Below are 70,766 nucleotides of genomic sequence, written 5' to 3'. Positions count from 1 at the left end.
AATGCTAAGGTGGAGGTCTCCAAGCTCCCAGCTCAAGGCTGCTTTAGTCAGAACTAAATGGCTTAGAATGGCTTACTCTGTTGGACATAGAGGGCTCTTGTCTAACAGTTCTTGTCTGGGAATGATTTCTTGATTTTTTTTTTTAAGCACTGATTTATCTACAACCTACCAGCCTTACAGATGCTCAAAAGCTAAGCCGTGGCAAGAAGGGGCAATCTGTCCAAAGCACGGAGTGTCACACACAGTGCTGTGCGTGGCAGGGAGTAGGAAGCTCTCTAGAGTCAAGCAGGCGCCATGGGAAGATGTGGGCCCCCCGCCCAGAACTCCTGGTCCTGTCACTCTGTGCCAACAGGCAGGCAGCAGGAAGCATCTGTTTCCTGCCAGTGTTAGAAAGAAGGGGCTCCCTGAGCAAGCCAAGTGTCCCCTCAAGGGAGAAGCCAGGGATACAGGATTCAGTCAGGTGCAGGCAGCTAACAGCCGCGGACCACAGTCCTGGAGAGCAAACTCCTTCCCAGAGGTCTTTCTGTCCTTAAAAACAGTGTGTGCTCCCCTGACAAAGCCCTCCTGTGGGAGGAATCTCCTTTGCTTCTAGGGACAGGACCCCCAGCCTGGTTCTCTCCCATTGTTTGTGGAAAGTGGCTGACATCATGCTTTCTGACTGTGAACATTTGCAAGCGGCCCTGTCTCTTGCTTCCTGCACACGCCTAACCTGCTCATCTTCTGCTTCAGCTCTCTTCTCACCTTCCTTTTAGTTCAGACCCTTCCACGCCTGTGAAAAGGAGCCCTGAAAGCGGAGGGGTGATGATCCACCAGCCCCCTTCCCTATCAGCATCTTGTGTGTGTGTGTGCTGTAAGATTTATTTATTTTTATTGGAAAGTCAGATACACAGAGAGGAGGAGAGACAGAGAAGAAGATCTTCCGTCCAATGAATCACTCCCCAAGTGACCACAATGGCCAGTGCTGCGCCGACCAAAGCCAGGAGCCAGGAACTTCTTCCGGGTCTCCCACGTGGGTGCAGGGTCCCAAGGCTTTGGGCCATCCTCCACTGCTTTCCAGGCCACAAGCAGGGAGCTGGATGGGAAGCGGGGCTGCTGGGATTAGAACCGGTGCCCATATGGGATCCCGGGTCGTGTTCAGGGTAAGGACTTTAGCCGCTAGGCTATGCTGCAGCTCCCCACCCCCATCAACATCTGAAGTCAGCAAATAGTCAAATTCCTGCCTGAGTTTGCTCTTACATAATGAGGTTTGTTGAGCAAGATTCCAGTGCTGAAAGGACAGCTTGAGGACCCAAAGGATGTGCTCGGATCTTCCTGTTGTGGACCCCCATGGGTAACTGCCGTTTTGCTGTTTTAATTGTCAGCCAGGGTTCCGCAGCCAAAGGAATGTCTGAAAACTACCAGGATTGAGAGTTCAAAAGGCCTTGCGACCATTTGATGGACTATTTTAGGCCTTTTCTGTTTCTGGCTTCTCCCCTGCTTCCTGCATTCTCACCCAGACCCTCAGGTTTGCTGGTGGGGACTCAGGGGCTGCAGGCTGTCCCCACTGCATCTGTGGGGTTGTTCGTCCAGAGACCCTGCTCTGCATTGTCACAGAAGGAGACACAAAAGGAGAAGGATGCTTTCCTTCCTGAGTGCCCAGGGCATCGAGGGAGACCTGAATCTAATCCAGCTCTATCCCTCCCCCACTGCACTGCTGGCTTCCCAGCCCCATCCGAGTTGGGTGATTCTCCTGATTCAGACATTTTTGTGGTGTGAAGTCACCTCCGCCCCAGCCAGCTCTCTCGCTCCACGGCTGCTCGGCTGCTGGGCTGCTCGCTGTCTCTCCCTTCTCCTGCCACGTCTACACACTCTCAGAGCCTCTCCTCCAAACTCTCAGAATGTCCATTTGATTTCCTTCCGCTTCTGCAAAGAAGTGCAGACACACTGGCAGGCTGTGTCATTTCCCACAGCTCATGTCAACATCCCCCCAATTCCCGAGGGGAAAGATGATGGAAAAGCAGTCGTTAAGAGAGATAGAATCAAAGGAAGACAGAGACAGGCAGAGAGAATCAAATGTGAGAAAAGTTTACCTGAAACTTAGCAATGAGACCAAAGAGTGACAGGTGTCTTGTCGATGACAGCAGTGTGCTGCACAAAGCCACCCAAGGGTGTTCCCCTCTAGGGTGTAACTTTGTTTGACGATTAGGAAGATTAGGACAGGACTCTGAAGTTACATGTTAACTCTTTCAGTTTAAAACACCAAAGAACGCCAGAGGTTACAGTTTTACTGCTTGGTAGGACATCAAATGATTTTGAATTCCACCTAGGACTCTCCACAGGGTTCTTTCCATGCCAGTATATACATGATTTCTTTCTGGACAGGATTAACCCTCCTGTGGAATTCCCCTCCCATGGGTTACAAGCTCAGTTTTATTTGTATGAGTTAATAAGAACCGTATTTTGATAAGAGAAGCAGAACTAGAATGAGGAAGAGAGAGAAGGCAGAGAAAGGGAAACAGATGCTGTGAGATAACTGTGAGAAATGATCAGAAGCAAAGGAGTGAGTCTCAAACCCAGACACACTCAGGGAGAGAGCGAGCAGGGTCAACACATACTGGAAAACTCATCAACGATGGTGGTCTCTGAGGAAGCGCCTTTTCTATTCATTTCCATAGAGTTCCATACTGAATTTCTTCTGGGCACATATTCACGTGCTACTTTACGCTGCTGAAGTAGGGAATTAGACATTGAGGGGAGTGCAGAGAGAAGTTGCAAGATACGCCAGCGGAGACAGCAAGAAGAGGAGATGCAGGTGGGAGGAACCAATCTGCTGGCGGCTCTCAGCTTTGTCTGCAGCAGCTCCATGCTGGATCACAAGGTCATCAGCTGCCAAGCAGCAGAAAAAGAGAAAAATCCTCCTTCCTGAAGATCGAGCTGCTGCCATGTCAATCCTGGCCTTTCACTGAAATAGCTTCTGTTTTGTTCAAGCCATTCTTATTTGGGGGTTTTCACTTGTGTGCAGCCAAACTTGTTTTGACTTTAACCTTAATGTCTCTTATTCCATTAGAAGGAAACTCAAATTTTATCTCTTGGCCCTCATAGCCCTAGGTGATCTGGCCCCAGCCTATCAGATTTCTTCTCAAATAACTCTCTCCTTGGCTGAATGCTGTCTGTCCAGGCTAACCTTCTCTCTGCTAAGCATAAGTGTTGTTCTGCACCTGAGGGACCCGGCACCTGCTATTCTTCCACCTGGAGTGCTTGAAGTAGTTCTGTATAGACAGGTTCCTCCCTGCCCATCTGAGCTTACCTCGGCTGACTCCCATGACAATCTGAAAGACTCATTACCAACTGCCAATCTCCAGTCTTTCTGTCACCTGGGGTACTGTCTGCATAGTGCTTACCACAAAGTAAAACCATCTCATGTGTTTGTTGGTGAGCTGGTATGCCATCCCCTGACCCCAGAACATGAGTGCCACAAAAGCGGGGGCCCCATCTGCCTCAGTCACCTCCATTGCACTTGTACCTTGCACAAAGCCTGCATTTGTTTGACAGGGACAACCTTCCCAAGAACTGATGAGGATAAACTTGAGGTTGATATTTAGATACTAAAATTTGAAACAGCAGCTTTAATAAGTGCAAAGATGACAAAGAAATAATGCTACAAAATTATTTTTCTAGAAAAAAAAGTTATTGGATATGTAGATTTATAGAGAGAAAGGTCTTCTGCCTGCTGATTCACTCCCCAAATGGTTGCAACAGCTGGAGCTGAGCCAATCTAGAGCCAGGAACCAGCAGTTTCTTCTGGGTCTCCAGGAGCCAGAAGCTTCTTCAGGGTCTCCCACACGGTGCAGGGTCCCAAGGATTTGGACCATCCTCACTGCTTTCCCAGGCCACAAGCAGGGAGCTGGATGGGAAGTGGGGCAGCTGGGACATGAACTGGTACCCCTATGGGGTCCTAGCACTTGTCAGAGGAGGATTTAGCCACTGAGCCATCACACTGGGCCCCAAGCTTTTCCTTTAAAAAAGAGTAGTAAAGAGGTGAGCATTTCAGAGATAGGACCCACTGGGGTGTTCAGGAGGAATATTTGCTATTGCTGGAATCCCAGAGGGTGACAAAGAGAAGAGAGCTGTGGGGAACGGCTTGAGAGTCACCTCTTAGTGTGAATGGATTTTTGGGTAGGTCTGGTTACATTCTTCTCCTGCCTGTCTGCTTCATTCCCTTCACGGTGCAGATCCTGCCCTCCTCCCACCTCACCCCAGCCCTGTCCTGCCCTGCTGTTGCAGCCTCATCGCTCAACACTCCCCACCCCTGCACCCCATCAACATGCTCTAATAAGTGGATCCCCTTGTAAAGGCCCTATCAGACCCGGATCTCTGCCTCCTTGTGTACTTTTTCCTTGGCTGAGAGGAGAAGCCCAGTCACTCCTTTAAGCACAAGAACTTCTACCTGGAGGTGAAAGGCACAGAAAAGGCAAGAAGAATGTCTCCATTTAGCTTCCTGTGTTCCCCAGGGGGAGGGAGTGATGGGGGAGGCCTGGACCAAGTCCAAGTCTGGGACGGTCTACCGCTTCAGGTCCTCCTCCAGTTTCCAGCCTGGAGTCCTGATCCCAGACACAGGCAGCAGGGAGCTCCCCTGGGCTGCTCGGCTGGCTGAGTGGTAAGAAAGCAGGCCCTGTACTAACTGGGAGGGCAGCCAAGGGGGTGGGGGAGCCAGCGCAGCAGAGTGCCCCCACAAGGCGAGGGATCCATTTCAAGGGCACTGTAGCCCCTTTATCCGATGGCAGCCCCCTGCACCTCTGTGGTACTTTCCCTGATGTTTCCTGGAGATGCTAGAGAGTCCAAGGCCAAGGCAGCCAAGGGAGTCCATTTCCCAAAATACAAGGGCAGACAGACTCAGATTGAGTTCCCAGTTCCTGGCCTCAGCCTGGCCCAGCCCCGCTCCATTAGCATCAGGCAGAATGAACCAGTGAATGGAAGATTCCTCTCCATCTCCGCCTCTCTACCTTTCAAATAAATGAAAATGCTTTAAAGCATTTACTTTTTTGAAATCCATGCAGATCTTTCATGAAGCATATTCGTGAACTTTTTGAAGCCTGGTAACAACTGGCCTGGGCCCTGTGAAAGGGTCCTGGCTATCCCACTTTAAAACACAGCACTAAATCCAAGTGGTTTTATATCCAAATCCTGTTCGATGACTAGAATACATAGTGTTTCTGTTTGTCTTGTTTTGTTTTTAGCCAATCTAAATGTTTTAAACTAAGTTTTAAAACATATAGAAAGTATTTTTAATCTATGCAAATGTGTCTATAGATGTTTAAAACATGCTGTATGGTTTTTTGATGGACTGATTTATTTCAAAAAAGCAGAGTGACAGATCTGCAGTCTACTAGTTCACTCCCAAATTGACTGCCAAAGCCAGAATGGGGCCAGACTGAAACCAAAAGCTAGCAATGCCATCTGGGTCTCCCACAAGCATTTGGGCCACCATTTGCGGCCTTCCCACGAGCCCTTAGCAGGGAGCTGAATGCAAAGCAAAGCAACAGGAACTTGAACCCAGGCTCTGATACGAGATGCAGATGTCATAGGCAGCAGCTTAGCTGTGCATGCCACGAAGCCTAGCCCCAAAGCCTGAAACTGAAAGGCAATTTAGGGAAGCTCTGATGTATCTTCAGGGATCTAGAAGCTTTGAGCCTGACGCTGCCTATGATTGTGCAGCAGCTGCAGGTTCATCATTCATTTGGCCTGACCTGGGAGCCCCCAACATTCATTTTTGGTGTTTTGAGAATCCTGCCCTGATTTTCCTCTTGGGCCACATTCCATCCTGCCCCCTCGGTCCTGCTCAGGAAAAGCACCCAGAACCAGACTAAGCCACACCATTCCCAAGGGCCAGGGGGACTCTTCCAGGGATGTGGGATGGAATGTCACAGTGGCCACAGAGAGTCAGGCTAATTGCTCCCAGCCTGAGGAGGAATGATGTAAGGATAGAGTCACAGCAGCCTTCTGAAGACCACAGAGGAGGCTTCAAGAATGTGAGATGAACCTGGGGCCGCAAGGAAGGAGGGCAGAGTGGAGAGAAAGACATATTTACAGACTGAGACAAGACAGCGTGTGTGCGTGTGTAAAGAGAGAAAACCATGGAAACCGGCCCTGGGACACTGACTTTTTTTTATAGGATTTATTTATTTTATTGGAAAGGCAGATGTACAGAGAGGAGGAGAGACAGAGAGGAAGATCTTCCGTCCGATGAATCACTCCCCAAGTGACCACAACGGCCATTGCTGCGCCGATCCGAAGCCAGGAGCCAGGAACTTCTTTCTGGGTCTCCCATGTGGGTGCAGCGACTCAAGGCTTGGGCTGTCCTTGACTGCTTTCCCAGGCCACAAGTAGGGAGCTGGAAGGAAAGTGGAGCTACCGGGATTAGAACCAGTGCCCATATGGGATCCCGGGGCGTGTTCAACACGAGGACCTTAACCATTACGCTATCATGCCGGGCCCACGGGACATTGACTTTTATATTCTTCTCATCTTCTCGATCAAAAGACACTAATTAGTTGAGCTCCAGGAGTGCCACGTCCAGCCCCAAACACTCAGTCTCCTCCACTTCCTCCCAGGGTATGGCAGCCATGTGACATGGTTTCCCTGGATGACACTTCTGAGAAAGCTTGGGAAAAGAGAAGGACTTGGCCCTTTCCTCTCCTCTCCCAGCTTGGTTGGCAAACTTGAGATGAAGCGGCATCCCAGTGGAATGAAATCCTCTAGGAGCTGCACAGTGACAGGGGACTGGGCTGTATGCAAAATGAGATGAAAACTGCTGGAGCGATTTCGTGGCCCCACGGCAGAGTATGAGCCTATGGGCCTAGAGCCCTACTTTCCTCTGTTTCCTTTCTGCACACTCATAAACACCTTTGGGTTTACACTGGCTGGGGCTGGGTTTTCCATCACTTTCAGCACAAGCCCAGTTTCTGACTGTGAGGGGACCTTGCATGAACTCGGCAGCTCACGTGGGGGAGGAGTCTCTGGCCAAGGAGGGATCTCCAAGCAGGAGGTAAAGGCAGAGGGGAACTTGGGCAAGCAGAAGGCGTGCTGGCTTCAGAAAGGCGCAGAGGCTTGTCTGGTCTGCTGTCTGGGTCACACAAGTGGTTCTGCTGACTGCATGGCAAAGCAATGCCGGGAGGCTCTCCGTGTTGAGCAATCGGGGCCCCTGAGGCTGGCGGCCAGCTGCATTGTTTGCAGCACTGGGTCCCTCAGGACTTCCTTCTGGAGAGTCAGGGAGGGGATTTGGGAAGGGTAGGAATCCATGGGAGTGGGAGCAAACTTTTCAATCAGGAAGATCTGAATTCTAAGTCTGACTCAGCACCACATCACTGGGAACCTGGAGCAAAGTATTTCATTTCTCTGGGTCTCAGTTTGTTCATCTGTAAAATGGAGATGGTAACAGTCACCCCATAGGCTTGGATCAAAACTAGCTAGAGAAGAAGTGTGTCAAGTGTAACTACTAGATAAAGGGAGTTTTATAGGATGGGAAGCAGAGCTGCCGGGATTTTAGAACCAGTGCCCATATGGGATCCTGGCACATTCAAGGCAAGGACTTAAGCCACTGGGCCACTGCACTGGGCCTGTATTTTTCACATTCTTATGAATCTATGATTATTTCAAAATTTATAATTCTTTTTTGAAAAGTTATAAAGATCAATTGATGTGCGACAGGCATTTGGCACAAGGGTTGGATAGCTGTGTAGGATACCTGTACCTCCGATGGAAATGCTTGATGAGCTAGGACTTGGGGGGCTCTGCTCAGGGACCTCCCTGTGCGTGTGGCCAACCTGGATCCCAGCCACCCTACCCTCTGAGCTGGCTGCTGCCATCCACACCGCCATGTTCCTCTGAGAGGAGCTGTCAGAATAACGACCCAGTCAGCTCCTGGCTGTGGATCTTTGTAGAAATTTTCCCCCCTGGAGCCCATGAGCTCATCTCTCCTGTTTCCACCACCAGGCGGGGTGCAGAGCCCCTTGTGCTTAGGGCTCTGGGAAGCCTGAGCAGCTGGGCTGGAGGACCCTGTGGCTATAGAGCAAGCCCTACGCCACCGCGGCCTCTGGGAAGGCTGATGTCCCCGCTTCTCCAAGGGCAGCACCTCCACAAGTCCTAGCACTGCTGGATGGCCACACGCAGACAGGCAGAGTAAATGTCCTTACACATACCAGCACCAGCCATCACCTCATCGACAGGTCAGGCTTCTGGTCAGAGGAAAATTTTATGTCCACATCTCAGGGCCAGAACACCAAACTCCTTGAGATTGAGGAGAATGAAAGTGGGGCAAAGGGTGTGATATCCAGGGAGTGCCAGGCACCTTGAGAGCATTTGGTCTTAGCTTAGAGGTTCAACTGAAGGCTCTGTAGGTGCACTATGCAGATACAAATTCTGATCTACTTTGAGTAACAGTTGGGCTTTTGAATAATTTTCCCATGTGAGTTGAAGTGTCTTCACCCATAAAATAATGAGGAGCCAGAGTTGTGGCATAGCGAGTGATGCCGCCGCCTGCAATGTCAATGAAACGTACTCACTGGGGCTGGTGCCATGGTTAGCAGGCTATTCTTCTGTCTGTGGCATGGGCATCCCAGACGGGTGCTGGTTCATTTCCCAGCTGCTCCTCTTCTGATCCAGCTCCCTTCTAAAAGCCTGAGAAAAATAGCAGAAGATGGCTCTAGTGTTTGGGACCCTCCCACCTACATGGGAAACGTGGAAGGTGCTCTTGGTTTCTGACTCAGCCCTGGCTATCACAGCTGTCTGGGGAGTGAACCAATAGATAGAAAATCTCTGTGTGTAATGTATGTCTTTCCCTCTTTCAAACAAATAAAACATGTAAAAAAAATGACAAACTTAAGAAAGTTCTGGAGCTAGAAGCTTCTTCTGAGTCTCCTATGTGGGCTCTAAGAACTTGAGCCATCTTCTGCTGCTCTTCCAGGACACACGCAGGGAGCAGAAAGTGGAGCATCCAGGGATGGAACCAGCACCCATATGGGATCCCCATGCCACAGTCAGAAGAATAGCCTGCTACACCATGGCACCAGCCCCAGAGAGTACGTTTCAAACTTGCCCAGGGATGGTGCATTGGAAAGCACCAGAACAAGCTATACCAGGTGCCACCCTGATGTACGTTGCTGGGCACTTCGAGTGAATCTCTCAGCCTCTCTGGATGGATGCCTTCCCTAAGAATAAAGGCGTGAATCAGGGGCAGCAGACCTGTCTACAATGGGAGTCTCCACAACTCTACAAGGAATGTCTGAGCCACTCCCTGCTAAGCAGCAGCAGGCACTGCTTGGACACCCTGAGTTTCCAAGGCCTCAGGGAAAGCATACCTTCTCAAGGGAACACCCAGCCCAGAGGGAAGACAGTTGATGACAGAGCTTTCCAAGGTGGCTGGCTGGGGCTGTGCCGACTCCAGCAATGAGCCTGGTGCTTAGTTCTGAAGGCAAAGAGAAGGCTCTGCCTGCCAGCCACTGCCTGCCTCCCACTCTGCCGAGAGAAAAAGAAAGAGAGAGAGAGAGGAGAGAGAGAAAGCCCTCAGAAACTTCCTACACTGGATGGGAACTCCACAGAATTCAAAATGTCTAAAGCTCTTAGGGAATTCCTGATTCACATTCTGCAAAGTTCCACAAACTATGAGGGCATCTTTCACTTTGTGTACCTCTAGCTACATTGCAGATTCTGACCAAGAAAGGCCAGCACACCTCCACCGGCCACACACCAAGTGTCAACAGATCAGAGGCCAAAATCCAGCCAGGCATTGCACCACAGTCTGTTCGTTGTCCCCTAAACCTACCCATTCCATTTTCCTTGACTGTGGAAACTGCCGTTGGGTGGGTTCAAGGTCACTCCTGTTAAAGACTGGGGTTTTCTACCCTTCCTTATGGCTGGATAAGGCCATGTCATTGAAATGTGGTCAGTGGGATGCCAGGGGAAGCTGTGGGAATGACTGCTGTGGATTCATCCAGGACAAGGGGATGTGCCTCCTCTTCTCTTGCTTCTTCTTGTGTTCTGAAACCTACGTGATGCTGGGACTCCAGGGGCCCCCATGGACCGTGGGCTGGAAACCTCACATAGAGGATGGCGGATGCAGGATGAATGGGACTTGGGTGTCTCCTGTCACTGAGTTACCTCTGCTAACTCCCTCACACCTAGTGACCTCCTCCAGAACACAGTTCCGTGGAAGAGATACAAAATGTTACCTTAATTTAGGCCACTCGAGGAGAGTCCTTCAGGAGGTCCCTGTAGAATGGAATTAAACGATAAAACTTTAGCACAGGCATTTAGCCAAGTGTTTCACTTCAGAGCACCAGGTTTCCCTGCCCCTCCTGGACTCCTGGAGGCGACAATGATGCTCAAGTTACTGGATTCACCTGTCACCCTCAAGGGAGACCTGGGTTTCCCAAGCCCTCAACTTCAACTCAGCCCAGCCCTGCTACTTGGGAGATCTGTAGAATGGAATATCTTTGCCTATCTGACTGCCTCTCAAATAAGAAATAAAAGATTTTTTTTAATACAAAAGAGATAAGTTTATTTTAGTGCGAAAGAAGTTGAAATCTAGGGGTCTTCAAGTTCATGAAAAGTATGTGTATTATAAAAACTACACAGGTTTTTTTTTTTTAATCTGTGCTAAAATGAATCTATCTTTTAATTCTGTTTTCCCACAAACTTTTGGGAGTATCCTCATATTTGGGGTTTTAGGCATTTTGCAGCCAAACTCAGCTGACATATTTGTGTGCTGGGTGATTGACTTGATAATGCATTAGAATTGGACTATTTTTGTAGCTTTCCAACCAGTTCTAAGGAGAACTCACTTGTAATTACCATCCAAGTCAAGAAATAGACTCTCGCAGCTGTGCTAGAAGCATGCAGTGTCCCACCCCAATTGTCCTACCCCGTCCCTACTGAAAGCCATCTCTCTCTTGACTTGCCAAAACTCCCAAGTTGTTGATAGAACATTCTTCAACACGTAGGCCAAACACCGCGTGCGTCTGTTTTAAAGGGGCTGCTGCTTGGAACTTTATTTAACAGAAAGCTTCCTCTGATCAAAGAACTAACCCTTACCTGAGACAGTCAGCCTCTCTCATTTTACAGAGGGTAAAGGGAGTTTCTTTTCTAAAAAACAATGTACCCATAAAAATTGTGTATATTTATGGTAAAGCGCATGATAGTTTTATATATTTGTATGTAGACAAGGGAGAAAACTTTTTTTTTCCCTTAAATATCTTTCTATTTAATTTGAAAGAGAGAAATCTCCCATCCACTGCTTTATTTCTTAAATTTCAACAATGCCAGGGGCCCAAAACTCATCCCAGGTCTCCCACGGGGTGGCAGGGATCCAAACATGTGAGCCAGCTGCCTCCCAGTACATCGGCAGGGGTCCGTAACCAGGGGCTGAGCCAGGTTTGAGCATGGGTGCCTTAAGCGGAAGCCTACCTGCTGCATCAAATGCCCGCCCCACCCCCACCTCAGGAAAGACCTATCTGAGGCCAAGTGGACCAGGGATCCAGTTCTCCCTGACACCATCACATTTCACTTTCCAGTGCATTTTGGGGTGGGGTGTAACCCTAGATACCAGGCGCTGGTTGTCTTGTCCAATGAGTGGAGGAAGGGAAAGACTTGGAAATGCAGCTTCTAGTTCAAGGCATTTTATTCTTGCCTAAACATCAGATCTGGCTCTTTCCACACAAATGTCCAGGGAAAAAGGCTGTCAAGGAGCCTGGCAAAGGTTCTTCCCAGATGGCTTGCAATGTAGCCCAAAGGAATGCATCTGGAAAGGTGGAGTCAGGCACAGGGCCAAACAACAGGGATGCCGAGCTGGTGACGTGTTCTTCTCAGACTTGCTCGGAACCCAGCAATGGGGCTCCTCTCCCAGTGAGCTTTGCGCACCAGGCCTGACACGTAGAGCTCCCACCCCAACCCTGAGAATACTGTGGAAAGGGAAATCATCCCTGCTCTGGAGACCAGAGGCAGGATGCAGAGATGGGCCTGGAGCAAACCAAAGCTTTTTTTGCTATCTCACGCCACTGTCTGGATCAGCTCAGGAATCTCATGTTTATGAAAGTCAACCACTTTATATCATGAAAAACACCCATTGTCCTTTTACATAGGTGAAGAACCTTTTTTTCTTTTTTTTTCCTGCCAAGGACCATTTGGATATTTATAACATCCTTCATGGGCCATAATAAAATCATCAGTTTAAAATTTAGCCTGCTAGGGGCCGGAGCTGTGGTGTAGCAGGCAAAGCCATCAGCATCCCTTGTGAGTATCAGTTAGTGTCCGGGCTGCTCTACTTTCCAATAGAGCTCCCTGCTAGTGTGCCTGTGGAACTAACAGGAAGCAGCACAAGTGCTTGCACCCTTACTCCGAGGGAGACTTGGAAGAAGCTCCCAGATTCTGCTTTCTGTTTGGCCCACCCCTAGCCACTGCAACCATTTGTAGCTTTTTCTGTACTGCTGCCTTTCAAAGATGAAAAAGAAATTGTTATATATATTAGCCTGTTATGCAGTTGAGTTCCTCTAGTAGTTGCCTTGGCAGGGCCAGACCAAACGATTTTGTGGGTCTCCTAGGATCTGCAGGCCAGATGTTCCCCACCCTTAGTGAGCCATGGCAGTGTCCAAGAGCTCTCCCATGGTTCACCAAGTCAGTCAAATTCCATAGCTCTCTCTCTCATCCTGGAGGTTTTGGTTCTGCTTTGTTTCTTAATATTTAAAGGGCAGGCCTGTTTGTTTCTATGCATCAGAGCTAACTGATGCACGTCAACAAAGACATTCCTGTGTGTTTGGGTGGGTGGGTTGGGGGTGCAGAGATGAAATGTTACTAGCACTAAAAATTTGGGAAAAAAGTAAGAAATCCCTTCATTTCCTTTTTGAAAATTCTTAGATTGAATATACGCTTGTGAAGGCCTGGAAGACTCCCACAGTAAGCCATCATGTTAGATTATTATTTTTTTTTAAGATTTATTTATTTTTATTGCAATGTCAGATATACAGATAGGAGGAGAGACAGAGAGGAAGATCTTCCATCCAATGGTTCACCCCCAATCAGCTACAATGGCCAGAGCTGAGCCAATCTGAAGTCAGGAGCCTCTTCTGGGTCTCCCACGTGGGTGCAGGGTCCCAATGCATTGGGCCATCCTCGACAGCTTTCCCAGGCCACAAGTAGGGAGCTGGATGGGAAGTGGAGCTGCCAGGATTAGAACCGGTGCCCATATGGGATCCCGGCACGTTCAAGGCAAAGACTTTAACCACTACGCTATCATGCCAGACCCCATGTTAGGTTTTTTAACAGGCCTGCATTGCTGAAACTTTTCTGACTTGGAGACCTTGTGTTTCACCAAAAACGTTTGAGTTTGGCAGGTGCTACTGCTGTGCCTGGGATGGCTGGAGGCTGTGTGAATACACACGGAGCAGACAGTGTGGCTAGAAAAGCACCTTTCTGGCCCAGGCATCCCACGTCTCTGGAAAAGTACTGAACTATCCCAAAGTGTAAAAATCCATTCCTAACAACCCCAAGCAGCAACTGCGGAACTGATCTAAAGCTGCCTGTTCTGGAGTAGGTTCCTCAGGGGTGAGACTGGCTGGGCCCCACAGCCTGCCATCAGACTTCATGTGCCAAGAGCTCCGGCCAGCCAGCTGCCACCCAGTGTGTGTCCGGACCTGCTTTCCCTCCCTTTCCATGCCCTTTTTAGAACACAGCTGAATGGCTCCAGTTTCTCGGGTCTGCTCCCAGCCAACTGGACCCTTCCGAGCCTGGCCAACTCCTCTCTCCCACCAGCCTTGATAAACAAGCCCTTCCAAGCTGGGAACCACAGCACTGGGCTGTTTTTCTCCCACATGGACCCCGGGAAGCCTCTCTGCTTTGCCTCGGCTTCCTTCCCAAGGCCCTGGCAGTCAACCCATTTTCAAGTCATCCTCAGCCCAGTGAGTCACCTGAAGAGAAAGAGGCCCATACAAGTCCCTGGATGAAAAGAGTCTTTAATCCTGTGGCTCTCTGAGTTTTGTTTTTAGCAGGAAGACCTTATTTTCAAAACAAATTATTACGTAGAACTTCCCAGTTTACAGAACATATAAATGAGGACATTTATGGCAGACCTGGTTGTTAAAGCAAAACACTGGCTGAAAATGAAAGGTTTCCCTCATCAGGAGGGGAAAGGTTCAGTAAGCTGATGGTGCAGCCATACAATGGAATACTATTCAGCTATTTAAAAGCCTGAGCCATTTCCAATAATAATAGCCAGAATTCTGAGATAATCCTGTTTTATTTGGTTAATATTTGGTTAATGGTTCCATTTCAGGATATAGACCAAGCTCATTATTTGTTTTGCTAAAATTTACCACCTCCTAGTCGAATATGTCTGATATGTATTTGGAACTTAAATTTGGTTAACGACCATTCTGGTGGGACCAGAATGGAAGATTTCCTGGGACAGAGGACTTCCAGCAAGGGCCTGGGTTGATCACTCTATCATCAGTAGAAATAAACATTTTGGGCCCAGGGCGATAGCATGGTGGTTAAAGTACTCACTTTGAACGTGCCGACAACCCGTATAGGCACTGGTTCATGTCCTGGCAGCTCCACTTCCCATCCAGCTCCCTGCTTGTGACCTGGGAAAGTAGTTGAGGACAGTCCAAAGCCTTGGGACCCTGCACCCACATGGGAGACCAAGAAGAGGCTCCTGGCTCCGGATCAGCTCAGCTCTGGCTATTGCAGCCGCTTGGGGAGTGAATCAGTAGATGGAAGATCTTCCTCTCTGTCTCACCTCCTCTATATATATATATATCTGATTTTCCAGTAAAAAAATAAATCTTTTAAAAAATATCATTGAGCAGTCAACGCCATGCATAGCAAGCTAATCCTCCTCTTGTGTAGCCAGCATTGCATACGAGCACTGGTTTGAGTCTTGGCTGCTCCACTTCCAATCCAGCTCCCTGTTGATGTCCTGAGAAAGCAGTGGAGGATGGCCCAAACCCTTGGGCCCCTACAGTCATGTGGGAGATCCAGAAGAATCTCCTGGCTCCTGGCTTCAGACTGCCCAGCTCTGGCCATTGTGATCATTTGGGAAGTGAACCAGCAAATGGATATACTTACCTCTCTCTTTCCTACTGTATTTCTGTAACTCTGACTAAAATAAATAAAATAGGGCCCAGTGTGGTAGCCTAGTGGCTAAAGTCCTCGCCTTGCATGAATCAGGATCTGATATGGGTGAGACAGAAGGCAGGTGCTTGTGCTTTGACCTGTGAGGCGGGTGCAGCCTGGAGCCACATCCACCGGGTGAGAGCAGATCGGAGAGCCCGTCCAGTGACGTCCCTGCACTCTCTGGTTTCCGCCCACCCCTCCCCAGTGCTGGGAAGCTTGGGAGCTGGTTTGGCCTTGGTGCCAGAAAGCCTTAGCCATTTTCTGTGTTCTCAGCCTCACTTTGCAAAAGGCATCCCCACCGAGAGGCTTGTGACCAGGTGGGCCTGACAACTTACAACTGTCCTTGATGAATGGCCAAGGGACAGTATCTGGAATATTCTCTGTGAGCAGTCCAGGGTGTGGAAGCGCACAGACCTGTAAGATGCCACCAACGGGAAGGGTCCGCGGATGCCCCTGGGTCAGGACACACCCAGCTGCAGGCACAGGAAGGCCAGAGCAATCAGAACTTCCGGTTTCATCTGTGCATGCTGAGAGCTATAGGAGCCCAGCTGAGGCCTCCACGCACACTTTCACTCCACTCCAAGAATGTACTCTCTATTCCCACTTTGTGCTTGAGGCTACCAAGGTCCCGCACAGTGAGCAACTTGCCCAAACTCCCACGGCTGGCAAGCACAGTGTGTCCACAGAGCCCGTGTTCTTACCCAGGACGCAGCCTGCTGCTCGGCCTAGCATTCGAAAGGGCGAGACTCTGGGAGTGTGTGATAGGTGTACAAAGGGAAGGCAGCCCTACTTCCACGGGCTTTTATTTTACATCTTGTGTCGAGGCTGCAGTCAGAGGTTTCCCTGGTGACACGCAGACTTGCGCTGTCTTCCGATGCAGACTGGAACACTTGTCCACCAAAGCCAAGCGGCCACAAGTCCCCTAAAGACATGGCAACTGAAGAGGAGGTCTGACGGACTCGCCTAAGAAATTACACCCGTGGCTCTTTTTCTCTTTTAAGAGACTGCCACTAATTAAAGGGGAATGCCACAAAGGGTGGTGACTTGGATGACAGCTTCCCCCTCTCAGGACACAACCCTTCATTTCCATTTCTACTTCCTGTAGTCTCCCAGGGCTCAAGGATGCAGAGCCAAGTTTTTCAGCCATTGAATTTTTGTATATCTGTGAAACTCTGTCCAAACACAAAGTTTTATTTGTAGAACTGCTGCTGTCAGGAATCGGACACATGGTCGTGATTTCATTCTCAATAGTCATGGCAAGAACCATTATGATCCCTGTTTTACAGATAGGAATTATAAGTTGCACAGAATAGTCTGTGGTTTTCCTGGGGCTGGCATTGTGGCTCAGTGTGTTAAGCTGCCACTGGTAAGGGCAGGATCCTGTATCAAGTCTCAACCACCCTGTTTCTCATCCAACTTTCTGTTACTGTGCCTGGAAGGAATGGGTTATGGTACAAGTAGTTGGGCCTCTACTACCCATAGGGGAGTCCTAGATGGAGTTACAGATTCCTGGGCCAGCCTGGGCCAGCCCTGGCTGTGATGAGCGTTTTGGGAAGTAAACCGGTGGATAAGAGATCTGTCTTTATATAAAAAAAATTTTGAAAACCTAAAAAATGTATTGCACATCATTCTGTGCAGCATGACTGAACACAGTGCCACCTTGCTATATTCCCCTTGGAATGGGCATCACCCAAGTACCTAGTGTCCCCACACTGTGCGCACTGTCTGTTACTAAGTTACCACACCATCATGGCATGCCTGTGCAGCAGGTTCACAACCATCTGTGGTTTCAGGAACCTCCCCCGGAGGCCCTGGAATATGTCCACCAAGGACGAAGAGACCACTCAGCGATAAATGACCAACAGCCCTGTGTTGTGGTGTAAGAGGCACAGCCGCTGTGTGTGATGTCACCTCCCCATACGGGTGTAGGTTCATGTGCCAGCTGCTCTACTTCCAATCTAACTCCCTGCTAATGACCTGGGAAACGCAGAAGAAGATGGTCCAAGGATTTGGGTCCCTGCCATCCATGTGGGAGATCTGGAAGACGCTCCTGGCTCCAGCCTGGCTCAGCCCCAGCCATTACAGCCATTTGGGGACAGCCATTTGGGGAGTGAGCCAGTAAGTAGCATATTCTTCCTATCTCTCTTCCTCTCACCTCCTCCACAGGATTAATTCAGCAAACACCTACGGAGCACCACCATGGTCTGTCCTCTTCTGTCTCAGGAAGACCAGGTGCAGAGGGCTTCAAGGCAGAGTGACGGCCGTGTGTGCTGAATAGCCATGCAATACACCCTGTGTGCCTGTTCCGTGGGGGAGTCAGGGAGAGATGCCTGGCTTATCCTGCAGGACAGGAAATACACGTGGACAAAGCCTTTGCCACAACACCAAAGCCTGCAAGATAAATGCTTGGCAAGCTAAGAGGAGAAACAAATTACTTCCAGTTGTTGAGGGTTCATGGAGGCTGTGGTATGTGAGGGAGGGAAAGGAATTTGTCTGCCCAGACTGGAGCTGGGAGGGAGGCTGTGATGCGATCGTTCTGTTTCCAAGGGAGTACCCCGCGAACAGCAAGGGCTGGAAAGCCCTGGGAAGGTGGGTTGGGGCCAGGGCCTGCAGAAAGCCCCTGAATGAGGATCCCTCTGCTGCCCACTCCACCTGCCCTCTGTGGTGTGACTTCATGGCACAGTTAGCTGAGCTGCTGACACACCCTCCCTCTCTGGGTCCCCAAGAGCCTCAAACTGGAAATGTAGATTTCAGCCCCAGAGTAGGAAGTGAAGGAACTCACCCTCAGAGGCATTTGTGGCCCTATCTTTGGGCTTTCCAAGTAGACCTGCCAGCCAGGGCTCTTGGGGAAACCCAAAATGGCAAAACAAACAAAAACCCTTCCCAACCCCCAACCCCCCCCCCCCGCCCCGCCCCGGAAACTTTCCCGTGGCAAAAAGCAAGACACTGCCCTCTGCTGGCAAACAGAAGGTAATGGCGTGCTCCCAGGGGCCACAGGTCGACTTGACTGAGACTTGCTTGGTACTTTCATAACGGAACCAAAATTACGCTCACACACCAGATGAGTCTAACTTAAATCTTACTTACCAAATTCCCTGAGGCTCAGGTATTATGTATGACACCGATACAGCAACTGTCATTGAGAGAGATTAGGAGACTGGACCAAGGTCATGGCTGGCCAGTGCTGAACAATGTCCTGCTGCAGTATCCAGCACCACTGGGCGCCCAGCCCCTCAACAGTGCCCAAAAAACAGAAAGGGTGATTTTCTTAGGTGTGGCCTCAAAGATGTTCAGAACACGCCTTTTCCTCTCTCCATAACCATAAAGTGTTTCGGTCTAAAGGAAATGTAAGCTCCTTCTCTACAACAAATGAGGTGGAGCAAAGATCCAGAATTTTGTAAAGACCCCGCCAATCACCCTTAAGGTGGAGCCCAGTAACACCATCAAGAATGCAGGTGTCAAACAGGGCAGCATCTGGGATTTCCTGGGAAACAGCTGGAGGTCACTGTACACTCACGCTGCACCCCTCCACTTGCGGCTTTGTGAAGCCGCACCACTGGGCGGTCCCTCTGCCAGCTGGCCGGCAGGTGCACCTGCGAGAAGATGCCGCTGCACTGACAACCATCTCCACCCCAAGATCAGTGAAGGCCCTTTCCCCCGGGACAGCCTCCTGCTGTGGTTTCCCTTCTGTTGATTGGGAAAAAAATAATAAAGGATGTTGAAGGACCTCACCTAGCCCTGATGACTATGGGGCTGGGTGCTCAGATATCCCCGTTGTAAAATTTTGAAATCTTGGGCCCAGCGTTGTAGCCTAGTGGCTAAAGTCCTCACCTGGCACATACTGGGATCCCATATGGGCGCCGGTTCTAATCCCAGCAACGCCACTTCCTATCCAGCTCTCTGCTTGTGGCCTGGAAAAGCAATCAAGGATGGCCCAAAGCCTTGGGACCCTGTACCCACATGGGAGACCCATGTGGGACACCCATACCAGTTCAGGTCCTGGCTACTCCACTTCCTATCCAGCTCATAGTTAATGAACTTGGGAAGCAGAGGATAATGTCCCAAGCACTTGAGTTCTTGCTATATATATAAGAGATACCCGAATGTAGTTCCTTGCCCCAGACTTCAGCCTGGTCCAGTCCTGGCTACTGCAGCCATTTGGGGAGTGAACCAGTGGATGGAACCCCCACCCCTGGGGTCACCCTGTCTTTCAAATCAATTAAAATCATTTTTAAAAAACCACGCAAGACACCCGAACCCCAACAAAGCAGCTAGATTTTATTGCAGAGAAGCCAGGAAGCAGCGAGTTAAATGAGGGTCTCCATGGGAACTCCCACCGCTGAGCAGGATGGCAGGTTCCAAGTCCTTCTGGAAGTCACGGGGAGGAGCGGCGTCCTACGAAAGATGAACAGTTAAGTGGAACACAGGCGCCATCTGCTGAGTACATGGCCACATTACAAAAGCAGCAAATGTGTGACGCACCCGGGGATGGGGAGGTGAGGAGGGAGATCCAGGGTGCAGTAGCTGGACCTGAAGCCCTGTCCACTGCTCCTGCCCACAACCCATTAACCTTATGGAGCCGATCACTGCTGCGGGCCGCCTCTGGGGCACTCCCAGCTGACAGGACCCTGTCCACTTTTCAGTGAATGCTGGGAAGTCAATGGGCAAGAGACTTGAGCAAACACACCAGCCAGATGATGAACATAACTGCATAACCCATAGACACTCCCCGGGGTTTTAAATCTGCCTTTGGTCGGTCACGAGGAAGTCTCTTAAAACAGATTTCCAAGGCCGTGGCTGCCTGAGAGTGGGAGTGCTTCTCGGGAAACACGAGGGGCTCCAGTTGCTCTGCCTCGGGATGGGGGATCCATGTGGCACGGGATTCCCATGTGGCACGGTAGGAATTGTGTCTTCCTCCTGTGGTGGATGGTCCTCTGTATTCATGGGGATGGCAGTGAACCCCACAAGGCAGAGCAGCAGGGAGGTGGTGTTCACTACCTTTTACAGAGAGAACCCAAATCTTGGGCATACATGAAGTATAGTCAGTACTGAAGTGGAGTTAGAATCCCAGAATCCTCATTATGCACCCTGAGTTCATTCCTAAATGTGGGGTGTACCCAGGGTGTTGGGAGGTGGGACAGAAATGCAAGCGCACAAGATGTCACCACACAGATGGAACACTGCCTTGGCTGAGGTGCACACAGCTACCTTTAGGAAGGAAGCCAGACCTGCAGGGGACTGGCGTGGCCTGTCAGCCGGTTAGAGCTGGCCTCTGCCCAGGGAGCTCCCTGGGGACGCACTCACAGGACCCTACCACCTAACACAGCACCGAACTCGAACTCGGGATGCCTTCATGTCTTCCTGCCTCTGCATCCCCTGCCAGGGGTGTTTTGGTCAAGCCACTTTCCCTCTCTGGGTCCCATTTCTAACGGTGGTGAGGATATGTCAATCACTGTCATTTACTGGTCAGATGTGCTCTGTGGGGATGGGCATCACGAGTGCCCTCTGCTGAGGTGAGGCAGTGCTGCGTCAGTGAGCTAGAACTTCCCTGTGCTGGAGAGAAGGGTGCTGGCACAGTGCCTTGTACTTCCTCCCTGGCTGTGCTAGACCCAAGGGAATGTGCAGCTTAGACACACATTTCTGCACCAGTCAGAGCATGGGCCCTGCTAGGGTTGTTGAGAGATGTTCCAAGTGGAGAGCGAGAGAGGCCACATCTGAACTCACTCACCCGGCGCTCAGGAGCACAAGGCCCAGGCCGTAGGTTTCAGTCCTGATGGGACAAATAGACAGACAGAGCTCCCATCTGCTGGTTCACCCCCTTCAATACACACAACAGCTAAGGATGGACCAAACCCAAGGTGGGAGCCAAGAAGGCGATCTGAGTGACCCAACCACCTAAGCCATCCTCTCTGCTGCCTCCCAGGGCACATTAGCAGGAAGCAGGAAATAGAAGCACAGTCAGGATTCAAACGTAGAGCACTCCAGTGTGGGATGTGGGCATCTCAAGCGGTATTCTAACTACTACACTAAGGACAGCCAGCTTACCAAGGCAAAAGGCGCGCTGCTTGGATCACACACGCCAAGCTTCAACCTCGCTGCACGTGAAACACTCCATCCACACAGTATCCTGTCTCCTTACAAGGGGCTGTCAGGGCCTCTGAACTTAACATCTGCATTAGTCAATGGTGGAATATTCTTAACGCTCCAGGGTACTCTCCTGCTGTACTTCAGCTTTGCAAGGCCAAGGTGTAACCCTGATGAGAATGCTAGGGCCTCACCCACCTGCCCCCTTTGGTCCATCCTGTGGGCTGGGGCTCCAGGTTCCGGCTACTTGGGGCCGAGGTATGACACGGTCTTTCCTGTTTTCGTCAGGGTTGCCAGCAGGGCATCCACACTGTGTTCAGACTCGATGCAAACCTTCTTGTTGGGGAGGTCAATGTTAAACTCCAGTCCTGCAGGAAGAGGAAGTGGGGTGTGGGCAGAGGAAGCGAGACCCTCCCAGGAACAGCAAGGAGAGAGTTTCAGGCTCCTAAATCATTTCCCACAACCCGCTGCCCTCCCCATTCCTGTGCATCGCACGGGGCCGCACAGCACAGTCACGTCTTGGCTACCGCTGCCCCATCTTACATGAGTGTATGTTACGACCACTCTTTCAAAACCTAAGACTCATTCTAGGTCTGGTTCATCGGCACTGGAGTTTGCTAATCCCTGCTACAGACTAGGGTTTATGTCTTTTTTTTTTAATAGCAAAAGTAACACAGATATATAATTTTCTTTTTTTTTTTTTTTAGATTTATTCATTTTTATTACAGCCAGATATACACAGAGGAGGAGAGACAGAGAGAAAGATCCTCCGTCCGATGATTCACTCCCCAAGCGAGCCGCAACAGGCCGATGCACGCCGATCCGAAGCAGGGAACCAGGAACCTCCTCCGGGTCTCCCACACGGGCGCAGGGTCCCAATGCATTGGGCCGTCCTCGACTGCTCTCCCAGGCCACAAGCAGGAAGCTGGATGGGAAGTGGAGCTGCTGGGACCAGAACCGGCGCCCACATGGGATCCCCGGGCCTTCAAGGCGAGGACTTCAGCCGCTAGGCCACGCCGCCTTGAAGGCCCAACAGATATATAATTTTCTAAAGAAGCAAGTTCATGTGAGATTCCCCCAGAGATCACTGTGAACAGTTAGGCCTCTAGCCTCCTGGCCACATGTGAATGAAAAATAACTCCCTGCGGCATCACGCTTTGGAAGCAGGTTTTGCTAACAGTTCACTCTGCAACTTCCAGACTCCATTGATTTCTTAGCACACGTGGACTTACTTAACAGGTACACAGAGTGAATGTCCCATACTGCACACTGAGCTTCTGTTATTACAGTAATGCTCTATACACATCCAGTTAAGAATATTTATTTGCTTGAAAGGTAGAGTTACAGAGAAAGAAGGCGAGGGACAGAGAGAGACAAAGAAAACTTTCATCCCTTGGTTCATTCCCCAAGTGGCTGCCACTTCCAGGGCCGAGCAAAACCACAGCCAGGAGCTTGGAGCAGAAGGGCTGAGACTCAAATGGGAGCTCATATGGGATGCTGCTCTTACAGGCTGCGTAACTGCTGTATCACACCAGCCCAGTGGCGGCTTAAACCGGCCATAATATGTAAGAACAGAAATTGTGGAGAAAACAACAGACTGGTACGTTCTGAATGCTAGCAGTGCAAAATTGCCTTCTAAAATGCCATGTCATTTTAAGGGCCTCTAGTGGCACATGGGAGGGTCCAGTCTCTTGAGGAAAGAATACAGAGGGAGGGAGCCCAGCGTGGTAGCCTAGCACCTAAGGTCCTCGCCTTGCACGCCCTGGGATCCCATATAGGTGCAGGTTCTGATCCCGGCAGCTCCACTTCCCATCCAGCTCCCTGCCTGTGGCCTGCAAAAGCAATCAAGGACGGCCCAAAGCCTTGAGACCATGCACTCATGTGGGAGACCCGGAGGAAGTTTCTGGCTCCTGGCTTCAGATTGGCGCAGTTCTGGCCACTGCAGTCCTGGTAGAGTGAATCATCAGACAGAAAATCTTCCTCTCTGTCTCTCCTCCTATCTGGTTTTTCAATAAAAATAAATCTTTTTTAAAAATTAAAAAAAAAAAGGAATACAGGGAGAGGGCTTGTGTTGTGGTACTACAAATTAAACTACCTGTATCAATGGCATCCCATACCAGAGCACAGGTTTGAGTCTGAATGCAGAATTACACAGAGATAGTAAGAGAGAAATCTTCCATCCACTGGCTAACTAACCAATTGGCCACATCAGCTAGGGCTGGACGAGGCCAAAGCCAGAAGCTTGGAACTTCATGCAGGACTCCCATGTGGCTATAGAGGCCCAAGGACTTGGGCCATCTTCTGCTGCTTTCCCAGGAAGTGGGATTCGAACCAGCACTCACATGGGATGTGGAAGTCACGTAGTGGCTTCACATGCTCCCTTTCCCCTTCTCCCTCCCTCCTTCCTCTCTCTCTAACTCTTATGTTTCAAACAAATATATATATATCTAAAAAACAAACAAACAACAACAACAACAACAAAAGGGATGCAAAGAGAGAGCCTTTGGTAAGCTGTAGGCCCACGCTTCTACTTCCTTGTTAGGTTAGCTGGGTGGGTCCTGGACAGGTAAACCTCAGCGTGGTCCGTGCGGGGGTCGGGCTTGGGCAGCCTCGTTGGTCTTCCCAGCTGTGTGAGCCATCAAGCAGTCTGTGACTTCTCAAGCCCAGCAAAGTGCTCCCCAGTAACTCAGAAACCCTTTGGACCCTACTCAGATATCACCCACGCAGGGAGAGCAGTGAAAGGTGGTGTGGAAATTGCTGAGGCTCTAAGGTGGCTCCTCAAGCAGTCGTCAAAGGGCCTGAACAATCAGGTGAGGCAGAATCTGGTCATAATCTTTCAATCTGCACAGAATGGATACCCAAGAGGGGACATAGCTGGGTGTCCTTTGTGGACTTAGGTTGTTGGTGTCAGGAGGATCTCCCTTGATTCCGGTCACACCATAGAGCTGGAAGAAGGACTAGACCAAACACAGTGGATTTCAAACTGTGTTCCCTGAAGCCTGGAGTTCCAGGCAGGAGTCCTTGAGCCATCAGAAAAAGAGCACGCCTGCCCTTCTCCATCCACAGCACGAGGATTTGTCTATGCCACGACATGTTACACCGTGAAAGCTGATCTGCACTGACGTTGCCACTCTGCACACAGCGGGGGAAGCCCAGGCCCGAGCGAGGACAGCCACACTCAGGGGACGAGGCAGCAGCTGCTCCTTTCCACCGTTCCATGTGCTTTCAAATTCAGCTCCCACTTCTCAGGCCTGGCAAGTCACTTCCCCTCTGGGACATCAGCATCAATGTTCCCATTGCAGAGATGGAAAGTACAGCTCGGAAGACCACTAGTGAGATCATAGCCACATGGAAGTCATCTGGAAACTTGGCCCTATCACTCCAGAGGGCTTTAAAAAGGGACATACTGTAAGCCAGACTGGGCCCTGGCTCTACCAGATTTCTGATCGCAGCCCAGCCATCAGCACTGAGCCCTCCCCCTAGAGAGGGCCCAGTTCCCTGACTATGAAATGAGGGGGATGGAGGAGAGTGTTTATTTTCCAAACACATCCAAAAGAGGTGCTTTATGAGTTATGCAAATGACTGGTTCAAAACAAGATTTTCAAAATTGTTATCATTTTAAATATCTTTCACAGAAAATGACACTCAAGTGGATCGCTAACATATTAATGAGTCCCTCCAGAGCTCCTGGGTTGGCCTGTATAGGCCAAAATACTTAGCCTCCCTGAACTTCAGCTTGCTCCTGTTGAAAACGGAGGTGGGGGAGACTGCTCCTGAGCTGGCCATGTGGCCCACAGTACCTGGAACATGCTAGTGACTCAACACATTTTAGTTTCACTTCTATCAGCAGCTCACAGTCCACCCCTCCAGCCACATCCACACGCATTAGAACCTATGGGCACCTGTGTCTCCCCAGCCTCCCACATGCTGGCAACTCACTCACCTCCCATCTTGTTGAGGACGCGAGAGACGGCCTCAGCACAGCCCTCACAGGTCATATCCACAGAGAACTCGTGTTTCTGAAACAGTGGGGAACCATGAGTCAAATAACAGACGTACTCACACTGCAGCAGCACGTAGGCCCACTCAGGGGACAAGACAGAGCCAGAGAGCCTGGGCAAAACTGGGCTCGGGTCGAACTCACCAGCAACCTATCTTTCAGCCCCAGTCACAGCAACTATAAAAGGAAGGAACCAAGCATTCCTGTACCTTTTAAAAATTTTAAAGGTTTATTTACTTTTATTGGAAAGTCAGATTTACACAGAGAAGGAGAGACAGAGAGAAAGATCTTCCATCTGCTGGTTCCTCCCCAAGTGCCCGCAATGGCCGATCTGAAGCCAGGAGCCAAGAGCTTCTTCCGGGTCCCCCGCATGGGAGGAGGGATGTAGGGTCCCAAGTATTTGGGTTGTTTTTTTACTGCTTTCCCAGGTCACAATCAGGGAGCTGAAAGGGAAAGAGGAGCAGCCAGGACACAAATGGGCGCCCAGACAGGATCCCGGCACATGTAAGGCAAGGATTTAACCACTAGGCTACTGTGCCAGGCTGCACTCAGTCTTTTCAATTTCAGTATCTAAACTGCACAAGAACCCTCATCTCTTGAAGCCTCATCTTTCCAGTAACTGTGCTGTTATACACAGCGGAGTCGGGGGATCTTCAGAAAATACATGGAAATAATGTATAGACATGTTAGGGAAAATCTTCATGAATCTCAAAGCTGTCTTGCCCCAAAACCAACTCATCTTTCCATTCCATTATTCTGTTTTGAAGCACCCGTGCAAGCTGCTGGCATTCTTTCCTGTCACGCTAGCGAACAGTAGTCCTGGGATTCCCTGCTTCTAATTCCTATTCTACAGACAAGAAGACCAAGGTAACGCAATGTGGGCAAAGATTTTTTTACCGCGGTTTTTGGGCTCAAAACCCTGGGCTCTTCAGCATTGGCCTGAGAAACCTCCCAGGCAGCCCACTCTGCTTCCTCCAGTTTTTTGCTTTTTTTTCTTTAATTTTGTATTTTATGGTACAATTCTGTAGAGTCTGAGATTCCTCCACCTCAAACTCTCACCCTCCCAACTGATTTTCCCCGTGCTGTTAAAATAGCATAGTCCTTCATAAGGAGTTATAATTCCTTCAGTTTGTTATTTAAGTGTGCCCTGACGTTGCTGGTACAGACAATGTCAGACAGTCCAGCATCCCATTGTCCAGATAAGCCCAACAGTTTCATTGGGAGTCCATCTTTGATTTGGAAGTGAGGATGCATATGGCATTGTTATCTTCACATCTGGATATGGTAGTCTCTATTACACCATCACTATACATTCCCTTAAATGAGAAGTCAGGAAATAAAGTCAACAACAGGTATGAAGTTAAAACAAAAACAAATCGAAGAAAAAAAATACAGCACCATGGAGTTGAAAAAAATGCTCACCTGAAAAACCAATGCATAGGTGTTGAAAAGAAAACACAAAAGCTTCTTGGATAAAATGATGTCAACGTGCGATCCTTCAGCCACTCACCTGTGGTCTGGTGTCAAGGGGCCCTCCTCCTTTGGATTTTCTGCTCAAGAGGATCTTTTGTCTGTTATAATCGCCGTGGGCAGATCAAAACTGTTTGATCCTCAAACTGGTCTTTTCTTTACAGGAACCCTCCTCAAACCACCTGGTGACCCACTCTCTCCAGACCCAGGGTGATTCATTGCTTACTTCAAACCTTGCCACGGGTAGACCTGCTCAACTGGTATGGCTCATTCTTTGTCCAATCTGAGTGCTACCTGCCTCAAGGTACCTGGCAAAACCTCAGGAAAATGATATCCAAGATGTTTACAGCTCTTCTTAGAGGGCCTCAGGTTCTCAAAGACAGGCTGCTAAGACAATGGGGCTCCAAGGGACACCTCTGAGTACTCTCCTGGGGTACAGTCACAGAAAGCTGACACCTGAGAGCCCAGTGCTAAACACTGTGACCTTGATCAAGACCTCAAGAATGCAACTAGGAGACAAACTTCCTCCCAAGTGGCTGAGAATGCTTTTGTTCAGCAGGTCCTACCTGGTCAGGCCAGCAACCAACTGCTACATGATCTTAAATAAGTTACCTAGCTTTTCATTTTTACCTTTTATCTACCAAATTCATTTCCCTCTTTCTTTTAAAAGATTCATTTATTTATTTGAAAGGTAGGGTGTCAGTGAGATCCTCCACCAGCTGGTTCACTCCCCAGATGACCATTTGCAGCCCAGCTGGGCCAAGCTGAAGCCAGGAGCTAGGAACTCCATTTGAGTTTCCCATGTGGGTGGCAGAAGCCTGGGACACTTGGGCCATCCTGCACTGCCTTCCCAGGCACATTGGAAGGGATCTGAATTGGACAGGAAGTGGCTGGGATCAAAGAAGAGTTTTGATGTGGGATGCCTGCCACATCAAATGGCTTAACCCACTGCACTACAATGCCAACCACTGAAGTTCCTGTATTTCTTGTGTAAAAGTGGAGTGGGTAAAAGGCATATGGCACGGCATCCTAGTGACTAAATCCTCACCTTGCATCCACCAGGATCCCATATGGCCACTGGTCTGTGGTCCGGCTGCTCCACTTCCCATCCAGCTCCCTGCTTGTGGCCCGGGAAAGCAGTCAAGGATGACCCAAAGCCTTGGGACCCTGCACCTATGTGGGAGACCTGGAAGAAGCTCCTGGCTTCAGATCAGCTTGGCTCTGGCCATTGTGGGCACTTGAGGAGTAAATCAGCAGACAGAAGATCTTGCTCTCTGTATCTCCTTCTCTCTGTATATTTGCCTTTCCAATCAAAAAGTAAAATAAATTTAAGAAAATGCTACTTGGAAGACCTTCGTTCCATTCTGGAATGCATGGGCTTGAGTGCTGGCTGCAATATTCCATCCAGTTTTCTGCTGTGCAGCCCTGGGAGGCAACAGGCGGTGGCTCAGGTGGCTGTGTCCAGGACACCAACTTGTGGGGTCCAGGACACCAACTTGTGGGGTCCGAACTGAGTACATTCCAATTCTAATTGCATAAAAAAGATATCACAGAATGTGGTAAGACCAAGTGAACACGAAGTTACAGAACCAGTGTAGGCATTGGCCTACAAGTTTTCGTATTTCATATTCCTTCCCAATAGCTACTAGGCTGCTCCACATAGCCCCAGGCTGAGGACGTGGCTACTGCACACTGAAAAGCATTGTCCACATTCCGGGTCCTCCAGTGCTGACCTGCAAAGAAGGCAGAGCCCGCCCGCGGGCAAAGGGCAGGAAACACTGAACGCCTGCAAATCCGTGTGGCTCCTGAGGCCCGAGCCCCCACCGAGCTCTTCCAGGCCAGCTCCACAGGCAGAGAAGAGCATCCACGCGGAAGAGCTGATCCCGCTGGCCTGCCAGTCTCTGGGTCACACTGGCTGACCGTCCCCTCGCTGCGCCTCGACTTCCCGGAGCTGCACGGAAAGGTTTGGGTGGGCAGCCACCAAGGGCCTCACAGCGTCCAGGTTCTGCAGCCCGCCCCCCCAGATTTCGGATCCTGTTTTCTGGAGTCTCCCACAATCTGGGTGTGGGGGGAGAAAGGTCGAGCTACAATAACAGCTCCGGCCGCGGCCTTAGCCGTTTGAAAAAGCGACATCTGGCCCAGCGGCAGTGCATCCAGGTCACAAGCCCAGGATCCTGGGTCCACGCAGGCGGGGCGGCGCAGCCACTTACCGGCATGACAGGCTCAGGGGGGCGGGGATGGCGGCAGCAGTGGTGGCGGGGAGCGGCAGCGGCGGTGGCGGCGGCAACGCGTCTCCGGGATTCTAGAAAGGCGGGCTCTGCAGCGCTTCCGGGAGTGCGCGCCGATAGGCCCCGCCCCTCGGCCCTGCAGCCCGACAGGCCCCGCCCCCTCGACCCAGCAGGCCCCGCCCCTCTGAGCGGGCAGTCCGTGGGTTCGGCCCCGGCCCAGCAGGCCCCTCCCCCCGGTCCGGCAGGCCCCTCCCCCGGCCCAGCAGGCCCCGCCCCTCGGCCTCCGACCCCCGAGCTCCGCCTCCTCCGAGGCTGTCCCTCTTGGAGCTTGCAGACCCCTGAACACGCTGGCGAGAGGAGGTGAGAGGGTCGCTGTCCTCAGTCACTGACTGTTGGCCATTTTGGGGGACGGCCATAGCATATTAGGTTTGTGTTTGGCGTTGCGAGGCCGGGGGCCAACGATCCCTCACTGACGCCCTCAGTCTGTGGCAGGCCACAAGGGAGCGATGCGGCCTGTGGTGCCGTGGGGAAGACAGTAGAGGAAGGGTCCCTGAGTGGGACTGGAGTGGGGCGGGCGAGGCACCGTTCCCCGGGAGGAGGTTGTGGAGTTGGGGGTGCAAGGCTGGGTGGCAGGGATTTACTCGTAACAACAGTAGCGATAAGGGAGTTTCTTAACTGTTAGCATAACCGCTATATTTGGCTTCTGTAATCTTTGCTTGGCTTTGCTGCATAAAGAACGGGACTGACGCCATGATGGTCCTAAGGTCGTGAAGTAGGCCTAAGTTTCACTTCACTTCAAAGTTGCATTTTCCTCAGTGATGGAGTAGGCAGGGGGGAACAACCTTGGAGATGGGCCAATCAGGGGCATCCGCACGTCCGCAAGTGGAATGTGGTCCGAAACGGTACAGGTTGCATGGGAATGTGGTCTACATCGGTACGAGCTATACGTGACCAAGATAAAGACTGCACGGCTTGCTAGGGACGTGTTGTACATGACTAAGAGGGGGTAAAAATGGTTCGCAAGAGACCAGCGGGGTCCTTGTCAAGACTCCACTGTGATGGATGAGACATGGACCCTAGCTCGAGCTAGCAATGAAGTTTCTTTGCTTTTGCACTGTTGCATGTGAAACATGTGTGTCGGCGGTTCGGGGATCTTTTGGACATAACAGGGTCCCACTTCAAGCCAGGGGAGCAGCGTGTGTGTTCGGGAGTTGGAGGGAAAGAGTGCGCCTGACATGTGGGACAGGCACCCGCAGAGACACGAGAAACTTTTCTGCAAAGAATGCGCTCACGGCCCTGCGGGGAGCCCCGTGCAGGCAGGATTGCCCTGGAAAACTTAGAAACAGGTTTGCCCAGGCCCGGACTGTGCGTGTGTGTGTGTGTGTGTGTGTGTATGTGTGTGTCTCTATCACCATCTGGCTCCGAAGATCTCTCCTGGGCAGAAGTGCTTGGAGAGTTTAGGAAGCACTGGGGTTCCTTCCTGTTACTTATGAAAATGTGGATGGAACTGGAAGCTGTTATATTGTTTTTCAAAGATGTGATTTTTTTAAAAGATTTTTTTTTAAGATATACTTTTATTGCAAGGTCAGATATACAGAGAGAAGAGACAGAGAGGAAGATCATCCGTCCGATGACTCACTTCCTAAGTGACCACAACGGCTGGAGCTACAAAATTCATCCTGGGCTTTCCACATGGGTAGCAGGGACTCAAGTGCTGGGGCCATCACCTGCTGTCTTCCAGGGGCATTAGAGGGAGCTGGATGGGAAACTGAGTAGCCAGGACTTGGACCGATTCTCTGATATGGGACGCTGGTGGCAACATCCATCACAAGTGGGAGTTTAATCCACTGTGCCACCACGCCAGCCACAGATCCTTGTGTTAATTGGGATAAGGACAAGTCTCACATAATCTAAAATGTTTGATCTCCGAAGTTGAAAGTAGGGGCCAGCATTGTGGGCCGTTGTGGCCATTTGGGGCATGAACCAGCGCATGTAAAATCTGTTTCTCCCTCTCTCCATGCAATTCTGCCTCTCAAATGAATCTTTTTTTTTTCTGTCAATAGTAAAAGGGGTGAGTTTAATTCTGTCTAATGTTCTTAAAAGACAAGATAGAGTAAAAAATGCAGTCGATCTGATTATTGAACCCAAAATGGGTGCGTCTGACCTGACAAATTACTTACTTTGATGTTTATGGGTAGAGGCCGTTCAGGAATACTTCCATGGTGCAAATTACTCAAAGATGACCGTTGAATACCCCTGAGCTTTGCTCTAATGAAAGCACTATTCCCAGTTTCACATAGCCTCTGAGCCATCGTCCCGGGTCCCCAGTTCCCCAGTACAGAGCCAGGAGCATACTGACACTTCCCACCCTAACTTCCTTCCTGGCTTTGTGCTGTGCCTATCCTCATTCCTTCTTTCTTTTTTTATTTTAAATGTTTACAATGGCACGCTTTTATTCCACTCCGCTATGACAGGCTTAACACTATTGGATGAAGGTTTCAACAAATGGCAAGCAGGGAAATCGCCCCCTCCCCACTGCCGCCAATTTCTCCAGCGCGCAGACCAGGCTATAAACACTCATGAAATCTCCAGGTGTCCGTTTCCTTCATACGTTCCTGCATCACATATCTGATACTCTGTGTCAATTACCACAGAGCAGGGGAAGCATAAGATGTTTGTCTTTTTGGGACTGGCTTGATTCACTAAGGATGAAATAAAAGGGGTTCAAAGTAGAATGGAAGGGGCTCAGCGTGATGGTTTATTTGGCTAATCCTCCCCCTGCAAGCACCAGGATCCCATATGAGTGCCAGTTCATTTCCTGGCTGCTCCACTTGCCATCCAGTTCCCTGCCTGTGGCCTGGGAGAGCAGTGGAGGATGGCCCAAAGACTTGGGACCCTACATCCAAGTGGGAGACCCAAAAGAAGCTCCTGGGTCCTGGCTTCGGATCTGCTGAGCTCTGGTCATTTCAATAAAAATAACTCTTCAAAAGAAAGAAAAAAGTAGAACAGAGGTGACCAGAAAATAGAGCGAGTAACAGGGAGCGGAAGGAAGACGGAGGAAATGTTGATGAACAGGCTGTATAATAGGTTTTGGTGTCCTACTGCGTAATCAGGTGACTGTAAAACGTGGCAATGTACTGTGTGTTTTTAAAAAGGGCAGATCCCTGGAGAGATGATTTACAATGTTTGCAACATGAAGACAGGACAAATGTTTGAAGAGAGAGCTGTTTGCCCCAGCTGGAACATTCCACAAAATATGCACATATCAAGACATCACATGATACCTTATAGACATGTATTATTTGTGTCAGCTACAAATAAGAGAAGGCTGAGACTTTCAGGCCTCATGCTAGATTCATTGGCTTTTAATTTCAACATCTATTTCAGTCCTTGGTCCCTCCTTCCTTGGGTTTGGAAAACCACTGGCTGAGGAAAGTCATTGTTGGAATATAGGAGACCTTTTTGAGGAAGTATACTGGTTATTTACTTGAAAGGCAGAGTTACAGAGAGAAGGAGAGAGGGAAAGAGTGTCAACATGCTCACCTCCAGCAACATCTGGGGCTGGGCTGATCCAAAGCCAGGAGCAGGGAGCTGCTTTTTTATGTCTTACATGGGTGAGCAGCCCAAGCACATGGGCCATCTTCTATTGCTTTCTCAGGCCATAAACAGGGAGCTGGATTGGAAGTGGAACGATGGGACTCAGAGTGGTGCCCATGGGGGATGCTAGCACCACAGAGAGAGCTTAAATAGGCTACAACATGGTGCTAGCCCCATGGCTGTTGATTTATTCTGTTTCAATTATCCTTTTTGCCTGCACTGGCGCTTTCTGTATCCTTTCAGTACTGTTTCCCTTTTGCTCAATGGCAGGATAAACCTTGGCAGGAAAGCCTTGAAGAAACACTGAAGGAGGCAAGATCTTCCTTCTTGGTGCCACCTGGCTTTTGCAGGATGCATGCCAGTTTCTGCAGTTGGTTTCCCCATACAAGGCTTCTGCTGTGGTTGGGGGCCAGCTGCACCCTGGGCCAACACCTTCCCCCTAGTACCCTACCTCCGTGGATGGATTTACATCAGTGTGTCCAGTGAAATACCTTTCTGTGAGTAGCTTTTCTGGGCACCATCAAGGGTAGATTTCCAGTCCGATGGTGGATTTTTAGCAGGTGTCACCAGCACAGCACCACACCACCACTTCTGTGCCTTCACTGGGATACAGCTGGGTCCTCTCCAATAGCATGTAGACCTTAGCCCAAAGTGAGCGTAGGAGCTTCACCTTGACACACACTATCTTAGCCTCATGGGCAATAGCTGCCGCTGGTATTTGCTATTCTTAAATTTCTTAAAGTTCTCATTGCTTCTTCCTAGCCACTCCTTCCTTACTGTAATCCCATTATACACTTAACATTTTTCTGTCTTAAATTATACTGTGGTTTCTGATTGGGCCCAGGCTCAAACAGGGAATGGCAATAGCTGCCTACTGTAGTTGAGGGAAGAAAATGCTAGGTCCACTCTTTTTTTTTTTTTAAAGATTTAATTTTATTCGAAAGGCAAATTTACAAAAGAGGCAAAAAGATCTTCTGCCTACTGGTTTACTCCCCAAGTGACTGCAATGGCTTGGAGTTGAGCCAATCCGAAGCCAGGAATTTCTTCCAGGTTTCCCAAGTGGGCTTTCCAGGGCTTTGGGCCATCCTCCACTGCTTTTCCAGGCCACAAGCAGGGAGCTGGATGGGAAGTGGAGCTGCTGGGGCATGAACTGGCACCCATATGGGATCCCGGTGCGTGCAAGGCAAGGATTTAGCCACTTGAGCCATCACGCCGAGCCCACTAGGTTCACTCTTGAGCCACGTTTTAGCAACACAAGTGGAAGAACTCAGTCTAGGCCAGCCCCAGTTCCTGGCCCACTTTTAGCATGCCACATGGAAGGGGTGTGGATTATAAAACCTGTCTTAACTGGCTTGAATGTGGTAGCAAAATACCACACCCTGGTGGGGCTTAGGCAACACACATTTTTTTCTTACCGTCCTGAATGCTGCGAAGTCAAATCAAAGTGTTGCCCCACTCATCACTGACAAAAACCTTCATTTATCCTCACTACCAGGGTTGCCATCTTGCTATGCGCTATGCTCTTGTACTGTGGGAAGTGAGCATTCCTTCTAATTTTATTAAAGACTTACTTATTTGAAAGGCAGAATTATAGATTGAGAGAGATCTTGCATCTGTTGGTTCACTCCTCAGGTGGCTGCAGCAGCTGAGGCTGGTTTGGTACAAAGACAGGATCCAGGAACTTCATCCAGGTCTCCCATGTGGGTACAGGGGCTCAAGTACTTGAGCCATCTTCTACTGCTGTCCCAGGCATATTAGCAGGAAGCTGGATTGGAAATGGAGCAGCCAGGACTCTAACTGGTGCCCATGTTGGATGTCAGCACTTCAGGCAACAGTTTCATAAGCCATACCATAATGCTTTCTCCTTCTTTTTAGAAAATGTTCTTCTATGTATAATTTGAAAGGCAAAATGATATTACACTTGATCTTAGCCAAAAGACCGAGAAGTAAAGTCAGAGTGATACACAGAAAGAGAGAGAGAGAAAAAAGTCTTTTTTTAGAGGATAATTTTATTTATTTTATTTATTAATTTTTATTATTAATTACATTGCATTATGTGACACAGTTTTATAGGTACTGGGATTCCCCCCACCCATCCCCAAGAGAGAGAGAAATCTTTATGTTTGGACTCACTCCTCAAATGACAACAATGACAAGGACTAGTGAGGCCAAAGCCAGGAGCCTAGGACTGGGCCTTCCACATGGGTGGCAGGGTCCCAAGTACCAAGCTAATCCTCTTCTGCTTCCTGAGACACAGCAGGGAGCTGAGTGGAAGTGAAGCAGCTGGGAATTGGCATTCTGCCCTTGTGTGCTTGCATGACTCCTGCTGGTTCTTTTGGGGAAGACCAGAGGCTAGTCGAGCCTGCCCTGAGCCACCACCAGGCCTGTGCCAAGCTGTGAATGGAACTGTGACACGTGCACAGTGGCTGACACTGACCCCGGCAGAATCCCAGTTGCGTGGCTAGCTGTCTCCACTGCAGCGGCTTTTGCGACAAGCACAAGGTGGTAGTGGGCGGCAGCAGGCGCCCTTGAGTGGTTTCGGCGGCTAGCAGTGAGTGGTGGCTGCTGCTCCCTGCCACAGCAGGCCTGGGTACATCATTGCTTTCTCAGGCCATAAACAGGAAGCTGAATGGAAAGTGATGCAGCTGGGACACAAGCATATGAGATGCCGACGCTTAAAGGTGGAGGATAAGCCTGTTGAGCCATTGTGCTGGCCTCTAGTTGGCATTTTAAATGTGTAGGTGGCACATGTTGCTTAATTTGCTAGATGTTCCTTTCCATTGGCAAAAAATGCTCTTGGAGATTTATAGTTTATAATATTATTGCATATGTTTTAAAATGTACAGGAGTAGATAAATACATATACGAGCACATGGATGAACTAGTACTATCTTAAATTATTGCAAAAAACCCTCTCTAGTATGGATATATTTAAAGCTATTCCTTTGGGCTAGTCTCCTGGCACTGTGGGTCAAGCTGCTGCCTGTGACAGCGGCATCCCACTCGATCACCAGCTGAAGTCTTGGCTGTTCTACTTCTGATCCAGCTCCCTTCTACAGTGCCTGGGAAGGCTGCAATGGTGGCTCAAGTGCCTGGGCTCCTGGTGCCCATGGGGAGACCTAGATGGAGTTCATGGCTCCTGGCTTCCAAAAGGCTCAGCTCCTGTCATTGTGGCCATTTGGAGAGTGAACCAAAAGATGATATAACTACATAACTCGGTCTTAAAATAAGTAAAATAAACAAAAAACTTTACAAAAAACTATTCCGAACTGACATTTAGGTTCTTTTTCTCAGTATTATAATAGTAGTATAATGAATACCTTTGCTCTCTTTGTACATGTGGAAGTGTGTCCACAGGGTGGATATCAAACAGTAGAATTTCTGCATAGGTGGTACAGAGTTATATTTTCATGGATGTTTTCAAATTTCTCAGGAAAAGGCCAAGTTATTTATTATCTCATACTTGGATTATGAAAGAAACCTATTTCCCCATGCCTCTGCTGATATTTGATTTTTTTTTGTAATTTGATGAGTGAACAGTTATTTCTTTTGCTTTGATTTTTGCATCTGTTGAGATGAGCTGTTTGAGGATTAGGTGAGCTTTGCTCAGACCTCCTTCTTTCTGAGGTGAATTTGGGTTATAACGCTACAAACTTGTTTCTGGATACTAGTTGTGCCACTTGAAAGCTATGAAATCCCATTCCAGACATCCTCACTTTCTACAGCCACAAAGCTGAGTTAATACTTCACAGAGGTTTCATGAGAGTAAGTTGGAAACTGCCTGGTGTCATGCCTGTCCAGCAGGAGGTGTTGGGTGTATGACACATTGTTTCCTGTTGTCTAGCCCATACTCAGGGCTAGCTGTAAAGAGTTCTGTGCAGGTGCCACCACACCCGAGAGAACAAAGGGGAAAACCACCCCACTCTTTCAGGGGTTTCTAACACCACATCTCATTTTATTTATTTTTTAATCGGAAAGTCAGATTTAAAGAGAGAAGGGGGAGACAGAGCAAGATCTTCCATTCACTCTAATAACGAAGGAGCTGAGTCAATCTGAAGCCAGGAGCCAGGAGCTTCTTCCGGGTCTCCCACACGGGTGCAGGGTCCCAAGGCTTTGGGTCGTCCTCGACTGCATTCCCAGGCCACAAGCAGGGAGCTGGATGGGAAACGGGCCTGCTGGAACACGAATCGGTGCCCACATGGGATCCTGGCATGGGCAAGGTGAGAACTTTAGCCACTAGTATACTGTGCTAGGCCCCCATGTCCCGTTTTTATAATGAGCTATATTCTTTACTGGGCAATAGTGACAAGTGGATGAAAAAACATGGACTTGAAGCCTTAGTTTCTGTTATTAGGCCTAATGCATGTCACTTGAGGCAAGTGACTTAGCCTCTTGGAGCCTGCGTCTGTATTGCAGAAATGGGAAAAGGGATTGTCCTGAACATGAATGCTGCTTGCAAACAGCATGAACAACATGTGTGTGACTGACTCATGGTGGGGGTGACTTTGAGGTGGGGGTGGGGTGGTGTGTTTGCAAATGGTCAATATTCAAGGGAGGAGTGAATCCATTTAGGCATGCATTTCCAAGCCAGAAAAGGGGTTTTTGGATCTTTTTTGTGGTAAGCAACAAATGGAAAGGAAGTTAGCTGACTGGGAAGACATGGATTAAAAATTTGAAGTCTCATTTTCAAAAATTTCTCATGCACCTTCCTAAAAGGCATAATTTGGTGTGTCACCCTATTTGTATTTAAAACTCAAAGTTTCTGTATTATAGTTCCTTATGTTACTATTAAAATTTATACTTAATAGTTTTTTTTTTAATATAGGGTTTTTTTCGGTTACACAGTATCAAAGATTCTAGACTGGTTAAAAAGTATCCTGGCCAAAGTTCATTTCCCTGTTATTAATAATTAACAGTTGCTTGTGAGCCTTTCCAAACGTGTGCATGTTCTGCCAAACATACAACAAATGTATATTGCCAAACAGCAGTCATATGTCCATTAATAATCATCCTGTTTTTACAGAAATGTGAGTACACTTTTCCCATTGTTCTGCACTCGAGTTTCTTTATTCATTCACGCCTCTTGGTGCCCACCCCGTAACTGAGTAGGTAAATCTACTCTCACTTCTGTGTGGCTGCCTGACTGTCCACTGTGAATGTACTGTATCCAATGAGTGCCAGGCTTCGGGTCTTTGCTGCGTCCTGCAAACCACGCTGTAGTGAATGGTATACTTTGTTCACAAAGAGTTTTAACTTTTAAAGAAACACACACACATTGTTAGTCATCCTTCATGTACAATTAACTGTATTTGGGGGGTGGGAAATGATCTGCTATTCTCAGGAACATTCCTTACATAGTATTTTCACTTCCTGAACGGAACTGCATTTTCTGGGGTAGGTCTTGCCCACCATGCTTCTTCTTACCCTGATTGTCAGACTTTTGAGGGGAAAATTGGCAGAGAAATGTGAAGTAGTAGCCTAGAGGTGTGTGTAGATTTTGGGTGGCAGTGGAGGAAACCAGGGACTCCTGCTGAGAGGATTAGATGAGGGTTTCTCAGCCGTGACACTACAGGCTGTTTGGGTGGGGACTCTCTCCTGGGCAGCCCTGCCTTCCACTCACTGGATGTCAGCAGCCCCTCTGCCCCCACACCACTGCGCTAGACAGTTCACAGGCAATGATCATTCAGGATGGAGGTGGGGAGACCACCCCAAAAGGCTGCCAACCTGCCCTTTCATCTGGCATGCACCACCTGGGGGATCTTGCTGGCATTCTGCCCCTGGTAATCCAGTTCCCCTTCCTTTTCTTTCTTCTACTTCCCATTACACAACACAGAGGAGTACAGTCTCATTGAAAAGCTTTTCAGTAATACATTGCTTTCATCACACTCAACCTAGGGGATTGTCTTTGCGTAATGACTATTATTTTAAGTGTGCTGCCCTCCCTACATAGTTACTTAATTTACAGGAATCAGGAGTTTATGCACTGTGTGGTTTACTGAATGCTAATCCAGTTGACAATTAGAGTGTGCTTTATAGCTGTAAAAGTCTATCTCTTAAAAAAAAACATTGCATTGCATAGTATTTTGGGTGCTTATCATCTTAGTTTGTCTATTGAGGAACATTTAAGTTTACAATTTTTAGTTATTCTAACAATGCCCTAGTGAACGCCTTGGTACGGTACATGTCTTTGTAAATAAAAGTGGCGATCAGCCAAGCAGAGGTACAATTTTGGGGAAGGACTATTTTGATACTGTTAGAGCCGTAGCAATGAAACTCCCTTGCTGGGTCTCCTATCACAGTCTACCTGGGTTAAATTACCAATCTGTGGGCCCTGTGCAGTGGCCTAGTGGCTAAAGTCCTCGCCTTGAACGCGCTGGGATCCCATATGGGCGGGCGCCAGTTCTAATCCCGGCAGCTCCACTTCCCATCCATCTCCCTGCTTGTGGCCTGGGAAAGCAGTGGAGGACGGTCCAACGCTTTGGGACCCTGCACCGTGTGGGAGACCCGGAAGAAGTTCCTGGTTCCTGGCTTCGGATCGGCTCAGCACCGGCTGCTGCAGCTCACTTGGGGAGTGAATCATCGGACGGAAGATCTTCCCCTCTGTCTCTCCTCCTCTCTGTATATCTGACTCTGTAATAATAAATAAATCTTATAAAAAATTACCAATTTGAAAATTTTGTCCATCTGTTCTTATTAGTTTTTCAGTTTGGAGTCATCTTGTAAACCACAAATCTCAATTGTGCTCGAGTGCCTTGCTGGGTTCTTGCTCTGCTGCCTTTTCCCCCCTATGAATACAGTAATTACATATTCCCTTTTTTCTCCATTTTTTATTTGGATGATAGATACACAAATCTTCATCCACTGTTTCACTCTTTAAACACCAATACAGACAGCCTGGACTAGCCAGGTTGGAAGCCAGGAGCCCAGAATGTAGAATCCAGGTCAGGTTCCCCGGAGGACAGGCACCATCCATCGTCTGGCAGGAAGCTCTCACTGGAGGTGGACCCAGGACTGGAACCCAGGCACTGGAATGTGGGATATGGCCCCTTGCAACAGGCTTCTTAAGAGCTGTGTCCAACACCAGCCCTCCCGTTCCTCCCGCAGCGCTGACTCTCGGGAGCGTGAAGTATGAGCATGTAAGACCAGCGTCCGAATCTACAGGAAGAGATGAGCAAGGGTCTCTGCATGCAGCCCACCCAACTGCGGCTGTCCAGGAACCCGGTGACAGGAGGAGGACGCAACAGCTGAAAGTCAGGCTATTACACCTGGTGGAGGCTGGAGAGGAGCCCTGACGTGCAAGTGTCTGACCCGGAAGTGATTTCCAGAGTGCAGACAACAGTCCTTGGACGTATAACTGTTTAGTTTAGTCTTGATGTCACCAGGAAATTAAAAAGAACCACAACTGGTTACTATGCGAGAAGCAGGTGAAGGGAATTGTAGGTTAAGCGACGAGAAGCTGAAACTGTGCTTGCACATGTACATTTAACTGTTAAGTCTCTCCATAAAGGTTTAGACTTTACTGTTAAAACAAAACAAACAAACGAAAAAAAAAAAACCACCTGATAGTCCTAAACTCTTTCAAAGGCCTTCCAGGTGCTAGCTCTCCACTGCCCTCAGATTAAAGTCCAAATTCCTTCCCATGGCTAACATCTCAGTTTCTTCCTCAGCTCCAGGAAGCTAGCGGCTTCTCTCCCCCAGGACCGAGAGCCCCTGGAAGTCCGTCCCTTGGTTTTGGGAGTACCCTGCGCGGTGCAGCACCCCATGTTCCGTGGTGTGGGCGAGGGTGCACAGGCATCATCTTGGATCCATGCTTTTGGCGCTCAGTTAATGCCGAACGAGGGACGCTCAAGCGAGCGTGAATCCGGGAGGACCAGAAACGCGAGGCGGTGCGGCCCTCGGGTGCCGCCCCATTGCTCCAGGCGCGTCGGTCTCCCAGCTGGGCCGGTCTGCTTGGCGTCTCTCTCCGGCAACAGAGCCGCTCCACGCGCGTCATTTCCAAATTTCTCAAGAGCAGCTTAGAGGGTCACATGTCTGGGGAGGAGGACAGACCGGGGCGGGTCAGTCCCCAGCCTGTTGGATCTGATGCTCGTGGCGGCCAACAGAGGTCCCGACCCAAGGTCGAGGACTCCAGGGCAGAGGGCAGAGCAGAAGCCGCGGGCAACCCCAGGGTGTGGACGAGTCGTCGAGGGGCGTAGGAGGGACACGGCGATGACAATGGTGGGAAAGCCAGGAGGCTGCATCGGGCCCACATGAGCCGCAGCTCGCTCGCGCTAAGGGCCCGCGTGGGATGCGCGTCCTCACGCCTAACGGCCGTCGCACCTGCCGCAGCGCTGCGACACCCGGCGTTTCCAACGAGCGCGGCCCGCTTGGTTCGGTCTTCATCGCGGCTCGCCAGTTGTGCTGACTCACGGGCGAGGGCCACCAAGTGCCGTGAAGAAATAGAGTTGTAATTCGGGAAGAATTAAAAAAAGAAAGAAAAAAAAGGAGGGGAGGGGGCTTTGCCACTTGGTTTCCTGGGTAGTAAACTGAAGAAAAAAGTAAAGGAGGGGGACCTCGGGAGCCGGAGCCAGCAACTGAAAGAAGAGGACTGGAACCGGAGCATGCCCAGCCGCTAAGCGCCCCTGAGGGCACGGCAGCCAGGGCCTCGGTCTCCACGTCAATCAGGTCCTCCCGAGGCTGCTATTGGCCAGGTGCTTCCATGGCCTCCAAATTGCCCACCTCCCAGCTGCTCGGGGTTTACTTCCCCAAAGTACACGGGCCCCACCTTGTGGGGCAACCGCTCCTGCATGGAAAACGCGAAGGAGGCCTAGCCAATGAGAGCAGTTCCGGACAGATATTGGCTGCCTTGGGCATCGGTCAAAGAACTTCCCACCCTCCTTTCCACGTTACCTTTCAGTCATTGGGCCCTCAGAGTGCCAATCTGTTACTAGGGAAACGGGATCGTTACGGTCTCATAGGTGTGAGTCAAAGCCAATCAAGAGCCACGCCTTCAGCCAGAGTCCGTATCCAATTGCTGGCCGAAGTGCCCAGAGGACGCAGTCGGGATTGGTCGTTCTCTCGCCTGGCCTGGCCACAACAAGTTAGGCTGAGTCGCGATTATAAAGACCGGCGGCGGAGCACGCGTGTGTTCGGACGCAGTTGCGTGAGCGTTTTCTCCTTCCCTTCGTGCGGTGGAGCAAAGCTCGTTCCTCTCCCGCCCCCTCAGCCGCGCCGGTACGTCGGGGTGTGGGCGGGGCGGGGTGGCTTGAGGTCGGGGACGAGCCGGGGCGGCGGGGAGCGAGAAGGGAAACCCGCAAAACGGCCGCACGGGGCGCGTCCCCCACCCCACCCCCACCCCCACCCAACGGCCGTCGGCGCGCGCGGCGCAGCTCCGCGGCTTCCCCGCCCCGTGGCTGGAGCGCGTGGCCGCGTTCTCCGCGTGCGCGTCTAACGGCCACGCGAGGCAGGAGCGAGCTGCGACTGCCGCCTCCCGAATGCCCAGTGTGATCTCCCGGGCCTTGGGGTGGGGGTGGGGGGGTCCCCGCGCTGCCGGCCCCAGCCACGCGCCCTCGCCGTCTTGCATGGCTTGGAGCAGAGGCTCTGCCTCGCCCGGGATTCTGGAGGAAGCTTCCATGTAGGAACAGCACCCAAGCGCCACGAGAGTCGGCTCGCCAAGCAGAATTGGCGCGGCTGGGTGGCGCGGGCGGGGACATTGGAAATGTGCGGTCCGCATGGCCGCTGAGCTCCGGGTGCCCGCCTCACTGTGGGGAGGTATGTGAGCGCCCGGAGTGGCGGAGGGCGGCGCAGGCCCACGGACGGAAGGGGCAGGTGTTAGGGAGAACCCCGGCTTGCGCGGGCTCCCGGTCCCCCACTAGCCCGTGCGCGTCCTGGGCACCTTTGCCCCTTGGAGCACTTGTGCCTTGGCGAGGCCCCATGCGCGGTGCGCGGCGGGGGCCCGAGTGCGCATGAGCTCGGGCTGGGAGTGGGATTGCCACAAAGGGAAGGGCGTTTGGGGCTTCGTGCCTGCAGGTACTCGTATAGACAGTAGAAATGCCGCCTTTGCAGCTTTTGGTGGAAATAGAAACCTTAGTAAACGTGGGATGAAGGCCAGGGTGTCCCTCGTCGGGTGTGTGAAGCTGTTAGCGGTGTGATGGGGAATTCCCGCCAGCAGGAAGGGAGTCAGGCTCTGATGGTCAGTTTTTTTGTTTTGTTTTTTTTGCGTGTAAGGAGGTTTTGGGGGCAAAAAGATGCTTGACAAATTTAGTTTAAGAGGTGTGAGATGGAGATTGCTCCCAGCACCTGTGGTTTGAAATTTGAGTGGGAAGCATAGCACCCAGTTACATTGTAACCTTGGTCGTGGCTGGGAGAATCCAAGGTAGACGAGTGTCTGCAGCAAGGCTCCTGGATGTAGGCAAGGACCAGGCGGACACGTTTCTTGATTTTTAAAAGCTGGGAACTCCTCGGCTTAGTGAAATGTTTTTCATCCGGCAGGTCTTTAGCATTCATTTTAGCTCACGGATAGCTTAATTTTAGGGAAAAAATCCCCCTTGGGAGGGGGATTAAAAATCCGGAGGAACCTTAATATTTGTGTGTTTTCTGTAACAGGTACTTTCCCTTGTGTTAACAGAAGGTAGCAATAGTCAAAAGTAATTTTGGGTACAAGCGCCTGCCTTTGGTGTTGCTGTAAGTAATGAATGTGTCCTTTACGGTATAACATTGTTTCCCTTGGAACACCTCTTGTAGCAACTCGAGTTACCTGCATTTTAACTAGAGACTTAATATGAGCCAAAAATTTAAATTGCCTCATGTTGAAATATTAAAGTGATCTATATTTAGATATTAAGCTAATATTACTCTTTGAAGTAAAAACATATCAGAATGAGATGATCTTACTAACTAAAGGAAAATTTACTTTGCCTTCGAATATTTTTACAAAGGAAAGGACTGCTCCTGACTTCAGCAAGTGGTCAGGAGTCACAATTATGTAATTGTTGGACAAATTCGCACTCCAGTTGAGGATTCGTGCCTTCTTTCTGAACAAGTCAGTTAAAGTAACTTGTGATGTCAGTCAGTACTGGGCTCTCCCCACTTTCCAGTGAAGTGATGGGCTGCTTCTCTTGCAGGGCAGTACTTAATCTGTTTTTGTTCCAACAGGTAGACTAGTAGGCAGGAAATTTACATCTCACTTAGTTTTTGTTCTTGGTGACAGTCCTCCTGGGAGACATTAGGAGATTTTGGTAATGATTGTGACATATTTAATATACCTGATGAGGTTTTTAGACTTCAGTACTTTACAGAGAGAGTAAGGGGCACAAATTAACTTTCCATTTTCATAGATTTGTAATGGTGTCAAGTTGCAGTGTAAGGCCTGTTGATGACTAAAATTCATTTTTTTGTAATTTTTTTTACAATAAAACTGTGTACTTTAATACAGAATTCATACAGACACTATCTGCTCATGAATTATATTGTGCTTTTTGACTGCCTTGGACAAAACTATTGGTTTTGTAAAGAGGGAAAGTTATCAAAAGAAGATTTGTCAGCTGGGAAGAACCTGGATTGTCCTTCCAAGTCCTGGGGTTAAATTTAGACTCAGCAGCTATAATCTCACTTGCAGTTAGGGATCGCATTGTGACAGTTAACTGTCTGAGAAGTCAGCCTTGTGGCCTGCCGGGAAGTCTGCATTGCAGCTAAGGTGCTGTGGCAAGGCAGGGGTTACCCACACATGGAGGTGACAAGTGCTTTACGCAGCGAAAGCAGTGAAATATATCAGGCTGGGCTTTGGGGTTGTGGTATGTTGGCATTCAGCAAAAAGTACGGGTGAAAGAGGATTCAGAGAAAGCAGTCTGGATTCCTGGCTAGACCCCTTGCTTAGAACACACCTGTGTCTGGGATCATCAGACCTTTTTTTTTTTTTTTTTTTTAAGGATTTTGAAAATTTATTTGAAAGAGAAAATCAGAGACCGAGGTCTTCTGTGCGCAGGAACCCTAAGAGATGCCAGTGCAGCTGAAGGTTGCTTTACTAGCTAAGCCATGGCTATGCTCCCCCTCCACCCCCTATTTTTCCCCTAATGTTTTTCTGTTTCAGCGTTGTATCCAAGATGTGTGTGCCTATGTTGGCCTTTGGTCCTCCATCTTCTGATCTACCACAGCTTGTTTCCTTTGTCTTTCTTGACTTTATCATTTAAAACATTGTTTAAAGAATTTGAGAGAGCGTTTCCATCTGGGGGTTTATTCCCAGATCCCAGCATTGGTCAGTGCTGAGACCTGGGGATAGTGGGCACCAAGTGCCTTGGACCATCACTGCTGTTTTCAGGGAGTAGGCAGCAGAGCCCAGGCAACCCTGGGGATGCAGTAGGTGGACCAGTAATACCCCTGCTGTCCACCTCAGTGCTGTTGGTCTCATTTGGGTTTGTTCACATTTTGGGTAAGACTGCCGCAGAGGTGACTTAACACTTAACATACCGCAGAATATCATGACTGACAGGATATAACTGCCATCTATTTTTTTTTTTTTAAGATTTATTTTATTTTTACTGAAAAGTCAAATATACAGAATGCAGGAGAGACAGAGAGGAAGATCTTCGAACTGATGATTCACTCCCCAGGTGACCGCAATGGCTGGAGCTGCGCTGATCTGAAGCTGGGCACCAGGAACCTCCTCTGGGTCTCCTACATGGGTGCAGGGTCCCAAGGCTTTGGACCGTCCTCGACTACTTTAACAGGTCACAAGCAGCAGGGAGCTGGATGGAAAGTGGGGCTGCAGGGATTAGAACTGCTGCCCATATGGGATCCTGGTGCATTTAAGGTGAAGACTTTAGCCGCTACTCTATCATGCTGGACGTGTTAGCTTCTCTTACTTATTTTTTAAAGATTTATTTATTTTATTGCAAGGTCAGATCTATAGAGAGGAGGATCTTCCATCTGATGATTCACTCCCCTAGTAGCCACAATGTCCGGAGCTGAGCCAATCCAAAGACAGGAGACTCTTCCGAGTCTCCCACGTGGGTGCAAGGTCCCAAGACTGTGGGCCTGCTTTCCCAGGCCACAAGTAGGGAGCTGGATGGAAAGTGGAGCTGCCAGGATTAGAATCGTCACCCATATGGGATCCCAGCACGTTCAAGGCGAGTACTTTAGCCACTAGGCCAATGCACCAGGCCCCTCTTTTTTTATGGCTTATTCATTTTTATTTGAAAGAATATACAGAAAGAAAGGGAGAGACAGGTCTTCCATCTGTTGGTTTACTCCCAAGATGGCAGCAGTGGCCTCAGCTGAGCCAAAGCAAGGATCCAGGAGCTTGTTCGAGTCTCAGAGTGGGTGCAGGACACCAAAGGCCATCCTCTGCTGCTCCCAGGTCACAGGCTGGAAGCTGACAGGGAAGTGGGACAGTCAGGATACGCACTGGCACCCATGTAGAACTCTGGTGGATGCTAGGCCAGGGGATAGCCACTTGGCTGTTGTGTTGGACCCTCTTCATTGCATAGATAAAGTTTATGACTCCTTTCTCCTTCCTTGAGATGAAATTTTTTAGTTTATTTAAAAGACAGGAAGAGGGTGTTAATATAATTTAATTTTTTAAGGATTTATTTTTATTGGAAAGGCTTGGTGCACAGAGCCTGTAATAACACGCGTGGACGTCCGTGTTGGTGAGATAGCCAAAGTTTAGTAGTGGCATCAGGCTTTTATAGACTGAGGGTTACATAGGGTAAGGGAGGATGTTTTGAGTAGCTTACGTAGTTCCCATAAACCTCCCGTAACCCATCAGTTGTTTTCACACCCTTGTTTGAAACTCTTTGTATAGCCTATGAAGTGTTCTCATTCAGATAATATCCAATGGGTTGTTCTCATACAAATGATATCTAATCATTTGTCATCCTTCAAACTATCTTTCTTTTGTGTATCCCATCTAATGTTGTCATTCAAATAATATCCAATCAGTTGTTCTCATACAAATGATATCCAGTTTTCATCCTTTCTACAGGAAACTGGATGGGAAGTGGGGCAGTTGGGACACAAATTGGCATCTATATGGGATCCCGCACTTGCAAGGTGAGGGTTTAGCCATTGTGCGGTGCCTGACACCCATATGCTCACATCTTGGTTAGGCTGAAACCAGGACTCTGGAATTCAATTTCAGATCTCTTGGGTGGATGACAGGAACCTGGGTAGTTGAACATGCTTCCTTCTAGGGTTAGCTGGAAGCTAGAGTCCAGGTGGGACTCTGATGTAGAATGTGCTGTCCTAAGCTGTGTCCTAAGCCATTCCAAATCCAGCCCAGTCTCATACCCACAAGCATCAGTGAATGTGTCGTCTAAATCCCCCTGTACCTACTTTTTGCCCCCAGCCCACCCAGTTATATGCTAGCAGATATACATATTAGTAGCAATTTGGTCTGTTTCCAGCTTTTTCTGCCTATTACAAACAAACGTTGTAGGCAGTCTTATAAGGATGCTCATTGCTCTTAATAGTGGAGTGCCTGATCATGTTTGATGTTTGCTTACTTTGTGCAGAAACTGTCGGGTGACTTCTCCAGATGGGCTACGTTGTTTCACCTTCTCAGCAGTGAGAAGAGCCGCGTGTGCTGGGTGGGCAGGGTGTGGGCAGTGACAGGTGTGTGCTGGTTCCTGGTCTTGGTGTGCTTTGCTGTGGTCACTGACGAGTGGCAGCAGGCTTCCTTTCCATCTTCTGATGGGCAGGCCGTGTAGATGCTCAGTTTTACGTTATTTATATTTTTCTGTGTGCAACTTTTTGTTTAAGAATTACATATTTTATTGGAAAGGCATTTATACAGAGAGCAGGAGAGACAGAAAGATCTTCCATCGATGATTCACTGCCCAAGTGACTGCAACAGCTAGAGCTGAGCCGATCTGAAGCCAGGAGCCCAAAGCGTCCTCTGGGTCTTCCACGTGGGTGCAGGGTCCCAAGGCTTCAGATTGTCCTCAGCTGTTTTCCCAGGCCAGAAGCAGGGAGCTGGATTAGTAGTGGAGCATCCAGGATAGAAACTGACACCCATATGGGTTGCTGGCGCCACGGATGGAGGGTGAGCTTGCCGCAGCACCAGCCCTTCCCATTCCATTTTCTTGCTGACATATCCTTCAAGGCAAAAGTCATCTAGTACTCTAGATATATAGAGAGAAGGAAAGACAGAAAGATCTTCCATCTGCTGGTTCACTTCCCAAGTGGCCACAGTGGCCTGAGCTGAGCCGATCCAAAAGCAGGAGCCCGGAATTTCTTCTGGGTCTCCCACACGTGGGTGCAGGGTGGGTCATCCTTTCCTGCTTTTCCAGGCCACCAGCAGATAACTGGAAGGGAAGTCGAGCATCTGGGACATGAACTGGTACCCATATGGGATCCCCGCGCATGCAAGGCAAGTACTTTAACTGCTAGGCTTTAAATTTTTAAAGGATTTTGATTTTTATTGGAAAGGTAGATTTTATAGAAGGAAGACAGAAAGATCTTCCATATACTGTTTCACTGCCCAAATGGCCACAATGGTCAAAACCTGAGCCTGTCTGAACCAGGAGCTTCTGGGTCTCCCATGTGGCTGCAGGTTCCCAAGGACTTAGGTCATTCTTGCTGCTTTCCTAAGCCGTGGAGATCTTGACTGTAAGTGGGAAGTGGAGCAGCCGGGACAGGAACCAGTGCCCACACGGGATCCCTACTGTTGGAGGGCGAGGATACAACCCTAGGCCTTTGTGCTGGGTCCCTGATGTTGAGTATTTTAAAGATATATTTTCTTGCTTGGAAGGCAGAGTTACAGAAGAGATAGGGAAGTGGAATCCCATTCCCCCAAGTGTGCTGCTTCACTCCCCAAATAAGCTTCTGGGCCATCTTCTGCTGCCTTCCCAAGCCATTAGCAGGGAGTTGGATCAGAATTGGAGCACTTGAGAATTGAATCGGCATCCACACGGTATGTCAGCAAACCAGTATACATAGCTTACTACCCCATCTTGGCAGCCCCAGGAAGTATAATTTTTGTAAAATTTTTTTTAATTGTAAAGTCAGATGTACAGAGAGGAGAGAAAGAGAGGAAGATCTTCCGTCAATTGATTCACTCCCCAAGTGGCCACAATGACCAGAGTTGCGTCAGTCTAAAGCCAGGAGCCTCTTCTGCATTTCCCACGCGGGTGCAGGGTCCTCAGGTTCTGGGCTGTCCTCAGCTGCTTTCCCAGGCCATAAGCAGGGAGCTGGATGGGAAGTGAGGCTGCTGGGATTAGAACTGGCTCCCACTAGGATCCTGGCACTTAAAGGCGAGGACTTCAGCCGCTAGGCTACTGCGTGGGGCCCAGGAATATACTTTTTAGTGTGTTTATATACATACATATACACGTATATATTTTTCCTCTTTCCTAGCGTTTAATTCTGGAATATTACGATTTTCACAAATATCGTCAACTTGCACATAAAATTATTGGGAAGTAAATTTGTTGTGGAAATCATTGGTTTTTCCCTTTTTCCTTTTTCATAGGGTCCTGTTTCATTTCTGGTCTTTCTAGATCGTTGTAATTTTAGGCAATAACATCCTTATTATTTTGAGTGATTTATCCTTTTGACCCAAAGTAGTGTAAAATGTTAAAAATCCGTTACTTAAGCATGTGGCACCTATCTTTCAGTAGATCCTTCACCATCGTTATTAGCATGTAGAAGGGAGGAAGGCTGTTGAGATGAAATAACAAAAGGAGTATATTTCCTATTCCTGATTAAGGAACATGTTTCATATTCTGAGTAGTAGGTGGATTCTGTTTCAGGTCAGCGGCTTGGAACAGATCTCAAATGAAATCTCTTTAGAAAGGATACAGTGTGGTGGTATTTGATACATGAGGGAAGATTTTGAAACTTTTTACCCTGTTTTCCTTGGATTTCGTAGTGTTCTTTTTTTACTTGCCGATTGTGGAGGTAGGCAGATTTTGGTTGGTCTCCCCAAATGATCACAACAGCCAGATGAAAGGGGGAGGTCTGGCTCTTGTCCCTGGGTGATGGGGACTGAAGTACTGAGCCATCCTCTGCCTTGGCAGAACGCACATTAGCAGGCAAGCTGGATTGAAAGCGGCAGTAGACAATCCAGTTTTTGCAAACAGCACTGGTGCTTCACTGATTGGATTTTTCTTGTGTAGCTTATTTTTGATGATGCTTACATAATTAATTAGGATGGAAAGTGTCAAGAATTGTGGGAATGTAGGTGAGGCCATTGTTTATAAATTTTCCTTTTCCTGTTTCTGGGGCAAGGGTGAAGAGAAGGGGAGAAACCACGCCCAGCCTCCCAACTGCCTCAGTACCTGGGAATGGGGGATGGCCACTCTCTAGTATCCCAGGGTCCCGGATGTGGAGCATGTTCCAAGGGTTCTGCTCAAGGGGTTTCGATAGTTCCGAAATACTGGCCTTGCCCAACTGGCCTGCACCTTTCCTGTTTTTAATGTTGGGTGCTAAAGCCCAGCCACAGCTGGTCCATGCCCGGACTCTGCTCTACGTGATTCAGCGGGTGCCAAGACCTAGCCTAGCCTGTCCTACACCCATCCTGGTTCTCATGTGCACCAGTGGGTGATGGAGTTTAGCCCAGTCTGGCATCCCCAGTCCCAGTCCACACCCATGCCAAGGAACTCTGTAGTCATGTCAGCCCAGATCACCATCTCCATTTTGGCTCTTGTGCTCACCAGTGGGAACCAGGACCTAGCTGGGATGTCCTGTTAGCTCTTCAACCACATGTTAAGCATACCATGGTTGCTCTGACCGAGCTCGGCATAGCCCATCCCCCGTGTCTTGGCCTTTGTTTTTTTTTTTTTTTTCCTTAAAGATTTATTTTTATTATTATTGGAAAGCCAGATATACAGAGAGGAGGAGAGACAGAGAGGAAGATGATGATTCCGTCCGATGATTCACTCCCCAAGTGAGCCGCATGAGTCGGTGCTGCGCCAGTCCGATGCCGGGAACCAGGAATCTCTTCCGGGTCTCCCACACAGGTGCAGGGTCCCAATGCATTGGGCCGTCTTTGACTGCTTTCCCAGGCCACAAGCAGGGAGCTGGATGGGAAGTGGAGCTGCCGGGATTAGAACTGGCGCCCATATGGGATCCTGGGGCGTTCAAGGGAAGGACTTTAGCCGCTAGGCCACGCCGCCGGGCCCGTGTCTTGGCCTTTGTCATCAAATGCTGCAGCCTGTCCTGTCCTGCCTGCCCCCAATCCCAATTCTGGTTGCTAGGTGCTACAGCCTAGTCCTGCTCAGTCTACTCCCATCCCTGGGTCATGCACACCAGTTGGTGTGATATCCTAGTTTGGCATGACCCACACTTTAGCCTGGCTCCTGCACATGCCAGTGGGCTAAGTTGGCCCTGCCCTACCTGGTTTACCCCCTCTAGAATTAATCCACACACTTGCCGACAGGTGGAGCTACCTTGCTTGTCCTGACCAACACCAAATCCTGATTCACACGCTCACCAGCGGGAGCTATGTCCCACCAGGCCAACTTCTAGGCCCACATTTCACATGTGCTGGTCCTTGCCTTTATATGAGCTGGTGGATGCTGTGGCTTGGCCCACCCAGTACCCTATTCTTTTTTTTTTTTTTTTAAAGATTTATTTATTTTTATTGCAAAGTCAGATATACAGAGAGGTGGAGAGACAAAGACGAAGATCTTCTGCCCAGTGTTTCACTCCCCAAAGGAGTGCAACGGCCAGTGCTGCGCCAATCCGAATCCAGGAACCTGGAACTTCCTCCAGGTCTCCCACATGGGTGCAGGGTCCCAAAGCATTGGGCCATCCTCGACTGCTTTCCTAGGCCACAAGCAGGGAGGTGGAAGAGAAGTAGAGCTGCCGGGATTAGAACCGGCGCCCATATGGAATCCCGGGGCGTTCAAGGCGAGGACTTTAGCTGCTAGGCCACGCTGCCGGGCCCAGTACCCTATTCTTGTATGCACCTGTGACTGCTGCAGCATGGGCCAGCCCAGTCTGTTCCCAATCCCACTTCCCATAAGTGTGGGAGGTTTATATTGGTTACTCCCCCAGCTCTTAAGCCAAGCAGCGGAATTGCAGTTCCTCCTGAATGGGCCCAAATATCCTCCACAAAATCTGCCCCCAGACCTTGTTCTTGCATGCTGATTAGTGTCATGGCCCAGGCTCACTCTGTCCTGTTACTGTGATATATCCCTGCCAGACAGGTGCCCAGCCCTAGGTTTATTGTGCACCACTGTAGTGATGCATGCTTCCTATTACTAGCCCAGCTCGGGGCTCCCACATGGACTTGTGCGTTACCTACGAGTTCAGTGGCCTTGTCATTGGAGGTCCCTCAGAAGTCATTCCTCATCTGCAACATCTTCCCTCCCCCTCATCACTTTGCCCCTTTCCCTGATCAATTCACAGTCCCAGCCAGGCCTTCCCAAGTCCAGTCTTCTGGTGGAGGGGAGAGCTGGCCTGGAGCTCTGCCCACCCACTAGAGTTGTGCTGGCCTCGGACCTTACTCCTCAAGATCCAGACCTTTTAAAGTCCCCGAAGTTCCCGTCCACCAGCACACCATGCCAGCATGCTGACCTAGGGCTCACCCCACCTGAGAACAAGCCTGTGGAAACCTGCCTGGCAGAGGTAGAACCCAGACACTATGGTAAAGGGACGTCTTAACTGCTCAGCCAAATAAATACCTGCTCTTGAATTTGACAGCTGAAGCCGAAGTAAACTGCCATCTGTTCAGAAAACTTGAAAGTGCTGAGATCCTACCTTCTCACAAAATACTCACCTACTGAATTAATATAGGAAGTTAATATCGAGAAATTGGTTGAATGATTCTGATAAGGTTCAGACTTATGGTAAAATATTGGTGTTAATATTAGCAGTATTATGTTTATTTTTTAAACAGTCTCAAGGAGAAAAAAAATTGGAGTTTATTTTTTGCCTTTGTAGAGAGCTTCTGTCATTTGCATAAGAAGGTGGGATATGACCAGTGTATTTGATAAAATGTTACATTTGGAAATTATTAGCACTATTTGGAAATAGCAAGAGAAGCAATTAGGGTTATGTGATAGTAGTGATGACATTTTTTGGGGAAAAAGCTGATAGCAGTGAAAAGAAGCAACTGCAATGAGAGTAAAACAATTGGTACCTGTTGCTTTCTTTATCGGATTTATCTGTCCTTTGAGGAAGACTGGGAAAACTGCGGTAAACTTACACGTGCAAGCCAGCCTAGAAGAGACTGGGCTCGCAACTGCTGACTCACTATCCAGATGTTGGCAACTGGGACTGGGTGACTGCAGTCAGGAGACAGGAACTGCGTCCATGGGTCCAATGTCAGAGCAGGGACCCAACTATTTGAACCTTCCCTGCTGCCTCGTAGGGTCTCCACTGGAAGGAAGCCAAAATCTGGAGGCTGTAGTTGAGTCTCGGCACTCCAGTATGAGATGTAAGATATCATAACAGGTGTCTGAGATTCTTGCTGCAAGGTGCTTCTTGGGTTATGAATATATTGTGTATTTTTAAAAAGTATCTGTTTTATGTATTTGAAAGGGAGAGACAGGCCTTCCACCTGCTGCTTCCTCCCCAAATGACCACCATGGCTCGGGCTTGGCTGGACTTAGCCAGGAGTCAGGAATTCATTCCGTTTTGGACTCGCACATAGGATGCTGGAGTCCAGGTACTTGAGTCCTCTTTCACTGCTTTCCCATGAGCGTATGGATCTGGACTGGAACTGCCATGGTAATGGACTGCAGGTGCCATAGAACCTGGTGCAGCACAAGGGTGACCCCCTATATTGTATATTTTAGAAAGATAGAGAAGCATAACTGTTAATCACCTGTATAAAGCTTCTATATAAAGAAGCATATAAATACAACTAAATGGAAAGTGACTTGTTTATAAGGTATAGTGACCTGTTTAATATTTGAACTAAGATCAGCAAGAAATATTAAAGTCTTGTTAGGTCAGAAAGGAAGAAGTAGAGCGATTTCTCATTCTGCTTTAGGTTTAAGAGTAGGATATAGATTCTCACTTTTTTTTTCCAAAGAGTTGTTTACTTTTATTCAAAAGGCAGATTTAAGGGGAGAAGGAGAAGCAAAGATCTTCCATCTGCTGGTTCACTCCCAAAATGGCCGTAATGGCTGGAGCTGAGCTGTTCCGCATCCAGAGCCAGGAGCTTCTTGCAGGTCTCCCATGTGGGTGCAGAGATCTAAGGCTTTGGGACAGACTCAGCTGCTCTCCCAACCATGCGCAGGGAGCAGCCCAGGATAGGAGCAGGCACCCATATGGGATTCCACTGCTTGCAAATGAAAGATTAGCCAGTTGAGCCATTGAGCTGGCCCAGGAGGATAGATTCATGCAGATGATTTTCATGATCTTTTTGAAGATAAATTATGTTCCAAGTGTGACTGTGAAGCTGTTTGATGTTGCGTGGGTGGTGGTTATTTGGAAAACATGAACATACTTTCAACTATTGTAGATTTTATAGAGAAATGAATAAATGGGGTAGATGTTAGAAATCATAATGGTGACTTGTGGGGTAAGCAGCTGCTTCCGGTGTCTGCTTTCCATATTGGAGTGCCTGTGATTAGCTCCAGCCTCCATAAGCTTCGTGCTTATGGATGTAGAAGATTGACCTTTGTGGTCAGAATACTTGGGTTCCTGCCATGAATGAGGGAGACCTGGCTCGGGCCTGATTGAGCTCTGGTTGCAGGAATTTAGATCACTCTTTCTGGAACTCTACCTTTTACATGAATTAGTGAGTGCCTGAAAAAATAAGCGAAAAAGCAGGGGCAGGTGTTTGGCGCTGTGGGTGAGAGGCAGTTTGGGACTGCTACATACTGTGTGCATGGGTTCTAATCCTGGCTCCACTATGGATTCCAGCTTGTTGCTAGGTGTGCTCTGAAACTGGTGTTGATGGCTCCCATTGTTGGATCCTTGGAGGCGACTGGGGTTGTGTTCTAGGCTGCTAGGCTTCAGCCTGGTCCCACTGTAGCTAGCTGATGTAGGAGTGAATCACTGAATAGGAGATCTCTTACAAATAAAAATAAATGCATGGACTGGCCGGGGCCTGGCTTGTGCAGTGTTTGGGGAGTAAATCAGCTGAAGAAGATCTCTGTCTGTTTCTTTCTTTTTTTTCCTTGACTTTCAAGTAAAGTAAATCGTGGGGAAAAAGAGCACCCTAAAATATAGTTTTTGCTTTATAATAAACCTTATTTATATTGTTGGCTTGGGTGTTTAGTACGATTTTCTCACTGCCCTCAAAACGTTCATGAATTTTAAGGTTTTATTTGAAAGGCAGCAGGAGGGAGAGATGGATCAACCTTCTATCCACTGACTGGTTCCTTAAGTGCCGACAGCAGTTGATTTGGGCCAGGCCAGAGCCAGCAACCCAGAACTCTGTGGGCTTGTCACAGGAGTGGCAGAGATTCGCCGTATTAGCAGGAAACAGGATTAGGAAATGGAGCCAGGACTCCAGTAGGGAGGTGGGTATGGGGTATGGGTGTTCATTGGTAGTAATTGGCTTACTGTGAGAGGCACATGATTTTGAGTAGTAAATTTATTTTTTTTTCAAGATTTTTTTATTTTATTACAAAGTCAGATATACAGAGAGGAGGAGAGATAGAGAGGAAGATCTCCCATCCGATGATTCACTCCCCAAGTGAGCACAACGGCCGGTGCTGCGCCAGTCCAAAGCCGGGAGGGTCTCCCACACGGGTGCAGGATCCCAAGGCTTTGGGCTGTCCCTGACTTCTTTCCCAGGCCACAAGCAGGGAGCTGGATGGAAAGTGGAGCTGCCGGGATTAGAACTGGTGCCCATATGGGATCCTAGCACGTTCAAGGCGAGGACTCTAGCCACTAGGCCACGCTGCCGGGCCCAAATGTAATTTTTTAAGAACGATTTATTTTTACTGGAAAGTCAGATATACAGAGAGGAGACAGATACAGAGAGAAAGACCTTCCATCCACTCATTCACTCCTCGAGCGGCCGCAATGGTTTGAGCTGAGCCAGTCTCGAAAGCAAGGAACCCAGAGCCCCTTCCAGGTCTCCCACACGCATGAAAGGTCCCAAGTTTTGGGTCGTCCTCAGCTGCTTTCAGAGGCCACAAGCAGGGAGCTGGATGGGAAGTTTGGCTGCAGGGATTAGAACTGGCGCCCATAAGGGATCCTAGTGCATGTAAGGCGAGGACTTTAGCTGCTAGGCTACTGTGGGAGCCCCAGAGATGATGATGATGATTATTAATTATGATTTTTTTTTTTTTTTTGGGAAAGAGCACCTTGTTAACCTTCCCCCATACTATTTTTGGTCCTATTAAATGAACTGTTGTAAAATTCCTTGTTTATGGGTTTTTGTTTTTCAACTTTATTATTTAAAATGAGGAGTCAAGAGTCATCTGTTGGCTGGCTGAGCCAGGCTGGAGGCAGAAGCCTGGACCTCCGCCTGGGTCTCCCTCTTGGGGGCATGGGCCCAAGCACCATGGACTGCCACTCACGCACGTTAGCAGGAAACTGGTTGAGAAAAAGACCAGCCACAATTTGAACTGCTGTCATGGGATGTGGAGGATGATAAAGCTGGCATCCTAACCTGCACACCAGACCCCTATAGATGTCTTTTTTTTTTTTTTTTAAAGATTTATTCATTTTATTACAGCCAGATATACATAGAGGAGAGACAGAGAGGAAGATCTTCCGTCCGATGATTCACTCCCCAAGTGAGTTGCAACGGGCCGATGCGCGCCGATCCGAAGCTGGGAACCTGGAACCTCCTCCGGGTCTCCCACGCGGGTGCAGTGTCCCAAGGCCTTGGGCTGTCCTCGACTGCTTTCCCAGGCCACAAGCGGGGAGCCGGATGGAAAGTGGAGCTGCCGGGATTAGAACCGGCGCCCATATGGGATCCCGGGGCTTTCAAGGCGAGGACTTTAGCCACTAGGCCACGCCGCCGGGCCCTTTTTTTTTTTTTTTTTTTTAAGATTTATTTTTTATTGGAAGGATTTACAGAGAGAAGGAAAGACAGAAAGGAAGATCTTTCCTCTGCTGGTTCACTCCCCAGGTGGAGAGTAGAACAACTGGGACATGAACTGTCGCTCGTGGGGTTTTGGCGAGTGCAAGGGGAGGACTTAGCTAGTAGGCTATTGTGCTGGACCCTGCTTATCTATTTTTAAAACCAAGAATTACTGCAGTGATCAAGTGACTTGGTTCAGGTAAACATTTCAGTCTTTTCTCTTGTGTTTGTTCATTCAGGCTTGACGTTTTTGCTCCTGAAGGTTGAATTGACCAAAGCAATGGTTATGGAGAAGCCTAGTCCCCTGCTGGTCGGGCGGGAGTTTGTGAGGCAGTACTACACGCTGCTGAACCAGGCCCCGGACATGCTGCACAGGTCAGACGATCTCCTGGTCCCCGCTGCTGCGTGCAGCACAGGGGTTCTTGCCCCGATTTCTCCTCCTCCATCGTCCTGGGCCTCGCCAAGTTGTTGCACGATGAGATTTAAAAAATAAGGATCAGTGACTGTCAACATTAGTTTTGAGAATTAGTCTAAGAATTTAAGAAAGAATTAAAAGATACTAAGATGAAACAACTAAATTTGTACATTATTTAGTAAGAATGTACTGAACATCCATGATTTTCTAGTGACCAAAGTTTTCTGTTTTATGGAGATGCAGCGTATTTTAATCCCTTGAGGATATAGGGTACTTACTTACCTTAGTTCCTTACGTGTTGCGCTATTGCATAATTTGATGCTGTTTGTGTATACAGTTTTTTTGGTTGAATATTTTACAATTTTTATTGGAAAGGTTTATAGAGAGAATGAGATGGGAAGGAAAATCTTCCATCGCTGGCTCGCTCACAGAGCTGAGCTGATCTGAAGCCTGGAGCTTCTTTTGGGCCTCCCACTTGGGTGCAGGATCCCAAGGACTTGGGCTGTCCTCAGTTGCTTCCCTGGCTACAAGCAGGGAGCTGGAAGGGAAGTAGAGCAGCTGGGACATAAACTAGCACCCACATGGGATCCTGGCACATGCAAGGCAAGGACTTTAGCCTCTAGGCTACCGTGTTGGGCCCTATAGAATTCTTTTATAGATGTTCCAAAATGTGTGTTTATTGGGCTATTCTTCCATTGCGTTTTACTAGCTTAGATATTAGAGCGTATATAAATAATAGGTGCAAAAGAAAATTCACAAATTTGTTTACGGTATAGGATTTTTTCTGAAAATGGAAAAGTACTAGGTTGCTGTTTTTTCGGCATTTGTTTGAAAGTTGAAGAGAAAGGGAGAGATGGAGAGCTTTCCTTGAGCCATTCTCTGCTGCTGTCACAGACCGTATCCAGGGAAGTGGATGTAAAGTGGAACAGTCTGGGTGTGAACTGGTGCTTCATGCCAGCGCTGTGTGTAGGTGTAGGCTTAGCCTACTGCGCCGTGGCTCTCACTCTAGGAACTTTGGTTTTGAGTGCCTTTTCTCATGCAAGACTGTAAAGTGTTCCACCTCATTGGCAGTCTGTTCCCTCAGCAGAAGTGACCAGATTCTATATAGGTGATGGTGAGATGATTGTGTAGATTGAGAAGATGGAAAACACATTGCTGCCTTCTAGCATTTGTTAATGAAACAGATGTAAACTGAACATGGAAAATAACATGAACATACAAAACCTGGTCGATTTTTAAAAGATCTGTGATTTTTGTTTTATTCTGGAGATTTATTTATTTTTGTTGGAAAGGCAGACCAGATTTAAAGAGCAAAGGAGAACCAGAAAGAAAGCTTTTCCATCTTCTGGTTCATTCCCCGAATGGCTGCAGTGTCCAGAGCTGAGCTGATACAAAGCCAGGAGCCTGGAGGTTTTTCCAAGTCTCCAACATGGGTACAGGATCCCAAGGTTTTGGTCCATCCTCCTTTGGATTACTAGGCTACAAGCAGGGAATGGGAAGGGAAGTGAAGCAGCCAGGCTACAAACGGATGATTAGCCAATTGAGCCACTGCATCAGGTCCATCCATCTGGTCTTAAAGATACTTAGGGTGACAGGTAAATTATTTCTGTTGTACAGATTTTATGGGAAGAACTCTTCTTATGTCCATGGGGGACTGGATTCCAATGGAAAGCCAGCAGATGCGGTCTATGGACAGAAAGTAAGTATATCCAGGTTTCTTGATGCCTTTAAGCAGCTAGAAAATAATGTAAATTTGAAGCTGTTTATCTTTCAGGTGTTTTTTTTTTTTTTTTGGTACAGATTACAAGAATTCTGGATTTAAATTTTTTTTTATAGGTTTAGGCAAGTAAGTATGACTTGTTTAAAAGATACTGTGTTAATGCTTATTTGATGGAATACTTCATTGTTTCTCATGGTAGAATTCTAAAGTTGTAAGATTGGCAGGGGGTGGTCTCCCTAGTTTTGGAGAATTCTAAGGGGCTAAAGTGTGATCACTGAGAAAAATCATAGGAATGCATTTAAAAATAAAAGTTTGGTAATTTGCACATACGCATTTGCTTCATCTATGTTTTGGAATTTTTGAACAAAAACTAGTAAGAGATTGTATGTTTTGTCACTCGTGAACTCTTACACCTTAATTCCTTAGGAAATCCATAGGAAAGTGATGTCGCAGAACTTCACCAATTGCCACACCAAGATTCGCCACGTTGACGCTCATGCTACTCTGAATGATGGTGTGGTGGTGCAGGTGATGGGGCTGCTCTCCAACAACAACCAGGCCCTGCGGAGATTCATGCAGACCTTCGTCCTTGCCCCTGAGGTAGGTCCTGTCCCCACAGAAGGGTTACATGGACTTTGTGAAGTGCTTGCTGTCTCAGGCCTGCAGAGAAGTGGCCGGACAGCTATGTCCACTGCCAGGCGGGGTTTTGTTTGGTTTTGTTTGCCACTGTCAGTTTTTATTCACAGGCATATAAATCTTTTTCTATTATCCTTGTCTTTTTCCAATAACCACTTGAAGTTATGTTAGAGATGTGCTGTTCATTCTTCAGATACTGAACTGGTTCCTTAAGTGATGATAATACAATTAGACAAACTGAGCTAGTATTTCACAGATATAATCATTCTGGAGGTGATACTTAAATTTTCAGGAATTAACCCCAAATCTCCCTTTTGCAGTGCTTTCCTCCCCAGGATTCGATTTGTGGTTCGTAAGGTGCATTTAGATTTATCCTGAAATCTAAACTTTTTTCCGCGGCATGCTTTTTTTGAAGATCATAGTTACAGTTTTATAGAAGGCTTCACGTTGAGAGGTGCTTGTTATTAGTCCTGTCATTAATGATGTTAATGTGGGTCAGTCACATTGTTATATTGTTTGGTTGTGATGTTCATCAGGTTTTGACTCTAACGTTAGGAATTCTCCCGTAATTCATAAGTGAATTAAGGGATTGAGAGTAGGTAAATATCATTTCTTATCAGACTTTGAGCAATCATTGCTTGTAGGATGAATTGATTGGTTGTCTGATGGAGACATGGAGAATATCTAATCCCATCATTGCTGTCTTTTGGCATTCTGTAAAGAATTTAGGTACTGGTAGTGGGTTTGTGGTATAATTGAATGGGTTGTAATTCATTTTAACATTTGTGTCAAAATTGTCCCAGGTCTTAATGTGTGGACTCCTAAAAGCTGCTTTTCAAGCTGCAATTTTTACTCCAGGCTACTTTCGGAGTTGGATGTTTGATTAAGAACTCTGATCCTTTTAAACTTTTTTTATACTTTTACATGGACCATTGGTTTCTGTTGAATAATTAATTTGTACTTGTGTCTGGGTAGCGTAAGGTCAGGAAGGTTTTGGCTTATGCATCTAAAAGTGGCTTAACAAAGGACTTGCTTCATAAATGATCATTTTCTGTAGCATCATTCGTAAAATTTTCTGTTGAGAGTAGTAAACCCTAAAATTCATGGCTTTTTTATTGTGTAAATGTAAAATGAGTTCTAATCCTGGTACCCATATGGGATCCTGGCACATGCAAGATGAGGAGTTTAGCTGCTAGGCTACCGTGCCAGGCCACAAAAATTGATTTTTAAGGAATGGAATTTTTTATGATCTGCTGTTTCCCTCCCCAGCTGACTACAGTGGCCAGAGTTGAGCCAGGAGCATTTTGTTTAGCTCCCACTTGGGTGCAGGGTCCCAAGACTTGGGGCCTTCCTCTGCTGTTTTCCCTGGCCACAAGCACAGAGCTAGACTGGAAGTGGAGCAGCCAGAACTAGATTTGATGTCCATATGGGATCCTGGCACTAGCAGGCTATGCTATTGTGCCAGCCCTCACGTTGACCTTTTAAGCTGATTGGTTTTTGTTTTGTTTCCGGAAGTGTCATGTGCGATGAGTGATATTAATAGCATCCCTGTCCTCTTAGCAGCTGTCAAAATCACTCTCCTGTTGTGAAAACTGACATGTCTTGACAAATGTCTGTTAGGGAAAATTTGTCCATAGTCCTAAGAACCACTGTTGTACAGGGACTGGGCTTTATAAAAGTATGTTGAATAAGTGAAAACTTTTTATTGGTATTGCAGGGATCTGTTGCAAATAAATTCTATGTTCACAATGACATCTTCAGATACCAGGATGAGGTCTTTGGTGGCTTTGTTACTGAGCCTCAGGAGGGTAAGTAGTGAAACAGTGTAAGTTACTTGGTTACTTTTTAATTGCTTTATTTTGACAATCTTTACATAGTTGATTAGGGCACAGAGGGTCAGGGGCTACAGGAAAGTGAAGACTATTGTTTCCACATCTTTTTACCTGTGTTTGGGGTAAAGGGGGAAATAAAGGGAGAAGCCTCACCCGGCCTCCCACCCATCCCAGGTCCCCTCGGGGCATGCTCCGAGGTTCCTGCTCAAGTGGTTTTGATTGTTTGACAGTTCTGAATTGCTGCCGATCTCACGCCATTCCAAGCATGATGAAATCACTGCAGAATCCACTGGTTGACATAGTCCACCTTAGAGTCTGTTTGCCCAGATTTCCACTGCCAGCACATGGCTGGGGTAGTTGATTGATTTGTTCTGTCCTCAGTCCTCTGTTGTGGTACCAGATATCCTCTGCGGGTTCTGATGGACTGTCATCCTCCATGTGCACCTGGGTATGCTGTCCACTGCTCCGTCTTAGCCTCTGACTTGGCTCAGCTTTGACACTTGCACTCCATGGTCAGACCGTGGAACCTGCAATTCTCTTCATGGTTGGGGTTCTGAGGCCAGCAGTTCGATTGGAGAGATTGGTCTTTAGGGACTGGGATTGCTTTGTTTATTTTTTAGTTTTACTTCGTTTATTTGAAAGATTTACAGTGAGAGAGATCTTGCATCAACTGGTTCATGCCCTAGGGAGTGCAACAACCAGAATTGAAACCAGGCTGAAGCTGGGGGTTTTCATCCAGACCTTCCATGTTAGGTAGCTGAAATTCAGACAGTTGGACTATCTGCCACTGTTTTTTCTAGACCATTAGGGAGCTACATTGAAGTGGAGTAGCCAGGACACAAACCACTGCCCATTTGTCATGCCAGTGTTTTTGCTGGTGGCTTTGGCTGCTGTGCCACAAGTGCTAGAACCTAAGGGTCTGGGTCTCTAAGTGGTTTCATTTTTTTCTGTATCAATAACAAACATTTGTCAAGATGTGTGAGTGATGTAAGGTTTTTATCCTATCTGATGCTGACAGATTCGGTTTTATGAACTGAGTATTTGAAGAAGACTTAAGACTGAGACAGGAGGTGGTCAAGTGTGTTAGGACAGCTACAGTAGCATTTCTGCCATCATCTCTGAAGAAGGCGTGTTGATACTTGTATTGCGTTAAAGAAATGCAGCCCTAAGTTTAGGAAACCCAGTTCTTTTATAAGGTCAGTAGAAATTACTGTCCTTTGCTCTGTAGGGAGATACTATTCATTTCCAAAGCTATTTGGAACATAAATGTTGGAAATAGCCCGGGGAAATGGACTGATCCCAAAAACTGAAAATAACCTCCAAACTAGTAATAGTTTTGCTAGTAATAGGATTTCCATGACTGAGATTGTTGCTAAGTTCTGGATGTATTCTGTGATACACAGCTGTATAAATAGATGCTTTGGCTACTGTTATTCTCCATGTAGTAAAAGGGCATCAAGACAGTAATTTACCTAAGGTAGGATAGTTGGTAAGGCAGTAGAGCTGCTATTAGATGGCTGGACATAGGGCTTGACTCCATGATTCTTAACCAGAAGACCATAAATGCCTTAATTTTGTCCTTTAAAACCTTTGCACGGTTTTCCCAGATTGCCTTATTATTTTAAGATTTATTTATTTTTATTGGGAAGGCAGATTTACAGGGAGAATAGACAGACAGGAAAATCTTCTCTCTGTTGATTCACTCCCCAAGCAGCTGCAGTGGCTGGAGCTGAGCCAGTCTGAAGCTAGGAGCACGGAGCCTCTTCTGGGTCTCTCACGCAGTTCCAGGGTCCCAAGGAACTGTCGCCCATATTGAATTCTAGCGTATGCAAGGCGAGGATTTTAGCTACTAGACTACTGTGCCGGGCCCGCCTCACTTGTTTTTAATGTATGAGTGTGTATGCATTTCACTGTTTTTAAAATACTTACTGTTACTTGAATGGCAGATTTATGGAGAGACAGAGATCTTGTATATTTGTTTGATTATAGAAAATACTGTGAAATATATGATGATGGTAACTGTTGTGAAAGACGATTAGTAAGCACCAATTATTATTATTATCTTTTCCTTTTATGTTAGAATCTGAGGAAGAGGTAGAGGAACCAGAGGAAAGACAGCAGACACCTGAGGTGGTACCTGATGATTCAGGAGCCTTCTATGAGCAGGCTGTCAGGTAAGGAAGGTTTTATTTACAAGGCCCTGTAAGAACTTGCATTGTCTTGTCTTTTTCTTGATTGGAGTGTGGTTGTAAGTTATAGCATATCTGAGGACATATACTTTCTTAGAAGAACCCTTTTGATTTTGTATATGTCTGAGGACTGTGTAAGCAGTAACTGTCAGTTGCTTTCTTTCCTTATTGTTTCTTGGTGCAGGGGCCCAAGGACTTGGGCCATCCTTCACTGCTTTTCTAATCCATTAGCAGAGAGCTTGATTGGAAGTGCAGCAACTGGGCCACCAAACAGTGCCATATGGGATGCCGGCACTGGGAGGAGAATTAGCCCACTATAGCCCCGTGCTGGCCCTGAGATGATTTGTTTGTAGGGGATAGGGGTTTGGGGGATGTGATTGAAAGGCAGAGATGACCTGGCACGATAGTTCAGCGGCTCAAACTATTGCAAAAAAGCTATTCAAAGTATTACAGCTTTTTTTTTTTCTTTTACCAGCCTATTACAGGAAGGTTTTTGTTTTGTTATGTGACATGTAAATTGTAGTTTAGAATCTCGGTTGAATTATAAGTCAAGCTTTTTGTGTATTTTGATCAAAATTAAAACTTTTACTCATGGTTATTAAAATTTTGCAAATATACTGTAGTTGAGATTTTCTCATTGATTGCCTTTTCTTTAAACTTGGTTGTGGAACTCATGTCATTTTTGATGACGGAGCTTATGGTTACTTACTTCTAGTAAGTCACAGGAAGGCTTAATGATTATTATATTTTCCTGTGGAAGCAATGACTTGGAAGAACATCTAGAGGAGCCTGTTAATGAACCGGAGCCTGATCCTGAACCAGAACCGGAGCAAGAACCTGCCTCTGAGATCCAGGAGGAAAAGTCTGAGCCAGTATTAGAGGAAACTCCTGCTGAAGATGCACAGAAGAGTTCTTCCCCAGCACCTGCAGACATAGCTCAGACCGTGCAGGAAGACCTGAGGGTAGGAAAAAGGCGTAATTTCTTTGCTCCTTCATTATTCTTAAAGAGTTTTTGTTTATTTGAAAGGGAGGGAGAGTTAGACAGAGAGGAGGAGAGACTCCGAGTGTCTCTCATTTGCTGGTTCACTACTAAAGTGGCTGCAATGTCCAGTACCGGATCAGTCAGAAGCCAGGAACCTAGAGCTTCTTCGGAGTCTCCCACGGGTGCAGGAACCCAAACAATTGGGCCATAAGCAGGGAGTGGGATCGGAGCAGTCATGACATGAAGTAGCGCCCACACTTGGGGCAGAACCTGGACGCCTCTTTATTATTTCTCTGAATTTCAAAAGTTACATTTTCATGTCTGGTTTTGCATAATTTCTTACATACTGTGCTAATCTTCAGTTAAGAAGTAAGATGCATGTTGCTTTATAACATCAAAAATTACTGCCCTTTCCCCATCTCCTCTGGCCAGGGATGTAAGGAAAAACTGAAACATTTATCTCCCCCAGCTTCCCTTGCTCTCACCCTCTCCATTCTATTTGGAATTGGAGGCCCACATTTGTAATACTAAAATTTTAGGAAGTAGTTGCATTGCTTTCATAACCTGGATATCTGTTAAGACTAGATATTCTTTCGGAATACCATCAGGGTGTTCGCCCCCCAGAATCTCTACATTTGATGTTGTGGGAAGAAATTTTTAGCTCTGTGTTTGTAGGGTAATGAGTTCAATAAGTTTGTAGCACTGTTGGCTGTGGATGAGTCTAGATCTTCTTGGGAGGGGATGTTTAAACTCTGATTAGCATGCCCACATAGGGAGGCCTGAGTTTCATTCCTGGCCTGGTGTCTGGCCACAGTTCCTGCTGGTGCACAACCTGCAAGCAGCAGAGTCAGGTGATGAGGTGCATGTCACTTGTGTGGTGGACGTGTCTGTGTTCTTGGCTCCCAGCTTCAACATGTTTTCCCAGGTATTATAGACAGTTGGTATTAATCTGTGGCTGGGAACTCTCTCAGATAAGTTAATAAATACTAAAAAGAAATAATAATTTTAATTCAATTTTCTGTTACATTTTTGAAGCACCCTTGTAATTACAGATATCAAGAATGATAGCTGTGCTCTTGTTTTGGTATGTGGTGTGACTGTTAACGTTGATGCTGTTCCCTTAGACATTTTCTTGGGCATCTGTGACCAGCAAGAATCTTCCTCCCAGTGGTGCTGTTCCAGTTACTGGGATACCACCTCATGTTGTTAAAGTTCCAGCTGCACAAGTAAGGTTCTGAAAGTTGCACTCAGTTGAATGTGCTTTTATATTAGCAGTGTAATTCTACAGAGATTTAGACAATGTGGGAATTGGTATGTAGGGCAGAGAAAGGTACAAGGTGGCTTTTAATGGTGTTTTGTTGTTGTTTGTTTTTTTTGTGTTTTTTTCCCATGAAAGGGGATTCTCATGTCGTATTGTTAGCTGTGAAGTTTGTAAGACTAAAGCTACACTTGCTTTGTCTTTTCAGCCCCGTCCAGATTCTAAACCTGAATCTCAGATTCCACCGCAGAGGCCTCAGAGGGATCAAAGAGTGCGAGAGCAACGAATCAACATTCCCGCCCAGAGGGGACCCAGACCAAGTACGTGCTCGGGGAGAACTCTCTTAGCTGGGCTATTTTGGGGGACAGTTGCTCTTTGTGTGCACAGTGAAAATACTTAAGGTAAATTTAGAGGAAAGACAACTAGATGTTAACAGTCAATGTTTATCTTTTCTTTCATTAATGCTTTTGTGGTGGTAAGTTCGTGATGCTGGTGAGCAAGGCGATGTTGAGCCCCGAAGAATGGTGAGGCACCCGGACAGTCACCAGCTCTTCATAGGCAACCTGCCTCATGAGGTAGACAAGTCCGAGCTGAAAGATTTCTTTCAAAGTAAGTTATTGTCTCAACTATGTAAACAGTATTAAAAATCAATTAAAGCCAGAAAAAAACAAAAGTTATTAAGTGGTGAATGCTTAATTGAGGTGTGGCACTGTAACAGAATACAGCTAATACATTGTAGTTTTCTGGAAGTCATGCTTTAAGAAAGTGGAGGATTGAGTTTTAGTAATTTTTTTTTTTAACTGTGTTTAAAGCATTACCATCTCCATGTGTGACAGTAAGTGGAAAATTCTATACTTGGGATGACAAGTTGCAATAAAAATGTAAGTCTAGTAAAATAAATAATGTGAAATTATCTTCAATATCCATTTAGACTTGGAATTCACCTTGAAGAAAGAGAATATGCTTATGCAGATTCCCCAAAACCTGAAAAAATCTGAGGCACTTTGCTTGCATGCATTTTTAGTAACAACCTATATTTAATATTTATATCACATTTTGGTGCAGACTAGTTACATGTGTCTAGTGGCTGGCATACTGGTAATACACTAAATGTTTCTAGAAACACTGCTAATGAAGAATCTTCTCACTTGACAGCTTTTGGGAATGTGGTGGAGTTGCGCATTAACAGTGGTGGCAAGCTACCTAATTTTGGTTTTGTTGTGTTTGACGATTCTGAACCTGTTCAGAAGGTCCTTAGTCACAGGGTAAGCTGATTCTTATCTTTCTAATTAAACTTTTACTTTTTTTAGAATTAAAATATTTATCGATAATGTGTTTTTAAAAATGTTTGGTAACCTCAAGTAAACATCCAGAATACAAACTATAAACACAGCAGCAAGTAATAATTGAGTGTGTAGGAGACTATGAACAAGTGACGAGACTAAGCCAGAGTGTGGGAGGGAGCAACAGAGGATGGAAGACAGATGCTCAAGTGTGCTACAGATAGTGACAGCTGAGTGAATAAGGAATCACTGTTAGACCACAGTGATTCCAATGAAACTTTGGGGTCAAATACTACAACACAGGAGGAATGGACAAGCCTCCTTTGTGAGCATGCTCAGCATGTTGGCGTGGAAACAAGGAAGCACAGAAGCCCTGTGGTCATCTCACAATGGATGGCCACCATTTTTAAGATGCAAAGAAATCTTCTGGTCCCTGGATACATCCTATACTGTTTTTCCATGCTTTCTTGACCCCGGAAGACTGCAGTTGCCATTCCAAATGTCCTGAAAGAGCCCCCTTAGCATAAAAGGAAATCCCAGTAGCAGCAACACTGGGTTTGCTGAAGTGCTCCCTCCATCTACCTTGGACTGTGGTTTTCTTCTGGGCGTGTCCAACCGGAATGGTTCAGGTTTACCATGCCGCTTGATAAAGCCAACAAGACAGCAGTCCCATGGTCACAGAGCTTGAGTGGATGGATGAGGGTTTGCAGGCATGTGTGTATGGCTCTGGGGACCTGGACATTGCCCTCCCTCATTGTGAAATCCTTGCCCCCACACTGGGGCCGCTTCCGTTGGAGAGTACCACTTCCCCGGTAGTCGAGAAATGTAATTAAATACTCAGTTCAGCAAGGTTGACCGCCTCAATTGCATAGGATGGTGCAGCACCAGCAGAAGCGCTGTCTGCTGCCCCCTGCTGATGGGGTGGGGTGACTGATATGAAGTAGGCGTGGACTTTAATATTGGGTAAATGGGTCCTCGGTCTCTTGATCCCAGCCTGCATGATCTGCTGGCAGTCATAGAGTTCTCTGTGCTCGAGGCTGTGACAGCTCTTCAAATGCTCCAGGGATGCGTCTGTGATGAGTGGGCAGTTGTCAAGCTTGATCACCTCCTTCTTTTACTTATGAAAGGCAGAGTTACAGAGGCAGTGGCAGAGTCAGAGTCAGAGTCAGTTCACTCCCCAAATGGCCACAATGGCCAGACCTTGGCTAAGCCAAAGGCAGGAACCAGGAGCTTTACTTAAATCTATTACCACACTGGTACAGGGGCCCAAGCACTTGAACCAACTTGCATTGCTTTTCCCAGGTGCATTAGCAGTGAGATACTGGAAGTGGAGTAATGTGGACTCGAACTGATGCCCACATGGGATGCTAGTGCTGTAGGCGCTGATTATGTCTGTGGCACTATGCCACAGTGCCAGCCACTCTAGTTCCCTTTTGCTGGGAAGTTAGGAAAGTACCCTTTAATTCACTTGCTGCATGTATGCATGTTAGGTAGCATTTTTGTGTTTAGCAATTGCTTGAGGTACATTCTAAAGGGAGGATCGTATCTGGTTACTTTGTCATGAAACGCATGCACTGGGTTCCCATATGGGTGCAGGTTCTAATCCTGGCGGTCCCGCTTCCCATCCATCTGCCTGCTTGTGACCTGGGAAAGCAGTCGAGGATGGCCCAAAGCCTTAGGACCCTGTACCTACATGGGAGACGTGGAAGAGGCTTCTGGCTCCTGGCTTCAGATTGGCGCAGCTCCGGTCATTGCAGCCATGTCGGGAGTGAATCAGAGGAGGGAAGATCTTCCTCTCTGTCTCTACTCTCTGTATATTTGACATTCTAATAAAAAAAAAGAAGGAAATTGGAGCTGAGACGTGAACTGATACATGTCAGGGTATGCATGTAAAATGGGATGCGGATGTCAGAGGTGCAGGGTTAGCATACCATGCCACAGTGCTGGCCTCTGTTATTGTCCTCAAGATAGTTTTGTTAAGATATTTCTTATTTGAAATGCAGAGAGAAACATACGTGTTCACTCTCCAAATGGTTGTGTCAATAGAGCTCTGCCAGGCTGAATCCAGGAGCCAGAACCTCATCTGGGTCTCCTGTGTAGATGGCAGGGACTCGGGTACTTTAGCTGTTGTTCTGTTTCCAGGAAACATTAGCAGGAAGTTGGATTGGAAGTGGAGTTGCTGAGATTCAGACTAACACTGTGGTCCCAAGCTCGAGCTTGTTCCTCTGAGTCATGCCCCCACTCTTGCTTTGATGTGTTTCTGCTGGTCACTCCCCAAGTGTCCGAAACCAAGTGGTGTAAGGGGCCTAGCCTCTGATGCTTCGTAGATAGTGACAGGGATCAGAAGTGGAGCAGCTGGGATTTGAGCCTTCACTCTGGGATGCTGGCACATTATGGCACCATGCCACAGTGCTGGCATTGCTGATGATTAGCTCACTGATTATGTCTCCTCACCTTGGTTTTTACAGCCCATCATGTTCAGAGGTGAAGTGCGACTGAATGTGGAAGAGAAGAAGACTCGAGCTGCTAGGGAAGGAGACCGTCGCGAAAACCGCCTGCGGGGACCAGGAGGGCCTCGAGGTGGGCTGGGCGGTGGAATGAGAGGCCCTCCTAGGGGAGGCATGGTGCAGAAGCCAGGCTTTGGAGTGGGCAGGGGCCTTGCTCCAAGGCAGTGAATTGCCCTCCGCTGATCGTCATGCAGCATACAACTCTTAGCTCCTGCAGAATGGTGAATTTCTTCAACCAGCCTTTCACGTCTTGGAGAATGACATAGTCTGTTATAAACTGCTAAAGTTTGTACAACTTTACTTTTGCGTTAATGGTGTGTGTTCCCTTTCCTTCCTTCTCCCTCCCCTTAGTCCTTCACTTCCAATTTTGTGGAATGGTGTTTTAGGAGTATTGGATTTATAAAGAAGAAAAAAAGACTGAATTTCCTTGCTTATACTTTGCATATACAGACTGGACTTTTTAAAAATAGCCATTTCCCCAAAGGAATGTGTTTTTCTTATTACTGACATTTGGTATGTTTCATTCATTGAAATATTTCTCATTTTCTACATGTTTTCAAAAACCTGAGATACAGGATTTGGTAAACATTATGAAGGCAGGAAAAATCCAAATTGTTTCTTCTTTGAGATTCATAACCTTCTCGTGTACAAAAATTGCCATTGGAAAATTTGACGAGTTTGATTTTTGCTAGTATGGCTAATAACTGAATAAAAGGTGTTAATAGTTACTTTGTTTTGGTATGTGATGACCAACCAATTCTGAAAGTTTCTGCCACTAAAATTGTGAGATAGGTTTTTAACATGTCTAGAATGCAACTGATTAGCTTTTTCTTGAACTTTTTTTTTTGAAGTAGGGTTTTTTTCATGTTTAGTTTGTATTTGTTAAAAAAAAAACCCAAAAAGCAAAAAAAAAAAAAGAAAAAAAAAAAGAAAAACCACAAAAAACCAAAAATCCAAATAACAAAAAACCAGAGAAAAACTGTTGTGCCTTCTCTTTGTTTGCAATTTTGACGATTGTTTAAGTAAAAATTAAAAACACGTACAAAAAAGTAAAAGAAAAAAAAAAGAAAAAAGAAAAAACCAACCAAAAAGCCCACTGGATTGATTTACCAGGTCAGAGTATGTGGGAATTCTAGAATTCTGTTTTCATCACCATGTATGTCTTCTGTTACTATTTGTTATGCCTTATTCTAAAACGATCTCAAACTGGAACGCCTTTGGGGACAAATGTTTCTATAGAGTCCTTTGACATGAATAGTTCTGCATTTGTGTTAAGTTTTATTTTGATATTTAGCCAGATCCTTAATCATAGTCCATAAGAAGAAATTTGACTTTAGTGTTGAACTTTGCTGATACATTCAAGTGTCTACAATTTTTTTTTTCTGAAATCATAGCCATATGGTAAATTTTCTATTTTGTTAAGGTTCCCTTATTGATGGACATGCAGTGGGTATTTCTTGGAAACGGCCAATTTTTATTAAAATATTTCTGGAAGAAAATTTATTCTGGT

General features: G+C 47.7%; 2 protein-coding genes across 2 annotated transcripts; one reads left to right on the top strand and one right to left on the bottom strand.

Annotated features, from left to right (window-relative positions):
• Window positions 1-21,393: 21,393 nt before the first annotated feature.
• On the bottom strand, window positions 21,394-29,040 carry ATOX1 (antioxidant 1 copper chaperone). Its single transcript, XM_004587605.3, has 3 exons — window positions 28,906-29,040; window positions 25,169-25,244; window positions 21,394-21,593 (listed from the first exon to the last, which is right to left on the bottom strand). The coding sequence occupies exons 1-3, from the start codon at window positions 28,909-28,911 to the stop codon at window positions 21,469-21,471; spliced, it is 207 nt and encodes a 68-aa protein (XP_004587662.1). The 5' UTR covers window positions 28,912-29,040; the 3' UTR covers window positions 21,394-21,468.
• A 12,559-nt stretch (window positions 29,041-41,599) lies between these two features.
• On the top strand, window positions 41,600-70,135 carry G3BP1 (G3BP stress granule assembly factor 1). The gene is made up of 12 exons (XM_004587514.3): window positions 41,600-41,733; window positions 56,674-56,809; window positions 58,467-58,548; window positions 58,996-59,169; window positions 60,923-61,013; window positions 63,118-63,211; window positions 63,987-64,188; window positions 65,333-65,434; window positions 65,675-65,786; window positions 65,947-66,075; window positions 66,622-66,731; window positions 69,218-70,135. The coding sequence occupies exons 2-12, from the start codon at window positions 56,715-56,717 to the stop codon at window positions 69,422-69,424; spliced, it is 1,398 nt and encodes a 465-aa protein (XP_004587571.1). The 5' UTR covers window positions 41,600-41,733; window positions 56,674-56,714; the 3' UTR covers window positions 69,425-70,135.
• Window positions 70,136-70,766: the final 631 nt, after the last annotated feature.

The sequence above is a fragment of the Ochotona princeps genome, chromosome 19 (genome assembly GCF_030435755.1).
Source record: "Ochotona princeps isolate mOchPri1 chromosome 19, mOchPri1.hap1, whole genome shotgun sequence".
Lineage (NCBI taxonomy): Eukaryota > Metazoa > Chordata > Mammalia > Lagomorpha > Ochotonidae > Ochotona > Ochotona princeps.
This window is presented reverse-complemented; position numbering and strand designations above follow the sequence as displayed.

Coding starts and splice junctions, on each gene's coding strand:
- ATOX1 (XM_004587605.3), bottom strand. Junction 21,594..25,168: donor CGTCCTCAACAAGATGGGAG/GTGAGTGAGTTG, acceptor CTCTTCCTGCAG/GACTGGAGTTTAACATTGAC.
- G3BP1 (XM_004587514.3), top strand. CDS start 56,715: ATGGTTATGGAGAAGCCTAGTCCCCTGCTGGTCGGGCGGGAGTTTGTG. Junction 58,549..58,995: donor ATGCGGTCTATGGACAGAAA/GTAAGTATATCC, acceptor TTAATTCCTTAG/GAAATCCATAGGAAAGTGAT. Junction 66,076..66,621: donor GCTGAAAGATTTCTTTCAAA/GTAAGTTATTGT, acceptor CTCACTTGACAG/CTTTTGGGAATGTGGTGGAG.